Here is a 72,089-nt window from a genome sequence, read left to right on the forward strand (position 1 = left end):
GTATGGTTAGTTGAGCAAGCCTTTTAAAAGTTCTTGCGTTTTTAACTTTTGGTCTCCCCCAGGGATAGGCACAGACAAAGGCTGTGGCGGACATTTTCCAAAGTACAGACCTTAGTGAAGGACACCAAGGTACATTTCAAATTAAAAACATTATTTTATAATGCTTGGTGTTAATATACTGATGCAGATACCACTAATCCTATAACCAGCCCTCCTCTGGCTATACCCATGTGCCAGTGTCACTACTGTGTCATTATATAGCGATGGGTGTTATTATACTGATGCAGATACTACTGATTATATAACCAGCCCTCCTCTGGCTATACCCATGTGCCAGTGTCACTACTGTGTCATTATATAGCGATGGGTGTTATTATACTGATGCAGATACTACTGATTATATAACCAGCCCTCCTCTGGCTATACCCATGTGCCAGTGTCACTACTGTGTCATTATATAGTGCTTGGTGTTATTATACTGATTCAGATACCACTGATCCTATAACCAACCCTTGTCTGGCTATACCCATGAGCCAGGGTCACTACTGTGTCATATAGCACTGGGTGTTATTATACTGATGCAGATACCACTGACCCTATAACCAACCCTTGTCTGGCTATACCCATGAGCCAGGGTCACTACTGTGTCATATAGCACTGGGTGTTATTATACTGATGCAGATACCACTGACCCTATAACCAACCCTTGTCTGGCTATACGCATGTGCCAGTGTCACTACTGTGTCTTTGTATAGAGATGGGTGTTATTATACAGATGCAGATACACATCCAGTATTTCACTCAGGCTTTATTTATTCCATAAGTTATCACCCAATATCGCTAGCAGTCTCTTGACAAACCATTAACTTTATTCACACTACATATTTTTTTTTAATTCCTATTATTCAATCAAAATATATACTAAGGTTGTGGCGGACACTGCAAGGGCTAGTCACGGACACCAGAGTCCGTGTACGGACACCTTGCCTATCCCTGGTCTCCCCTCGTTGCTGGCTCGTTTTTGCGGCCAGCAGTTTTGAGGGCCCTTAATAGTTGAGGTACCTTTGAACCCTCTAGCGGTAGAAGGTCTCAGCCTTGCTCATTTAACAATCTTGAGCGAAGTGATGGTCAAGCTGAAGGGTGCAGGCCTAGGGTGTTCCTCCCTATGCAGGGGAAGACCCAAAGAGGTCCTTAATTGCCTTTATCACTGTGGATGGTGGAGTGCCCGTCACAGTGCTTGATACTTTGGGCCATGACCTCTGATGCTTGAGATAAATTTAGGAACTCAAATGCCAGTAGGTTATAAAGTATATGTTTAGTTGGTTATTTATTTAATTGATTATGAGTTTTAATAAATGTGACCAATAATGGTCTTCCTTTCACATCTGTGTCTGCATGTTTTGTTTTGATTAAAAAGGGGGTAATAAAGTTTTCTGGGCGTGTCCCCCCCCCCCCCCATGTAATGTGAATCCCAGATTTAGCTTTTAATCCCTTATGTATGAAATAAAACCCAGAGTTCAAACCTGTACATGCAATATCACAATGGGGAATTTTAGCCCACAATTGTTTTGATGTACCCCTGTCCTCACATATTGTAATAAATTGTGTTTAATATAATCTGTCTATTAAATTAAATTTTAATAAATGTATTTGTAATAGTATTTCTAATGCTCTTTTTCAATGTAATCTTCGAATTATGCAATATTTGAAATATAAACATTCAAAATGTTATAATTGTATCTATTATGTATCAGTTTACTACATGAACTACTGAACTTTTGAAAAGTATTTGAATATCCACATTCAAATTAAATTTAACAATCAAATTATGTACATTTGAAAACTAAAGTAACATTTGAAAAACCATAAATAACATTTGATTACCGGGTTTTAATTGATTTTTCATTCTTATCAACATTCGGCCACAGGACTATGCACTCTAACAATCAAATTACACTTTCAACACATTCGCCCATCCCTACTGTCAACCAATGGACAGTTATTTAAATGCTTCTTTTTCATATGGATATTAAAAATATTAGTAAAAAGTCCCTTTAAAGATAAGTTGTTAATTTCACAAGAAATTACTTCAATGTATGCTAAATTTGTGCCAAACACCTCATTCCTCGTTTCTGGAAGAAGCCACAAACACCAACTCTCAATGGATACAAGAAGCACAACATATACTTGCTCTGGAAAAAATCCACTATAGTTACACTGGTAAGAGATTTTATTATAGATGTAATATTTTTATGGGGACAAAAACATTAGCTATATGTAATCAGAACAGATGCGGACAAATATACAATCCAATGCTCAATAAGAAATGTACTAGGCCTTGAACTCCCTAATTTGAAAGATTTATATTAAGAATTATTGGAATTGTCTAGTTCATGTTTTCTGTTATACCTTTTGGCACTTTTCCTTTTTTCTCTACCTTTCCCTTCTCTTTTAAATACCCTTATATGAAACGATCCTTAGTATATGTAACCTAAACAACTGTATAATATGCGGAAATGTACATTCAACAATCTGAACTTGTACGTTAATCGGTTTATGTATTGTTTTTTTGTTTTCCATAACTGTTTATTTTATTGTTAATTATAAAATACTGGATTAGGGTTTCACAACTCCAGTCTTCAGGATTTACATAGATATTTTAATGATTCTGCAGTGCATCCAATCCCTCTGATGTACGGGTTAGTTCAGCTCCCTCATTTACGCAAGTAACAATAAAATGAGGCAGAGATAACCGGTCCATTCGAGAAAGTGAATGTGCTTCAGGTAAGCTCCATGATTATTAGAGCGTGTAACTTTCAGACTATAGGGCTGATTTACTAACTGTCGGACAGACATGATCAGTTGTAGCGATCATGTCCGCACGACATTGCTGAATGCCGACAGTATACGCTGTCGGCGTTTAACATTTCACAAGCAGTTCTGGTGAACTGCTTGTGCAATGCCACCCCCTGTAGATTCATGGCCAATCGGCCGCTAGCAAGGGGGTGTCAATCAACCCGATATTATGAGATCAGGCGGATTGATGTCCGCAGCCTCAGAGCAGGCGAAGGAGTTAAGGAGTAGCTTTCTTAAGACCGCTGCTTCTGAAGGCTCGAGCAGAAACAGACGCATTGGGGCCGACACTGGGGTTGGTAAATCGGCCCCAGTGTCTAGCAGTCACTTTTAGGCTGTGGGGGGCAGGTGTTTGCCACAATGACAATGTGCAAGTTGTTCAGATAGAGTGGCTGCACTTTATAGCCTTTTAGTATTTTTTTTTTTTTTACTAAAGTAAAAGGGTTTACTCAAACTATTAGGACATGGGTGTATAGGTGAACTAATAAATTAAATGACTAAAAAAAAAACTAATAAGGTGTCTCACTATTTCAGTTAGAAAATCTGGTCACCCTGTGGCTGCATAACCTGCAAGCAAAACTAACTTTTAATATTAAAAAAAAATTAGCTTTGTCACCTGGCAGGCTTTACAAACATGCACAATTTTTTCCCCAAATAGACACTTACCACACACACCATATAATTGCATTATGCTCGCTCCCAGCTCAATGTTTTCCGGATTCTGCTGACAGACTGTTGAGCATGTGCACATGCACCCGTCTACCTGGCACACTGATGTAAATGAGTGGCTTTCGATGTGTATCTCATAGCAACTCACTGTTTACACTGGTGAAGCCAGGTCTTCTTTTCAGAAGTGAACCTTTTTAATCCCTTAGACACTAATGAACATTTGTTAATGTAAAAAGGTAAGTATTAAGGATGTATCCAAGGAAGTGTAATTTAATTATAAAAAAAATAAAGGTGACTTTTTCTTTTTAATCAACAAATGCAATGACTAAGAGGTTAACGGACACCTGACTTCACCAGCATACAACATACACATCACAATCCACTGTGTGATGTGTACATGCCCATCTATTTCTCTTCTGTAGCCAGTTACACGGCACTGGTCCAGGAGTCAGCACAGTCGTAACAGAAAGAAGAATGCTAACTGCTTCAGAGTATAAGAGATACAAAATAATAATACTGTGCACTTATGGGCAGCCAGGTAAGCCTGCCAGGAGTCATATTCAAATGTAAGTTTTTAATATTAATAAGCAGGATACAATTAAATACATACACTGCAGAAATAATGCCCCCCCCCCCCAAAAAAAAATAAATGTATTGTCCCTTTAAACACAAATACATTGAGGGGAAAACAATTTTACAGTACTCTGTCCCTTGAAAGGGACACTGTACTGTACAATTAGTTACACCTTAATGTATTTCCATTGGCTAGTTATACTAGCTGCAGAGTATTAAAGGGACATTTTTTTATTGTTTAAAAAGATTTATATTCCCTGTATTACCCATTCTGCGGTTTTGCATAAGCAACACTGTTATAATATAGTCTCCCAAGGTGCCAACATTAGATGACTAGAAGTCTCAGGTAGAGGCTTATATACAACTGGAAAGATACCATTATATTAAATCAGGTCAAGTGGAAAAAAGCCAGTATCCGGCGAAACATGTTAAGGGGAGAGGGCTAATAGGACCCTGTGTTTTTAATGGCTAGGTTATTGACACATACAGCATTAGACTGGTGACTGAGCTGATAGTTATCGGACTATTAACACACTCATATGAGCAATCTATTAGATATAGACTATGAGGCTGAACTATCTCTCTGAATGGAGCTTGATGCCCCTTTTTCCGCACAAGCCTTCAGGCTCGCTTGAAACAGCAGTTATAAAGCAGCGGTCTAAAGACCGCTGCTCCATAACTTGGCTGCCTGCTCTGAGGCTGCGGACATCAATCCGCCCGATCCTATACGATCGGGCTGATTGACACCCCCTGGCCGCAAATCTGCAAAGGGCAGCATTGCACAAGCAGTTCACAAGAATTGCGTGTGCAATGATAAATGCCGACAGCTTATGCTGTCTGCATTTGTCGATGTGCGGCGGACATGATACGCTACATCGTATCATGTCCGTCCACACTTTAATAAATCGGCCCCCTTAAGTGGAATCATACAACAAATAAGGGTAGCAGCTGGTTATACTGTAATACTTATAGATAGTATCTTTATATTTTTAGACGCTTTATCACAATACTAATAGCAACAGTGTATTTTAGTAGTGCATTTTGGTGGTCCAACACTTCTGTTTGTATTACAAGCGAGTTCTCATCATACATTTATTAACACTAGAAGAGTAATTGAGCAAGCAATACTTGCACTTGATTGGGACTATTGGATCTGTGAACAATGCAGTTTAACTACCCCCAAACATTCTACTAACGGTTCTAAGCACCTCTAGTCTAATTTAAGGATTAGAGAAACACTGTTTTTAAGTTTGCACCCAAGCACAAACATTATCAACACTGACATACTGTTGGCTGCTCTGCATCTCTCCACATTACCAACGTTATATGCACTCTTACTAAAATAATTGGATCTTGATATAGTAATTTACATCAGATTATTGGTGACCCTTTGTTGCATGCAATATTAATACACCATTAGGTGTTTCTCACATTTCAGAGTTATCTAACGTTATACATATCTCTATTGATTGTATTTGACTCAGACCTAACACTGTGATTATTAGTGACCCTTAGTATACATTTAACTAGGGCTCCTTATTACTTATTAGTCTGGTTTTTTTTTTTTAAAGTAACCCATTTTTAATTATTTTCAATAAAGTGTGATTTTATTCTTAGTGTTGACGTAACCACCCATAATATTCTAGAGGGAATAGAGTGCTTATCCTTTTTTTTCCCCCAGCTTCTCTTAGCTGAACAAGTAAATGATGTATTAAATACACAGCACCTACTAGCCATACATACATTACACCTAAGGCCTCAAAGATATTTTCAGTGACAATATCCCTAATTTGTCAAAAACTTCACAAAGTAGTGCCATCAGTTTTCTATCTCCAAAAAAATATTGCTATCAGGTATGTTGGAATACACCAGAAACCAGACATGATATGAATACATAGGGCCAGTTTACGAGTTGAGCGCAAAATATCGCTTATGCGAAAGCAATATTTGCGTTTAAGGGACAGTCTAGTCGACTTTTTTGCTTTATTTGTACCATCATCCTGTGACATATTGAGCATACTGTAACTTGTGTTGTTTATTTGTTTATTTCTGTATCATTCTTCTTAATAAAGAAAAATTTGAAAAAAAAAAAAAGGGACAGTCTAGTCAAAATTAAACTTTCATGATTCAGATAGGGCATACAATTTTAAACAACCTAGTTAGGCTGAAACTGATTTCTAAACCGTTGAAAACTGCCTCTTAGCTCAGAGCATTTTGAAAGTTATTCACAGTTAGACAGTACTAGTTCATGTGTGTCATATAGATAAACATTGTGCTCATTCCCGTGAAGTTATTTAGGAGTCTGCACTGATTGGCTAAACTGCCTATCTGTCAAAAGCACTGAGATAAGGGGGCACTCTCGTTAGAGTTAGATTGTGAGGTATCACTAGAGCAATTTAAGTCCTTGCAAATATGAATCTCGGTGTAGTTTACATATATAGGTTATTTTGTCCATATATTCCATTCACCTCTTAGGTTTTCCTCTAACATATAAATTGTATTTTTAAAGGGATACAGAATCTGCCTCTTGGTCGGGAGGTCCACAAACTCTAAATAGAGCCTCCACTTCCCAATGAAGCGTGATATTCTTGCAGATGCATCAAATAAAGTATCACATTGTTCACATAATAAGTATTTTAACATCATCTGTTACAATACAATAGAGGATGCTTCCCTATGAAGCACACATTTCCTAGCCAACAGTATGCTAATAATAAAAAACTTCTTATCCTGTCCTGTGATTGGTAGTTGAACTAGAAACAAAATCTGTGTAAGCATGAGGGTTAGTGGTGTGTTTATTACTTTTGATAACCAGAAGAAGACACGTCCCAGTAACTACGGATCTTGGGGCAGTACCAAAGGTTAATGGAGAAGATCTGGGTATGAGCATTTGCCACAAACATTAGAAACAGGTTTCCTCCATTTGCTCAATTTATTGGGAGTTAAGTAGATAACTCTTGAGATTCTCTGAGGTCCGCTGCAAGAGTTGCTGACCAGGTTAAATCTAGACTATCGTATATAATTTTAGTTGAGGGTATTCTAGCTATTCTTTTGTTCCCAGTGCTCAATAGGCCCTGTTGTATTGCGGGAATCTTCGTTTGCAGTAATGCCTTGTTATAAAATGAAAATATAGCAAAACTGTGCATACGAAATTGAGTGGCGATTGGATCTAACGGTGTATTATCCCAGAATGTTTTGCAATTCTGCAATATATGGTTAACATAATGCCGGAGTTGGAAGTAAGCAAATCTATTAGTGTGCGGGATTGGGTATGTTCTACATATAGTGTCAAAAGGCAGAACCGATTTGGTGGGGATATCTAATATCTTGCCTATATTGTCTATGCTTAGAGTTTTCCAGGTGTGGAAGACAGGATATAGGGATCCATGTGCGTAGCTAGGGTTTCCAAAAATAGGTAAGTTGCAAGAATTACTGGGGTCTCAGGCCAAGGTCTTAGCCAAAGATCTCCATCTCGGGAGTATGTCTCTAAACGTGGGGTGATACTGTAGGGCGGTTGGTAACTCTGACAGTGTAGCATGTGGCAAAAAAGAGAGAGACACCTGAGGCAGCGAGGATTCCTTTAAATGGGCAGTAGAAAAGTGCTGTGTGCCCAGTCTCCAGTCCAACGCAAATTTTGCTAGGGAGGCCCAGTTATAATAAAGAAGATTTGGTAGGCCTAAGCCCCCTTTCGAGTAAGGTAGGTATAGCTTGTTAATGCCAACAATAGGTTTATACCACCTTTCCAAAGGAAAGTACGAAATATACAATTAAGGGTTGATACATCTTTCCGCCTTAGCAGGAGGGGGAGCATTTGCATTGAATATAAAAGCTTGGGCAGCACAATCATTATGATAATATGTACTCTGCCCATCAGGGAGAGCGGTAAACTATGCCAGGTGGTCATGTCAGTTTTAATTTTGATGAATTATAGGGGTCATTTTATGCTGATACCATTGCTGTGGATTGGCTGATATATGAATGCTCAGATAGGTTAAGTGGGTGCTAACAGTACGGAAAGGTATATTGTCGCTGTGTCTACTGTTTTGTGATTTAGTCATAAGATCTCAGAGGGCACAGAATTTTAAGTAACTTTCTAATTTACTCCTATTATCAATTTTTCTTGATTCTCTTGCTATCTTTATTTGAAAAAGCAGGAATCTAAGATTAGGAGCCGGGCAATTTTGGTTCAGCACCTGGGTAGCACTTGTTGATTGATGGCTAAATGTACCCATCAATCAGCAAGCGTTAAACAGGGTGCTGAACCAAAAATTGTCCGGCTCCTAAGCTTACATTCCTGGGGGGGGTTTCAAATAAAGATAGCAAGAGAATGAAGAACTTTTGATAATAGGAGTATATTAGAAAGTTGCTTAAAATTGCATGCTTTGTCTGAATCATGAAAGAAAAAATTGGGTTTAGCAACCATAATAAACATTTTATATTAAAGTCTCAGTGTTTATTGTCCCTTTAAATATCCAAAAGGGTAAGACATTATTGCACTTTTTCTTGTATATTACACATTAGCACATTTTCTTTTCTATTTTTAATATCTCTTTAAATAATTTCTATCTGCATGCAAATTCTGTTACAATTTAATATATTTAAGAGATAATGGTGTCCATTTGTAACGTTTTTACAAAACAAAAATTGGATTAGCATAAAAAAATATGTAGTAGAAAGTGTGTTACTTGTTACACAACACGCCTTAAAGAAAATCTGATCTCTAAAATACAATGGGATTATTATGTAGACAAAATCTTGTTTTTCTTGCACAGTAAAAACATAGTTTTGGCTGTGGTCATAAGTATTGTAGGCGTCCTTGTTTTTGTGCATTATTCACAGTTGTGGTACATGAGATAAAGGAGTGAATTTAAACATTTGTTTCATTTTATTATTAATAACAAGTAATTTTTGTCACTGGAATTTCTCTCATACTGCATTATACTGAACAGGCTCAATAGCATAAAGGGACATTCAACTCAAATAATATATTAGCATTTTAGCACTGCATTGCAAAATAAATCTTTTAAAATAACACTTGCAAATCAAGTGAAGTTTAAAGGGACATTTAACACTTTGAGATTGTAATATAAAATGATAAATTGTATAGATAAAAAAAACTCTACAATATGCATTAATTATTTATTTTGTCCCCTTTTCCTATAATTCCATTGCAAAATTAGCTTTGTCGTTCCTGTTAGAAATGGAAGTGCAGAACAGTTATATTCCTCACAGCCATTGGCTGTACACTCTAGTGACCTATTTATAACTGTCCCTAATTGGCCACAACAGAGAAGGTAACCTAAGTTACAACATGGCAGCGCCCATTGTTTTACAGACGCTACGGGGCCTACATGCAGATACACACACTTATTCATACAGATACACACATACACTGCATAGCATACACTTATACAGTGAGCGCAGAATTATTAGGCAAATGAGTATTTTGACCACATCATCCTCTTTATGCATGTTGTCTTACTCCAAGCTGTATAGGCTCGAAAGCCTACTACTAATTAAGCATATTAGGTGATGTGCATCTCTGTAATGAGAAGGGGTGTGGTCTAATGACATCAACACCCTATATCAGGTGTGCATAATTATTAGGCAACTTCCTTTCCTTTGGCAAAATGGGTCAAAAGAAGGACTTGACAGGCTCAGAAAAGTCAAAAATAGTGAGATATCTTGCAGAGGGATGCAGCACTCTTAAAATTGCAATGCTTCTGAAACGTGATCATCGAACAATCAAGCGTTTCATTCAAAATAGTCAACAGGGTCGCAAGAAGCGTGTGGAAAAACCAAGGCGCAAAATAACTGCCCCTGAACTGAGAAAAGTCAAGCGTGCAGCTGCCAAGATGCCACTTGCCACCAGTTTGGCCATATTTCAGAGCTGCAACATCACTGGAGTGCCCAAAAGCGCAAGGTGTGCAATACTCAGAGACATGGCCAAGGTAAGAAAGGCTGAAAGACGACCACCACTGAACAAGACACACAAGCTGAAACGTCAAGACTGGGCCAAGAAATATCTCAAGACTGATTTTTCTAAGGTTTTATGGACTGATGAAATGAGAGTGAGTCTTGATGGGCCAGATGGATGGGCCTGTGGCTGGATTGGTAAAGGGCAGAGAGCTCCAGTCTGACTCAGACGCCAGCAAGGTGGAGGTGGAGTACTGGTTTGGGCTGGTATCATCAAAGATGAGCTTGTGGGGCCTTTTCGGGTTGAGGATGGAGTCAAGCTCAACTCCCAGTCCTACTGCCAGTTTCTGGAAGACACCTTCTTCAAGCAGTGGTACAGGAAGAAGTCTGCATCCTTCAAGAAAAACATGATTTTCATGCAGGACAATGCTCCATCACACATGTCCAAGTACTCCACAGCGTGGCTGGCAAGAAAGGGTATAAAAGAAGAAAATCTAATGACATGGCCTCCTTGTTCACCTGATCTGAACCCCATTGAGAACCTGTGGTCCATCATCAAATGTGAGATTTACAAGGAGGGAAAACAGTACACCTCTCTGAACAGTGTCTGGGAGGCTGTGGTTGCTGCTGCACGCAATGTTGATGGTGAACAGATCAAAACACTGACAGAATCCATGGATGGCAGGCTTTTGAGTGTCCTTGCAAAGAAAGGTGGCTATATTGATTTGTTTTTGTTTTGTTTTTGAATGTCAGAAATGTATATTTGTGAATGTTGAGATGTTATATTGGTTTCACTGGTAAAAATAAATAATTGAAATGGGTATATATTTGTTTTTTTGTTAAGTTGCCTAATAATTATGCACAGTAATAGTCACCTGCACACACAGATATCCCCCTAAAATAGCTAAAACTAAAAACAAACTAAAAACTACTTCCAAAAATATTCAGCTTTGATATTAATTAGTTTTTTGGGTTCATTGAGAACATGGTTGTTGTTCAATAATAAAATTAATCCTCAAAAATACAACTTGCCTAATAATTCTGCACTCCCTGTACATGCAGATACACACACACTTATACAGATACAGGGAGTGCAGAATTATTAGGCAAGTTGTATTTTTGAGGATTAATTTTATTATTGAACAACAACCATGTTCTCAATGAACCCAAAAAACTCATTAATATCAAAGCTGAATAGTTTTGGAAGTAGTTTTTAGTTTGTTTTTAGTTATAGCTATTTTAGGGGGATATCTGTGTGTGCAGGTGACTATTACTGTGCATAATTATTAGGCAACTTAACAAAAAACAAATATATACCCATTTCAATTATTTATTTTTACCAGTGAAACCAATATAACATCTCAACATTCACAAATATACATTTCTGACATTCAAAAACAAAACAAAAACAAATCAGTGACCAATATAGCCACCTTTCTTTGCAAGGACACTCAAAAGCCTGCCATCCATGGATTCTGTCAGTGTTTTGATCTGTTCACCATCAACATTGCGTGCAGCAGCAACCACAGCCTCCCAGACACTGTTCAGAGAGGTGTACTGTTTTCCCTCCTTGTAAATCTCACATTTGATGATGGACCACAGGTTCTCAATGGGGTTCAGATCAGGTGAACAAGGAGGCCATGTCATTAGATTTTCTGCTTTTATACCCTTTCTTGCCAGCCACGCTGTGGAGTACTTGGACATGTGTGATAGAGCATTGTCCTGCATGAAAATCATGTTTTTCTTGAAGGATGCAGACTTCTTCCTGTACCACTGCTTGAAGAAGGTGTCTTCCAGAAACTGGCAGTAGGACTGGGAGTTGAGCTTGACTCCATCCTCAACCCGAAAAGGCCCCACAAGCTCATCTTTGATGATACCAGCCCAAACCAGTACTCCACCTCCACCTTGCTGGCGTCTGAGTCAGACTGGAGCTCTCTGCCCTTTACCAATCCAGCCACAGGCCCATCCATCTGGCCCATCAAGACTCACTCTCATTTCATCAGTCCATAAAACCTTAGAAAAATCAGTCTTGAGATATTTCTTCGCCCAGTCTTGACGTTTCAGCTTGTGTGTCTTGTTCAGTGGTGGTCGTCTTTCAGCCTTTCTTACCTTGGCCATGTCTCTGAGTATTGCACACCTTGCGCTTTTGGGCACTCCAGTGATGTTGCAGCTCTGAAATATGGCCAAACTGGTGGCAAGTGGCATCTTGGCAGCTGCACGCTTGACTTTTCTCAGTTCAGGGGCAGTTATTTTGCGCCTTGGTTTTTCCACACGCTTCTTGCGACCCTGTTGACTATTTTGAATGAAACGCTTGATTGTTCGATGATCACGTTTCAGAAGCATTGCAATTTTAAGAGTGCTGCATCCCTCTGCAAGATATCTCACTATTTTTGACTTTTCTGAGCCTGTCAAGTCCTTCTTTTGACCCATTTTGCCAAAGGAAAGGAAGTTGCCTAATAATTATGCACACCTGATATAGGGTGTTGATGTCATTAGACCACACCCCTTCTCATTACAAAGATGCACATCACCTAATATGCTTAATTGGTAGTAGGCTTTCGAGCCTATACAGCTTGGAGTAAGACAACATGCATAAAGAGGATGATGTGGTCAAAATACTCATTTGCCAAATAATTCTGCACTCCCTGTAGACACACACAGTACATCATATATGGGCATCTGTAATTCATTGTATGGTGTCCTGGGGTTGGCAAGCACATTAGCTGGCAGTCTGAGGCTGCCACTGTTCGTTACCCTGGTGTTAGCACTGCTCATCGTATAAAACTGAAGGCATGCTAGTATTATCACCAGGGGTTAAATGTCATCACTACCAGGGGTTAGAGGTCACCATTACCTGAGGTCAGAGGGTATACAGCCTTCTTATTCCTGCTTAACCCACACACCATTCCTTTTCTACAGGGAATCTAAAAGGTATACAACCCTGTGAGAGAATAGCCAGCTGCTTCTGAGTATGGGCCCAATAGAATGTTATTTTTTTTTTTTTAATGCATGTGCAATGCAGGGCAGATGGCTAGCAACCCAGGATAGGGGGACAGACCCCTAAAATCGGGACTGACCCGCAAAAATCGGGATAGTTGGGGTAGGTTTCAACAGACAAAATAAAGGTAAAGGAGCTATTTATAAACAATTTGGTACGCTCCAGCATGTATAATGGATCATTGTAAACACATTAAAGGGACATGAAATCCAGTTTTTTTCTTTCACGATTCCTATAGCGCATGCAATTTAAAATCATTTTACGATTTACTACTATAATCTAATTTGTTTAGGTCTCTTTGTATCCCTTGTTGCATAGTATACCTAGGTAGGCTCAGAAGCTGCTGATTGGTAGCTGCACAAATATGCCTATTGTCATTGGCTTTCAGCTAACTCCCAGCAGTGCATATTACTGCACTTTCAACAAAGGATACCAAGAGAATGAAGCATCTTTTATACTAGAAGTTGTTTAAAATGTTATGATTGAGCTGAATGTTGGGTTTCATTATGTCCCTTTAAAGCAGAGAAAAAATGTCAGTACAATGTCCCTTCACCTATAGAAACATTACACATTGAGGAAGAGAAACAACATCCACACCCTCCTTTTGAATAGATCAAGCAATTATAGATTGGTAAGCTTCAATTGAGTTGTTTTGCTTTGGATAATAACTTCCTGCTACACCACATATTTTTGTCTTAACAACAATAATCAAACTTTACAATCAACTTAAAGGGACAGTCTAATCCAGAACTTGTATTGTTTAAAAAGATCCCTTTATCACCCATTTTGCATAACCAACACAATTCTATTAATATACTATTTACCTCTGTGATTACCTTGTATCTAAGCCTCTGCAAACTGCTTCTTATTTCAGTTCTTTTGACAGACTTGGTTTTTAGCCAATCAGTGCCCACCCACAAGGTTAACCTATGTTCACTTTTCAACAAAGAATACCAAGAGATAAAAGCTAATTTGATTATACAAGTCAATTGAAAAGTTGTTTAAAAACGCTTGCCCTGTCTGAATCATGAAAGTTTAATTTTGACTAGACTGTCCCCTTAATGACTTTATCTGAAGCTTTAACACTAACATAACCCAGCATTGTTCTTGGAGATTCTACACCCCAAGACATTTTTCATTTGAAAACAATAAGTCAGTTATTTCACAAATTGCAGTTTCAGTTGCTAATAGGAGTTTGCAAAGCAGTTAATGCTCAGTACATTGTTCTATTATGTAGATATAAATACCTTTACTAAGCTCCTGAAAGCACATTCTGGTTACAAATTAACTACTAGCATCAAATTGTAAACACCTGCTAAAGCATTTACAGGTACAAAACTCTTTATCCAAACTGCTTGGGAACACAAAAGGTTTGATTTCAGAATAGTTTTACATTTGCATCTGTAAAATGGGAGAACTTGGATAGGGGATGGGACCAAGTGTAAACAAAAATATCTTATGTCATTTAGGCAATATTTACATGTCACAATAGAGCTCATACATGCAAACTAAAGGCAGTTTTATATCATTTTTAATACTTTTGAATCCATAGTACCATCAGAGAGATAGTCCAGTATTTTAGAAGGCTGTTCAGTAAAATCTTCACAAAGTGACTAATACTCAAATATCCCTTTTTAAAAAAAAAAAAAAAAAAAGTCTCTGAATTTTAGCTTAATGTTAAAGGCTTCACAATACAAATATGGGCAGAAATAAGTGTGGAGCAGTGTTTCTCAACCGCGGTGCTCATGTACCCCCAACAGGACAGGTTTTCATTATAGCTGAACCAGTGCACAGGTGAAGTAATCATCTGATCAGTAACACCATGGTTACTAACCTACTCTCACCCATCAGCTGATTATGTTACTTATGCACTGGTTCCACTTTATCGAAAACCCGGCCTGTTGCGAGTACTTGAGGACCACGATCGAGAAGCAATGGTCTAGGGCAGTAATGGCGAACCTTGGCACTCCAGATGTTTCAGAACTACATTTCCCATGATGCTCAACTGGAATTCAGAGTGCCTAAGCATCATGGGAAATGTAGTTCTGAAACATCTGGAGTACCATGGTTCACCATCACTGGTCTAGGGGGATAAAATTACTTCTGCTTATGTGTTTTACTGTCAGCCAACGGTGTATTTTTTATTTTTATTTGTATGTTACTAACAGCCAAAGGGTAAAATGACTGCTCATTGCTGAACAATATGCTTAGAGTGATCAAGAGTAGGTGCTAAGGTAAAGTCTTTGGGGGGCAGTGTGTGACATTACCCACCATTGTGCTCAGTCACCGACAGATTGTACATTATTTCTGTGGAGGACATCTTAAAACCCTAAGTACAATACAGAAAGGTTCATAACTTATTTTAAATAAATATACTAGCAAAACTAGACACAGGCAGAGATTGTGACTCACTGGCTGGGAAAACTGTATTTTTAAATAATTTTATTTAAAAAAAATATTAATGAAAAAGTCTGTATTTGGGAACAAATCTGGATTAGGGGCTTTGTACTTGTACTTTATATTTTAGAGTTCTGTTTTAAGAATAAAACAAAAGGTATTTAGTGATTTGTGTTTGCCAAGAGTTGTCATAAAAGTGATCATACCCTTTACTGACAAGGGTCGTTTAAATAAAGAACTTTTGTTCTGAGCCAAACATTCATGTATAAAAATAATTCCCATATAAAGGGCTGGATTACAAGTGGAGCTCTAATGTATTGCGTGCGCTGGTATTACAAAGTGGAGCGCAAAAATTGCTTTAGCTAAAGTGATATTTTGCTCTCCACTTGTAATCTGACGAGATATATGCAAAAAAGAAAAACGTATTTCATATCCATTTAAAGGGTCATTATGTAATTTGTATACATCAATAATTAAGTACTTAATTCTCTATATTCATTCATATAAAATAAATGGTTTATACACATTTAAAATGGTTATAATGTGTTTATCTTGACATAAAAATACAAAAAGAAAATGTTCTAATATGATGGAGTATTTTATTGTTACACTATTGCTTGTGTTTAACTATTTGTTTATCCCCTACAGAGAGGTTAAAAACATAAATAAAATTTGCTCCAGAGCAGCAATGCATTATTGGGATCCAGTTGAAGACATCTGGTAAGCTAATGACAAGAGGCATATGAATAAAGCCACCAATCACTAGTTAGATTCCAGTGTCAGGGGTGGTGCTTTTATATAAAGGATACCAAACAAAAATAATACATTTCACAAAATAAGTCAATTAAAAACTCTCTTAAAATCACACATACTTTTGGAATCATAAAAGATTAATTTAGATTCTATTGCCCCTTTAACTGTGGCCAATTAGGGCTAGTTATAAATGAGTGTGCAGCATTTTTTAAGAAAATTTAGGTTACAGAATTTACATTCTGCCCCCTCTATGTAATATGGAAGAAGCAAGATTTTTAACATAAAGCAAAGGGCGATTCATCTCCCTAAGCATAGTACATATTAAAGGGACACTGAACCCAATTTTTTTCTTTCATGATTCAGATAGAGTATGCAATTTTAAGCAACTTTTTAATTTACTCCTATTATCATGTGTCTTCATTCTCTTGCTATCTTTATTTGAAAAGCAAGAATGTAAGTTTGGTTCACAACCTGGGTTGTGCTTGCTGATTGGTGGCTAAATGCACCCACCATTAAACAAGTGCTGTCCAGTGTACTGAACCCCGAATTGGCTGGCTCCTTAACTTAAATGTCTTCTTTTTCAAATAAAGATAGCAAGAGAATGAAGCAGAAATGATGATAGGAGTAAATTAGAAAGTTGCATAAAATTGCCTATCTGAATAATGAAAGAAAAAAATTGGGTTTAGTATTCCTTTAAGGTATTGTAAACTATTGCCCAGGGGTTCACCAGTCACAAGACTTGCATATGTTTATGCACATATGCAGTTTACTCACTATTGTATTATCATGTGTACTATAAAACTGACTGATGGGTATAGCAATAAAAATATAGCCACCGTGGGCTCACAGCCTTTAGGGTATATTTTTGTGCAGCAACAACAACACAAATCTTTATTAAAGACAACACAACAAAAAAAACTCTTTGCTACATGTTTTGAACTGAGTATCCAATACATGTGTATGATTCATGTGTTGCTTAATAACTATATATAGTAAGGCATTAATCTGTGCTGCAATGGATATGTGTTTTTACATGTTAATGTATATGCCTATAAGTGCTTGTTTTGGCTTATCTCTATAATCTGTAAATTTTCCACCAGTCTGACAGGCATTACCCTTATTCTTATGTTGAAGGGTATTTGTAGTGATTTCCCTTTTTTATTCCCAAACTTTAGACAAAAGGTGTGGATATTTAGATTATAATCTCCCTAATGGTCCTATTATAACACAAACTGTTTCTTTCCCCGACAATAACATAATTAAACGCCAGAGAACTGGAGAGTTAACTATTAGTTTCCATGCACCTCTCCTTTAAATGGTTTTTATCTTCACTATATAGTGAGATCTGTCTTTTAAGTAGTGTATGCAGACACTCAGAGACTGAGGGGTAGATTTACCAAGCAGCAGATGCTGCTATCTACCCCGTACTTTCCGGCTCGGCGACAATGTAAGTTAAGAGGCAGCGGTCTGAGGCTGCGGATATCAATCAGCCCGATTGGGTTGATTGACACCCCCTGCTTAGCGAATGTGCAGGGATCGGCATTGCACAAGCATTTCACTAGAAATGCTTGTGCAATGATAAATGGCGACAGCGCATGCTGTCAGCATATATCGATGTGTAGCGGACATGATCCGCTACAGCAGATCATGTCCGCCCGCACATTGATAAATCTACCCCTGAGTCCTCTTTCCATATCTCTTTTATCAGCTATTACCATAATTAAAAGAAAGTTTTCTTTTTACATGGAGGCCGGATACTTTACCTAGCACAGGGGGTGCTTTAATTATTATTTATATATCTTCCAATATAAATCTTATCATCTAGCATAAAAACTTGTTATGGTGTAACTGTCTTTCCTTCAGCGGCTGAGACGGCGAGACAGCCTATATTATGACTTATGTTGATGTAAAGCAAATTAGATGATTAGGTCATACGATATCATCCCCTCTTCCTATGGGAACAATGATTTGAAATTACATATATATTGGTAGAGTTACTACTACTGTCTCTTTCTAGCAATGCAGCCCTTATCTTCAACACATTTTTACTGGAAAGTCCCTTCACAGTTACTAATGGATATAAGTGGTTAAGTGTTATCTTATGCTAATTTGTCATTGTGTTTGTTCCTTCTGTTCTCTGTGATAAGGATTTTTATATAGGTCCAAAAGTGGCCTCAAGATGGTTAGACGGTTATATTATGTTAAATAGACTCTTAATCCCATTGAGTGACAAGCCTAGAGTTACAGACCCTATATTGACAGAAACATCAAGATTATGCCGTAGGATCTTCTATTACATACTTAGTTATATTCTTTCTGATTTTTACTCCCCTTTGGTGTAAACATTTAGGGGTCGATTTATGAAGCAGCGGATGCTGCTTCCGACCCACTCAGCTTCAGGTCCACTTGAAGCGGAAGTTAAGAAGCTGCGATCGTAAGACCGCTGCTCCGTAAAGGGACAGTATACACCAATTTTCATATAACTGCATGTAATATATACTACTATAAAGAATAATGTGCACAGATGCTGATATAAAAATCTGATATAAAACTGTTTAAAAACTTACTTAGAAGCTCTCAGTTTAGCTCTGTTGAAAAGGTAGCTGGAAAACCAACTGCAAGTGGGAAATAGCAGACACTCCCCCCTCCCCTTTGCTTTGCATATGAAAAGACCCTGTACACATATAGGAGCAAGCTGGAGTAGGTATACGTCGGTATTCTCCTAAAACTTTGGGGCTTGGTTAGGAGTCTGAAAATCAGAGCAATGTTATTTAAAAACAAGCAAATGTATTCATTTAAAAAAACAAAAAACGGTATAAGCTATATAAATAGATAATCTACAAAACATGTACGCAAAGAAAAAAGTGTATAATGTCCCTTTAACTAATCCGCCACCTCTGAGGCGACGGACAGCAATCCCCCCAAATGGATACGATCGAATTGATTGACACCCCGCAAATGTGCAGGGGGTGGCATTGCACAAGCATTTCACAAAAAATGCTTGTGCTATGATAAATGCAGACAGCATATGCAGTCGGCATTTATCAATGTGCGGCGGACATGATACGCTATAGCTGATCATGTTCACTCACACTTTAATAAATCGGCCCCTTAGAATTAAGGTAATATTATTCCCTTGGGTCTAAAAAGGTCCCATTTTGATTTCTTTCCCCTGGAATTCCCCTTATGTCAAAGCTATAGTTAAGAGATCCAAAAGTGACCTCTATTGATTAGTGGGGATAAACAAACTTCGCTTTGTTTACTTTTATTTTTTTTACCTGAATATCTGATCAATGTTTGTCGCACAACTTTGACTTTGAAACAGTGAGATTTATTGTGTACTTGTGTTGACACATCAACACATCTGTATCTTTGTGTAAAGTCCGACATTTCCTACTGTAATTGTTTTATGTTCTATGCCTCTTAATAAAAATGAAAAAAGGACAAACAAAGAACAAAAATGTTCTCCCCTTTAATGTCTTTCCAATGGTCAGTTTTACTTGCTGGAGTGAATCGAACAACTCCTTTACCTTTATTTTGTTTTTTGTAATAAATCTGTTGTATCCCCACCTATACTGAAAATATGAGTAACAAATGTGTTCTCTTTAGAAAATGTCAATAAACAAGAGACAATAGAACTAATTAATCTCAGTGTGGGGTGTGAGAGAAATCTTGTATCTTAAATAGCTGGTGGAGCTCATTCAACTCTCCAACCATAATTAACATTTCAATACATAACATAGATAACATTAGCAAGTCTGTTTTACCTGTAGGCTCAGCCCATTGTTATAGCAAGTGTCCTAGAGAACAACAGGTGATGATCAAAATCAGCTATTTATAACACAAAAATAAACACAAATAAACACAACCGAACAATCCACACACATTTAATACTCTGCAGTAGGCATAACACGTTTTTTGGAACACACTAAAGCTGAGTCTGAAAGTATTTTTAACAAAAGGAACACCAAAACAAGGGGTCATGATCTCAAGCTGAAGGGTAGTATATTCAGGAGTCATTTGTGGAAGCACTTCTTTACAGAAAGGGTGGTTGGTTCATGCAATAACCTTCCATTAGAGGTGGTAATGACAAACACTGTGGGAGGGGGGGGGGGGGGTGTTTCAAGAATGTTGTTTGACCCTCATTCTATTTACACAGAAATTAAACCTTACTTTCTGCTTATAGCATCTTACAATTGCCTATATTTTTGTATGCATGTGTTTTCTATTAGGGGTATAAGTGTTTTGAGAAATCCTCGCCATCTTTTCATTTGCAAAAAAAACCCTATAAAATCAGTAATGCGAAAATCTTTACAGAATTACGCTGGGACAATTTCATATACGCTTTGTATTTTGCACTTATAAGTACAAATTTTGGTGTGTTTTTTGCTTATCCAGTGCACTTAAATTATGATTTACGCGGTGCATATTTAATACGATTATTCCTGTGTAATTTACGTACAGATTTTACGTTTTTTTATAAACTACGATTTTTAGTGAAGAATTGACATTTAAAATACAAATTTTATTGTGCACTTTTGTAATTACGGCCATTATCCTTTTTGGAATTATGCATCTCCTCCCCATACGAAAATGCAGTATACGCCCATAGAGAGACACCCTGTTTTCAGGGTAAAAAGTGGTTTTAGATCATTTCACCAGGGAAATATAAGTACTGCTGAGCATTCTTTAAAGGGACAGTGTCGTCAAAATAAAACTTTCATGATTCAGATAGGGCATGTGATTTTAAACAACTTTTCAATTTACTTTTATCATCAAATTTGCTTAGTTTTTTTTGTTGAAAGCTAAACCTAGGTAGGCTCATAAACTGATTTCTAAGCAGTTGAACCGCCTCTTATGTCAGTGCATTTGACAGTTTAACACTGATAATTCATGTGTGTTATATAGATTATTGTGCTCACTTTCCTGGAGTTATTTAAAAGTCATCACTGATTGGCTAAAATGCAAGTCTTTAAAAAAAAAGTACTGAGATAAGGGGACAGTCTGCAGAGGCTTAGATACAAGGTAATCACAGAGGTAAAAAGTGTATTAAAGGGATAGGAAAGTCAAAATTAAACTTGAATGATTCAGATAGAGCAAGTAACTGTAAGACACTTCTAAATTTATGCACATATCCTATACTAGTGGGAGCTAGCTGCTGATTTGTTTCTGCACACATTTGTCTTTTGTGATTGGCTAATTAGATGTGTTCAGCTAGCTGCCAGTAGTGCAATGCTGTTCCTTCAGCAAAGGATAACAAGAGAAAGAAGCACATTTGGTAATAGAAGTAAATTGGAAAGTCATTTAAAATTGTATGTTTAGTTCAAATAATGAAAGAAAATCCTGTCCCTTTAATATAATATTGTTGGTTATGCAAAACTGGGAAATGGGTAATAAATGGATTATCTATTTTTTTTAAACAATAAAATTGTTCAAGTAGACTGCCCCTTTAATAATCTTGCCAGCCCTGAGACCTTAAATGGACATTAAACCCATTTTTTTTCTTTCATTAATCAGATAGAGAATACAATTTTAAACAACATTCCAATTTAATTCTATTATCTAATTTGTTTCATTCTTTAGATTCCCTTTGTTTAAGAAATAGCAATGCACATGGGTGTGCCAATCACACAAGGCATCTATGTGCAGCCACCAATCAGGAGCTTCTGATCCTATCTAGATATGCTTTTCAGCAAAGGATATCAAGAGAATGAAACAAATTAGATAATAGAAGTAAATTAGAAAGTTGTTTAAAATTGCATGCTCTTTCTAAATCATGAAAGAAAAAAATTGGGTTTCATGTCCCTTTAAGATAATCGGGTCGCTGGTGTGTATTCAATTGTTTACAAATAGTGAATTTGCCTTTATTTTGTCTTTTAAATAGCTGTTCTTGCTTTTGTATCCCCACCTATAGTATATTCAATGTTTAATGCTAACGTAAAGGTTATAGATAAAATATATAAACATTTTCAGGGGGTGGGGTGGGGGTACAGAGTGATAGAAAAAAAAAATCGAAAAAAAAACATTTTACTAAGTTTTGGTCTCACTGTGTATACCTTGAGATAAGATAATGATTATTTTGTGTAAATATAGAGAGATAAGCCAATAAAATATGCCCATTTTATTGGGCTGTGGTTTCAATTAGAAGCTATTTAATATACATAACATTTCTCACACATTTTATACTCTGCAGCTGGTATAACAGGTCCTTGTAAATAGAAATAGAAATACAATTTTACAATACACAGCCCCCTTAAACACATTGTGGACAGCATCTCTGCACAACCGCAGAAAACATAAGTCTCTGTATTTAGACCCTGGTGGATTATTCAAAGTTACTGAATGAACTATACCCCCTGTGCCCGAAAAGAAATAGTTTTCTGTGTTCTGGTCTCTGATTAAAATTGGAAAGCTCGTGTTTCTATGAGAGACTTATAATAAAAGAATAAAAGCCTTGTTTCAATAAGGATCTAGAAGTCTCTCCAGTTTCCTGTGTTACTCTAAAGAATTTATATACTAATCATTCAGATGTGATCTATGTTTTAAAGAATGAGCACAATAGAATGGGATAGGCATTAGACAGGAATTTAAAATGACAGTGATTATCCCAAAATAAGTGTTGTTTTCTTCCATGAATTTACACATATACACACATAAAAGTATATACAGTGCATACAAATGTACACGCATGCACAAAGTAGGATAGTAATTGCAAAAGTTGTATACTATATATATATATAAATATATATATATATATATATATATATATATATATATATATACAGTTTATATATATATATATATATATATATATATTTATCCCTTTTTATGCTTTTAAAATAAAATGAACCTAAACTTCTAAAAAAAAGAAATATTCTTAAAATGTAGCAAATTTTCTTACTTTGTAAAGCCATTTTAAAGGGACAATAAATTCAAAATTAAATATCCATGATTCCGGTAGAGCACGCACATTTTAAACAACTTTCCAATTTACTTTTAAATTTGCTTTTTTCTCTTGGTAACCTTTGTTGAAGAGTAAAGCTAGGTAGGCTAGCTTGCGCATGTCTTTATGTATCTATGGCAGCAGTGTTTGCAACATTGTATAACACTGCAATAAACAAATTTCAAACACTGTTGCCATGGCTATAGATACGTGCACACTCCTGAGCTCACCTATGATTATTATTTAACAAAGGATACCAAGAGAACTAAACAAAATTCATAGTAGAAGTAAATTGGAAAGTTGTTTAGTCTATACACTCAAATTATGTTTCATTTTTTACAGAATAGAGAAGGGAGTTTAAAATAATAATGGTCCCAGTAGGTAGAAGAAGATACGATTGCACACAGAAACCTCCTCCATAATTGATATTTAGCTTTGTGACCTTTTTTTTAAATCCCCAAGTTTCATATTCTAAACTCTCCCATGGTACTCTGTGACATCTACAAGCCTGTACCATGACACATTAGTATGGCAGGTACCCTAATTCATTATTATACTAAATACATTTTTTTTAAAACATCCATGTTTTATTTGTACATTTAACACACTATTCTTTAGAATTTCTGTGTTTGCGTAACTGCCGTAAGCCTTATATTCCCCCAAACTGGACACAGCCCAGTATTGGCACGATGCACAACTGATGCTTTTGATTGTCTGATCAGCTGTGCCCCACTCTGGAGCAAAAATGACAAATTAGGGAATACAATTTTTGCATAAGAATGCTTCTTTAATAATCCAGCATTTTAAAGCATTCTAGATAATTGCAAGATTTAATGATTATATATATATATATATATATATATATATATATATACATACAGTATATATATAAAAGCAAAGAGACGGGTGCACTCTCACAAACAGTTCATCATATGCCAGGGTGCTAGAATGTGGATTGAAATATAGCAAGTAGAAGACAGAACTCTATGCTCTTAATATAAAAGATTTATTTAGTAACGTTTCGGCGAATGCTCCCCTTCATCAGATCTGATCGTCTGATGAAGGGGAGCATTCCCTGAAATGTCACTTAATAAATCTTCTTTTCTATTAAGACAAGAGAGTGCTGTCTTCTACTTGTTATATATATATATATATATAGACAAACATACCGCTGTCAGAGGAATGGAGGAGGCGAAAAAGACAGAATAACATGTCTGTTTATTTAAGCATACAAAGTTGTAAGAAGGATACATCACAAAAGTGTAATGATACAGAAGTGCCTTAAAGGGACATGAAACACAAAAAAAATAATGTCATGATTCAGATAGAGAATACGATTTTAAACAACTTTCTAATTTACTTCTATTATCTAATTTGTTTCATTCTCTTGGTATTATTTGTTGAAGGAGCAGCAATGCACTACTGGTTTCTAACTGAACACATGGGTGAGCCAATAACAATCGTTGTATATCTGCAGCTACCAATCAGCAGCTAGAACCTAGGTTCTTTGCTGCGCCTGAGCTTACCTAAAGCTTTCAGCAAAAGATAACAAGAGAAGGAAGCAAATTAAATAATAGAAGTCAATTGGAAAGTTGTTTAAAATTGTATTCTCTATCTGAATCATGAAAGAACATTTTTTTTGGATTTCATGTCCCTTTAAAGAAACATTTTAGTGGCTTTAAAATCTAACACTTTTATAATACATGACATCAACACATTTTGTAATTTCAAATTATTTATAATAATATTCCCAGTGAAAACAAACACCAATTATTGGCACAGAACTAGCGACAGGTACATGCCACAGACAAACCAAGTGTTAATCTAGAACATAAAGGGTACAGCAATAAACTGGTACCTGCATAACTCAATAAATATTAGATTAGAATCTACTTGAACACAGTACCATGTAGGTGAAGAAGGCAAGAATTTTTACCAAATAGTGTATGCACAAAGCTTTAAAAGCAACTTTTTCCTTTTTTTTTTTTAAACTAGAAAATGTTATTATACTAGTTGTTTACTATATATATATATATATATATATATATATATATATATATATATATATATATATATATATATATACAAAACACGGAAGGGGACTGCACTCCTAGACCGGAACGGGTACACATCCCCTGATCCTGCAACATGCTCAGCCCTGGGTGCTCAGTGGCACTTGCCACTCACAAGAAGCTGTGCTGTCACCAGAATCACAGGCAATTAACCCCAGACAGGTCTAGGTGCAAGAACCTAGTTGTTTACTATATATATATATATATATAGATAGATATAAATTTTCTTTATGAGGCACTTCAAGATCTGCATCTTAAAGGCATAGCTTGGAAGTCTGGATTTAAACTTAAATTCTCCAATCTTTACCTCAGGCCAAGAACTCATTGTGGATTTGTATTATTTAGAAGCCCTTCCACTGTGTAAATTGCTTTGGACATCTGTGGCCTATAAATGCAAATAAGTAAGTAATCTGATTGTGTACAGAATTTAAATCACAAAAATATAATAAAAGACCATATAAAATGTACAGTTAGCAGTTAAAAATATATATATATTTTTAAAAATCACTAATCAAAATAACGCCATTGCACAGTCTATCCAAAAAAATATTTTGTTTAGCAACCTTTATACAGAGCAAAAGATTTATTTTTTTTATATTATGCATGTTCATAGTTCCGTTTATAAAAGTCATGTAATATTCATATAAATTATTCTACAGACTTTTTTTCACCAGTGCAAAAAAGTAGCAAGTTCGTTTTTTAAAAAGTGACGTAGTTATTTCTTCACATTGTTTCACTATGGTAAATACAGACATACAGATGGGCACTCACAGATTCTATTTTTCTCTTTCTATAGCAGGCCTGTCAATTAAAGACTTCAAGCAGTACTTAAAGGCACAGGACAGTATAAAAAAAAGGTCATATTTTATTTGATCATTTTATTTGTAAACAAATTATTTTCTTTTACTATGTGTTTAACCTTTTAACGCCGTTCTGACATTCTATTCCGTCCTAGCCGTTTGGCTGTCCTGAAGTCAATGGCACTTCCAGGATGCAATCACGGTCTGGAGGGCGTGCCTTGCATCATAGGGACGCCCCCCTGACCCGATCCCATCATTGAAATCTCGTGATCGCGTGCATGATCGCGGGATTTCAATTTGTTTACATCGGAATATTGATCTGATGTAGACAAAGTAACCCTATCATAAAAGGGTTAACCCACTGCAAGAATGTACTCATGTGCCACTGCAAATGAGGATACAGCTGATAAGCCAAAGAGGAGCAGGCATACATGAGTATGCTCAAATCACTATCCATATCCTCATGTGGGGCAGAAAGGTGATTTTCCTCTGAAAGTGTTAAACACATAGTAAAATAAAGGAATCTGTTTAAAACCAAAACAGCGTAGCATATTTCTAGTAGCACGTCCTAAATATGTCAGCACTGATCACAATAACACTGGTTAGAGTTTACCTCTTTTGTGCTAAAGATGGCTTCAAAAGATCGCAAAAGATTCACATTTATCTGTCCAATCTACCTATTTATCTAATTTGCTTCATTCTATTGGTATCCTTTGTTGAAGACGCAGCAATCAGGTGAGCCAATGACAAGAGGGATATGGGCACAGCCACCAATCAGTTACTAGCTCTCAATAGTGCATTGCTGCTCCTGCGCCTACCTAGGTATGCTTTTCAACAAAGGATGCCAAGAGAATGCTGCAAATTAGATAACAGAGATTAATTAGAAAGTTTTTTAAAATTGCATGCTTTCTCTGAATTAGGAAAATTTTATTTCGATTTTACTATCCATTTCATTGTAAATCATGGGTTTTTGTGATGCTTTATGCATGGATGAGATTAGGAATGGGTTTTCTTTAGAATAGTGAGATTTAAAGAAAATAAAAATACAATAAGATTGTGGTAGGTACACCCTATCCTCTTGTTAAACTATGTGACCTTTATAGCTATTTGTCATAATACAGTGCAAACTACAATTGTCTTCAGAGGTAAGTACAAACTGCATTTAACAAGAGAAGTTACTAACTGAACCAAACTAAGGTGTGCCTGTTTATTGGCACGCACACAAATATGGACAGAGCTAAAAAGGATTCACATAATTATTACATTTGCCAATGTGTAATGCCCCAAGGCTCACAGTGATCTATTTTTAAATAATATGCAAAACAGCAGGAAAACAAAATTACACGTATAAAACAAGACTTGTGTACTTATTTACTGTATACCTACTTGTGTGCTATAGAAAGCTGCAACCCACTACCAAAGCAATGTTTTGTAACCATCCCTGCCATTTAATTGGTCAAATTGTAGCTACTACCTCCTAAATTCTCCTATCACATGATTATGCAAACATAAAAACATTATCCTTCATTATAAGATCTTTCTATTAAAAGATCTCTCCGGAGTCTCATAAAACAGTCTTTTACAACAATACAATTAGGATTATTCTTCATTGGTTCTTCATATACACTATGCAGTTTACCAAACTTTGATGTTGATAATCCTATTTTTTGAATATCAAATGAAGTCTCATCTTATATATGTGCAACTTAGTTTTGGCAGCAACCCCCAAACAAGAAAATGTAGCACTATAGAAAATTAAAGAAGGTCTGAGTCACAGGGGAGTGAGCTAAGTTGGCTTTCAGGTCTTCCTCTAGATCTCTCTCCCTCAGTCACATCCATTGGGTTTGTGTAGGATCTTGGGCTAGAATGGGCATATCTACTACCATTTCCATGTCTGTAATTGTCATTCCCAATACTGTAACCCATGTTTGTAGATGAATGGTCCAAATGAGAGGCATGATCCCTAATGTTGTAGACAGTGCTAGGATAGGCAGAAGAGGGTTTGTTGGCCATCTGTATGGAAGAAGCCTTCTTGCTGTAATATTTAGCAGAGGATGTTCCTTTATTTTCACTCCATTTTTGGCAGCAGTGGACCAAACTGAGTGCCAGTGAAAATCCTCCAAGGATCTCTAAGCAGCTGCCTAGATAACCTAGCACCAAGGAATACCCCACTTGGATAGTCAAGTCCTTCTCAGAATCAAACAGGCTGTACATCTTGTTATTGTACCAGGATATAGCAATGAGGCTTAACACCCCAGAAATTAAGATGATCAGCCCCCCTAAACCAGACAATAGGTAATGGGGCACATCTTGCCAACAGCGGACACCAAGTGAGGCCACCACAATGCCCAGTGCTGTGACCACTAGAGAGGAGATCATTAGTCCTCTGGCAATCTGCACCACTTGGAGGCTGAAGTAGTTATTAGTATCTTGCTGTCCACAGCTGAGACTGTTACTGACCACATTCTGTTGGCAAATATCCCAGATACCCTGATTGAGGACAGCATCTGAAGGCTTCCCTGTAAGCTGACTAAGCACACGCCAGTTTGGGGCAACAGTAGATGTAAGGTTTAGCACCAGCCCACAGGGGGCAAAAACCATGCCAATAATCATTACTACCGGAGTCCGCATGGCTGAGGGTATCTAGAAAACTTTTTTTGAAGAATCTTTGTCAGTTAATACAATGAATTCAGGGTCCAAAAAAATAAAGACAATAGATATAGAGTGGCAACATATAACACCACCCCAGTTCAAAAATAAAAGTGATATATTAACACCAGAAAATTATTTCTCCAAGCAATACAAATCATAACAGTAAAACATAACAGGAAGCATTTATAGAGACATCAATTAACTCCAGTGCAAAGGTTATCCAGGTCCACCACTGATAGCGCAATACAATGGGAGCGAGACGGTTTAGTGATTTAGTTGAGATGCAAGGTGTCCAGTATCACGTGCTGTGCAATTATATCCCAGATAATAATCAAATAAAGTTACCCAGCGGAATAATTCAAGGGTCAGATATTCATTTTCTAGATTAAGCAATGCTGATACTAGAATAAACAAAAAAGAAAGTTAAACAATGACACAAAATGCCAAGAGCTTCAGCAGCAGGCTGTAGATTGCAGTCTATATAGTTACCTACCAGGCTTATATCATTACATACCTGTAAGAAACTGTGTTCTGTGTCTCCAAGAGACTCATCTCCTTTGGCTACTGTGTCCCCTTTAAACGAAGTGAAACCACTCGAACAGGCTTGACAGAAACTGCACTGTGTATCTATCAAGTAAGAGGAAGGGGGAGGAGAATTGAGAGTCAACAACAATCCCAGAAATGTTTCTAAAAGGAGTGGTTTACACAACTGGTCTATAGTCTGTCAGGTACTAGAATAAAACATGATTAGAAAACAATACACTTTATTTTGACAGATCACGGTATAAAAACAAATGCCCCTGTTTAACTAGAGGAGGTGATTTTGGCCTTTTGACGCTCTCTTTGTATAGATTATGAAGTAACTATGCCAGACAGTGATTATATTAAGATGATTAACAATACACAAGTTCAGTTTAAGAAGCTGTTACTTTGTGCTTTTTATAGTTGGTGTTTTTTTCACTTATTACATTGACAATATTAAAGGATCTTGAAACCCAAATTATTATTATTATTATTATTATTATTTTTATTCCGACAGAGCATACCATGTAAAAACAAATTTCCAATTTACTTCTGGTATCTAATTTGATTAGTTCTCTTGATATTCTTTGATGAAAAAGCATACCCAGGAAGGCTCTGGTCAAATAGCTACCAGTTGTGAATTGCTGCTCCTTCAATAAAGGATACCAAGAGAATAAATCAAAATTGTTAAAAGAATGAAATTGTAAAGTTTAAAAAATATATGCTCTGTATTATAAAAGAAAAAAAAATAGGTTTTATGTCCCTTTAATAAGGAGGTTATTTGCTTTTAATCTAATAATATCATTGAATTTACCTTTTTTTTTTTTTAAACAAATTATAACGCACAATGTTCCCTAATTGGAATATTATTCTCTTTGAAATTGCTGAAGCCTTTTATTGTATAGAGCCTAGGACCCCCACAGTCCAGAAATAGTAATATTTTGAGAATAGAATGCCATATTAACATACGCCTAGATTTAGAGTTTTGTCGGTAACGACCCGCGTAGCTAACACTGGCTTTTTTTCTCCCGCACATTTTAAATACCGCTGGTATTTAGAGTTCACAGAAGGGCTGCGTTAGGCTCCAAAAAGGGAGTGTACAGGCATATTTACCGCCACTGCAACTCTCAATACCAGCGGTGCTTACGGACGCGGCCAGCTTCAAAAACGTGCTCGTGCACGATTCCCCCATAGAAAACAATTGGGCATTTTGAGCTGAAAAAAAACCAAACACCTGCAAAAAAGCAGCGTTCAGCTCCTAACGCAGCCCCATTGTTTCCTATGGGGAAACACTTCCTATGTCTGCACCTAACACCCTAACATGTACCCCGAGTCTAAACACCCCTTAACTTACACTTATTAACCCCTAATCTGCCGCCCCCGCTATCGCTGACACCTGCATATTTTTTTAACCCCTAATCTGCCGCTCCGTACACCGCCGCAACCTACATTATACCTATGTACCCCTAATCTGCTGCCCCTAACACCACCGACCCCTATATTATATTTATTAACCCCTAATCTGCCCCCACAACGTCGCCGCCAGCTACCTACAATTATTAACCCCTAATCTGCCGACCGGACCTCACCGCTACTCTAATAAATGTATTAACCCCTAAAGCTAAGTCTAACCCTAACACTAACACCCCCCTAAGTTAAATATAATTTAAATCTAACAAAATAAATTAACTATTATTAAATAAATTATTCCTATTTAAAGCTAAATACTTACCTGTAAAATAAACCCTAATATAGCTACAATATAAATTATAATTATATTGTAGCTATTTTAGGATTAATATTTATTTTACAGGCAACTTTGTATTTATTTTAACCAGGTACAATAGCTATTAAATAGTTCATAACTAGTTAAAATAATTACAAAATTACCTGTAAAATAAATCCTAACCTAAGTTACAATTAAACCTAACACTACACTATCAATAAATAAATTAAATAAAATACCTACAAGTATCTACAATTAAACCTAACACTACACTATCAATAAATTAATTAAATACAATACCTACAAATAAATACTAAATATTACAACAATTTTAAACTAATTACACCTACTCTAAGCCCCCTAATAAAATAACAAAGACCCCCAAAATAAAAAAATGCCCTACCCTATTTTAAAATTAAAATAGAAAAGCTCTTTTACCTTACCAGCCCTGAAAAGGGCCTTTTGCGGGGCATGCCCCAAAGAATTCAGCTCTTTTGTCTGTAAAAAAAAAACATACAACATTACAACCCACCACCCCCCCAACATTATAACCCACCACCCACATACCCCTAATCTAACCCAAACCCCCCTTAAATAAACCTAACACTAAGCCCCTGAAGATCTCCCTACCTTGTCTTCACCACATCGGGTTCACCGATCGGTCCTGAGGAGCCTCCGAAGTCTTCATCCAAGCCCAAGCGGGGGGCTGAAGATGTCCATGATCCGGCTGAAGTCTTGATCCAAGCGGGAGCTGAAGAGGTCCATGATCCGACTGAAGTCTTCATCCAAGCGGGAGCTGAAGAGGTCCATGATCCGGCTGAAGTCTTCTATCAAGCGGCATCTTCAATTTTCTTTCTTCCGGATCCATGTTCATCCTGCCGACGTGGAACATCCATCTTCACCGACGACTTCCTGACGAATGACGGTTCCTTTAAGGGACATCATCCAAGATGGCGTCCCTCGAATTCCGATTGGCTGATAGGATTCTATCAGCCAATCGGAATTAAGGTAGGAAAATTCTGATTGGCTGAGGGAATCAGCCAATCAGATTCAAGTTCAATCTGATTGGCTGATCCAATCAGCCAATCAGATTGAGCTCGCATTCTATTGGCTGTTCCGAAAAGTTTGCGCCAAAAATGACGTATTAAAGTCTAACATTTGACGCACCCGCGGGCCTAATACCCGCAAATGCAAAAAGTAGTCAAATTGAAAAAGACTAAACCCCAGGTAAGAAATACATTTCTTAAAGTGTTTATATTCCCAAATATGAAACTGACAGTCTGCAGAAGGAAATACATGAACCTGACTCATGGCAAATATAAGTACAATACATATATTTAGAACTTTATATAATTTGCATAAAGTGCCAAACCATAGCTGAGAGTGTCTTAAGTAAATGAAAACATACTTACCAAAAGACATCCATCCACATATAGCAGATAGCCAAACCAGTACTAAAACAGTTCTTAGTAGAGGTAATGGTAAATTTGAGAGTATATCGTCGTTCTGAAAAGGGAGGTAGGAGATGAATCTCTACGACCGATAACAGAGAACCCATGAAAAAGACCCCCGTTAGAGAAATCATCGTATTCAATAGGTGATACTCCCTTCACGTCCCTCTGACATTCGCTGTACTCTGAGTGGAATCAGGCTTCAACAATGCTGAGAAGCGCATATCAACGTAGAAATCTTAGCACAAACTTACTTCACCACCTCCATAGGAGGCAAAGTTTGTAAAAACTGAATTGTGGGTGTGGTGAGGGGTGTATTTATAGGCATTTTGAGGTTTGGGAACCTTTGCCCCTCCTGGTAGGAATGTATATCCCATATGTCACTAGCTCATGGACTCTTGCCAATTACATGAAAGAAATGTATATATTCACATAGAGCAGGATCATCTGATTATCAGAAAAGCTGTATTTGAGCACAGTTTGCTGTACAGGGGGTGTCAGCTGAATAGTGACACATGCATATTTAAAATACTGGTAATAGGACATTAAAGTGTTTTTTTAAGGATGTCCTTCAGTTAGCCATGACACAAGTGCATAGAGTTATGAAAATTTTGGTTTAGAGCTAAGAGTTCTATCGCAAGGACCAATATTTCACAAACATGCATTTCCTGTTAGTTTCAAAATAAACTGATTTTTACAGCTCAATGTCCCTTTAATGGATTTGTACTTTTTTCCCCCCAGAGGGAAAATAGAAAGCAGTTTAAAAACAGTGTACACTGGGTTATCATCTAGTTTTAAAAGTAACCAATAAGAATTGTTCTCTAAAGGCGTCAAAAGTATAGTCACTTCCCTGTACAATAAATGCAGGCAAATTGAAGAAGTGTGTTTTAAATGAGTTATTTGAAACTATTTCTCACCAAGTACAATAGCACAGGTTTGCATTTCCTAGACAAGCTTTAGAAAACCTTTGCAATATACTTTCATTATTTATTTTGCCCTTTTACTTGTAATTCAAGTCTCAAAATTGTTGGTTTCTCAATTCTGAGAATGGGAAGTGCACAATGCAGACTTCACATGGCTAACCTGGTTACATATCTGTCAATAATTGGTCTGAACAGAGGGGATAAGATAACATAGTAAACAGCAATGTAAATTTTACTAACAAAATGACAGTGGCAAGCCTAGTCTACTACATCGACAAGTATAGATTATTTCCTATAAATAAGGTAAGTGGTGAGGAAGAGGGGGGTGACTATTGGAAAACAATCGCAGTAACTATGGTGTTAATGTATTTGAAAAGTTTTCACACTCAAATGACTAATCACTATCACTATTTTTTTTTAAGACTACAGAAAAATCTTTTTAATACAAAGGGCTAGATTTCAAGTGGAGTTAAATCAATAGCACAGGGTGGGTTATTCTTTGCATGACGTCATGGAAAAGATAGCACATAATCTGGTGTTAAAAGTGGGTAGTTAAGTAAAATACCAACTGATATCTTGGTTTAAAGGGACAGTCTACTCCAGAATTTTTATTGTTTAAAAATAAAGATAATCCCTTTATTACGCATTTGCCAGTTTTGCATAACCAACACAGTTATATCAATATACTTGTTACCTCTGTGATTACTTTGTATCTAAGCCTCTGCAGACTGCTTTAGTTCTTTTGACAGACTTGCATTTAAGCCAATTATTGCTGACTCATAAATAACTCCACGGGAGTGAGCACAATCTTATCTATATGACACACATAACTAGCGCTGTCTAGCTGTGAAATATGGTCAAAACACACTGAGATAAGAGGCAGCTTTCAAGGGCTTAGAAATTAGCAAATGAGCCTACCTAGGGCTAGCTTTCAACAAAGAGTACAAAGCACATTTGATGATAAAAGTAAATTGGAAAGTTGTTTAAAATTGCATGCTCTATCTGAATCATGAAAGTTTAATTTTGACTAGTATTATTTAAACTGACTATAAAGAGATACCTAGGATACATTAGTCCTGGTATAAAAAGTAAGGGAAAGCAGCATTCTTTTAAGAATTATAGAAACATTTTATTTTAAACACACATATTCTATACATAGGCATATCCTGTCATCATGACAATGCACGTCCTAAAGTGCAAAGTGCAATAATAAACAATGCTGATACATAAATATAGTGCAATAAACAAACATATCATAAAAACTGGAGGCGCATTTGATGTCCAAAGTGGAGTCACATAGCATGCAACACCCTGCTGCGCCAGACAATGTAGAATACCAGCATCATCTGGGGAGGTTATCTTGGGGATCTATGCATGCATTTTCCTATGGAAGTGCTTTGTAGGCATTCATACATTCACATGCCATTCCAGCTTCATAGTGCACAGAAGCAATTAAAGTAGGCAGTCGACAGGGAGAAAGCAGCATGCAAGGGTGAAACTATAGGGGGTGCAGAGGTCGCAATTGCGACTGGACCCCCAAGGGTGGGGGCCCAGTTTAAAAAAAAAAAAAAAAATGAAAAAAATTTAACAATAAAAAAAGTTGACCTGCCACTGCCTGCACTGATTTCATGTGAGTGTGACATGATGCTTCACTAGTGTCTCTGACTACAGAGGTAAGTGTTTTTGTTTTGCCCATTGGTGTTTATGTGTGTGTGTGTATGTGTGTATGTATGTATGTGACTGTGTGTGTATTTATGCATGTATGTGTATGTTTGTGGAACCAGCAAATTACAGACCTTGTTACTACAGCATGTGGGGGGCGGGGGGTAAACAGTGTCACTATACAGTACCACTATATACAGTATGGGGGGGCTGGACCATGTCACAGACTACTGTGGTCACTCTATAAAGTACTGGGGCGGGTAGGGTCAGGCCAGCCATCTCACCGGCAGATTACAGACTGTGTCACTAACTCACTATATACAGTACTGGTGGGTTAAACAGTGTAACTATATACAGTAATAGGGGGTCAGACCATCTCACAGACTGTGGGCACAGGGTACCTCCTTTTGCAGACATGTAATCTGATTCACATTTTTTTTCTGTGTTAAATATAAAAAAATAAAAGATATGTATCAATTTCACTTTTTTTGGGGGGGGGCCGGGGCGGGGGGGGGGGGCCCGTCTTAGATTCTTGCACCTGGGCCCTGTGGTTTCTAGTTACGCCTCTGGCAGCATGTACTCCACAGCAAGTAGAAGTGATGTGCATATGAGGAGGGAAACAGAAAGCAAGCAATCCGGACACTCTGCAAAGTAAGCAAGCAAGCTCCACAAGTAGAAACAGCAGTTGGATAAATAAACTATCCAACAAAAAGTATACACTAAATAGCACTCCAAAGTCCTAATAATTATAAGGCACAAAAAAGAGACAACACCTCATTATAAGTCAATAAGGGGGTCAGATAGAATACAAATAAAATATAACTTTTATTAATAGTATTAAAAACAACCAATACATACAAGATACATACAATTAAATCTACGAATTGGAGGGTGGTCAGCGTGAGTGTGAGAGTGTAGGCTAGAGTAATAGCACCACTGGGGTCCAAGTATTGTGAGAGTGGGGCCTTTTACTATTGGAACATCAAATAATGAATATATACAAATTGTATACAGAGTAATAGTTAGTAACTCAGCTGATTGAAAGTACTGACTGTGAGTAAATAAGTCTGACACATTATGAGCAGTCCGTTAAGTGCCAAGGTAAAGTAGGCACCAGATAAAGTGTTAAATCCAAAATGAGTTAACTATATTCTTGAAACACAAGGGCATCAATAATTAAATAATTTGTGAATATAAGTATACTTGATTCAAGAGATAGAGCCACATGTGTAGATACTAGCGTGACTGTTAATGGATATTGAGCCTATGACTAAAGGAGATGTGTTAAAATACAAAATGATAACGAGATCAATATAAAAGTAGGGTTATATACTGATATAACTACTGGATTAAGCTGTACAGTTGAATTGCTAAATTAAGCTATTATCAAAGGTTATGAAGATTATATCAAACCTGGGTTGGTAGGATGCTGTCTAATTGTAATAAACCCCTTTGTCAAAGCCGATAAGCGGCGAAACATGTCAGGGAATTGGTGAGGAGTCCAGTGAACTCCTGTGTTTTAGGTAGCGCTTTGGAGGCACGATCAGCGTGACCTTACTTTCCATGGTCCTATTCAATCATTTTTTGGGGGGCAAGAATATGTAGTACTTTACATAGGCTGCTTAACTGTCTCAGCTACTATTTTTTAATAACTCGGTAGCGGTAAAACCCGCCTATAAGCTATACTAAGACTCAATACTTAGAGGATATTTATCCACAAATATGCCGAGTTTCTTTGTGAACTTACTAATGCTTACATTTAGCCTTGTTTAGATGTTATTACATTGCTCTTAAACATATGTTACACTAAGCTGAATTTATGAATAACTGACTATCATTATCTGTTAAGCTATATCTCAGCGGCAGTGATCAGCTGAATCTATTTAGCACAGTTAATCCCCCAGTAGATCTCCGTGGAGCTGTAGCAATATAGATATACCAATCAAACACCAGGAAATCTTACTTCCACTTGGCTACAGCGTTTTGATCATTGCTGCTACTGGGATTGTGTTATTAAAACAAGTTACACTACTGTTTAAGCATACCATTAACCCACAAGACAAATCCATTGTAAATCATTCAGTAAACAAACGTTGAGCGGCAGTATTAAAGATATATTATGAAACCATTTGCAAATTGTACTTTTACTGAATTTTTGGGATAACAACATTACCTTTAACTGGGATTATGCTATTACAAGCAGATATCTAACTAAGATTATCTATAATATATAAACCTAATACTCATGTTGGGAATTTGTGAGATTCATGCTTACTGGAAGTAGCTTTTCCTGTATTTATTAGATTAAGCTACTGATAGGAGGTATTCCACGTATGCTGATAAGCATCTAGCTGTATATCTCCAGCTATACCACTATTTTTGTACCTCTTTGATTCACGTGTTAAACCTATTATAACCAATTTATAAGGATATAGCAATTACTGTATAGCAACTTATCTAATCCCCTCATGAATAGTAGCATATGCTGTCTTTTAAATATTTTGCTTCATTACGTAGGATTTCCTAGACTCACTTCTGTGAGTAACTTATCACATTGGTTTATTACAATTAGACAGCATCCTACCAACCCAGGTTTGATATAATCTTCATAACCTTTGATAATAGCTTAATTTAGCAATTCAACTGTACAGCTTAAAGGGACATTATACACTCATTTTTTCTTTGCATAAATGTTTTGTAGATGATCTATTTATATAGCCCATGAAGTTTTTTAAAAAAAAAAATGTTTAGTTTTGCTTATTTTTAAATAACATTGCTCTGATTTTCAGACTCCTAACCAAGCCCCAAAGTTTTATGTGAGTACTGATGTATACCTTCTCCAGCTTGCTCCTGTTTGTGTAAAGGGTCTTTTCATATGCAAAAGAAGGGGGAGGGGGGAAAAGTGTCTTATTTCCCACTTGCAGTGGGCTTTCCAGCTACCTTTTCAACAAAGCTAAACTGAAAGCTTCTAAGTAAGTTTTTAAACAGTTTTATACTGGATTTTTATATCGGTATCTGTGCATCTTATTCTTTATAGTAGTGTCTATTACATGCAGTTATATGAAAATGAGTGTATACTGTCCCTTTAATCCAGTAGTTATATCAGTATATAACCCTACTTTTAAATTGATCTCGTTATCATTTTGTATTTTTACACATCTCCTTTAGTCATAGGCTCAATATCCATTAACAGTCACGCTAGTATCTACACATGCGGCTCTATCTCTTGAATCAAGTATACTTATATTCACAAATTATTTAATTATTGATGCCCTTGTGTTTCAAGAATATAGTTAACTCATTTTGGATTTAACACTTTATCTGGTGCCTACTTTACCTTGGCACTTAACGGACTGCTCATAATGTGTCAGACTTATTTACTCACAGTCAGTACTTTCAATCAGCTGAGTTACTAACTATTACTCTGTATACAATTTGTATATATTCATTATTTGATGTTCCAATAGTAATAGGCCCCACTCTCTCAATCCTTGGACCCCAGTGGTGCTATTACTCTAGCCTACACTCTCACACTCACGCTGACCACCCTCCAATTCGTAGATTTAATTGTATGTATCTTGTATGTATTGGTTGTTTTTAATACTATTAATAAAAGTTATATTTTATTTATATTCTATCTGACCCCCTTATTGACTTATAATGAGGTGTTGTCTCTTTTTTGTGCCTTATAATTATTAGGACTTTGGAGTGCTATTTAGTGTATACTTTTTGTTAGATAGTTTATTTATCCAACTGCTGTTTCTACTCAGTATTCTTTTTATACACAGCACCACCCCAGGAACTCACCAGCATTATACTGGAGTATCCTTTTAATAGGCAATAGTACGCCCTAATATTTAGTAGTGCCATTGGTCTTCTTCTTTTTGTCTCCAAAGCTCCACAAGTAGCGGTTCCGTTTAAGCCAAAAATACCTCTCCTTTAACACATTCTCCTGTCAGAGAATCTTTGTCACTGCTCAAAGGAAGTGTTTACTGCATGCTCCAACAGTCAAAATTTGGCTCCCAGATAACTCGCTTCACTGTGGCGGAAGAAGTCTAGCAATCATCATTGGACAGCAAAGCGCCTAGCCATCACCTACGCATGTTTCACCCCCATTGGCTGGTCAACAGGGCTTCGTCAGGGCTCTCCATTTACTAAGGGCATTCTTTTGTCTATCCTTAAAGGGACACTGTACCCAAATTTTTGATTTTGTGATTCAGATAGAGCATGAAATTTTAAGCAACTTTCTAATTTACTCCTATTATCAAATTTTCTTCATTCTCTTGGTATCTTTATTTGAAATGCACAGATGTAAGTTTAGATGCCGGCCTATTTTTGGTGAACAACCTGGGTTGTCCTTGCTGATTGGTGGATAAATTAATCCACCAATAAAAAAGTGCTGTCCAGAGTACTGAAACCAAAAAAAGCTTAGATGCCTTCTTTTTTCAAATAAAGATAGCAAGAGAATGAAGAAAAATTGATAATAGGAGCAAGTTAGAAAGTTGCTTAAAATTGCATGCTCTTTCTGAATTACAAAAGAAAAAATTTGGGTTCAGTGTCCCTTTAAGCCAGCATTCTACCTTGTTCAGAATTTTTTAATCTAGACCAAAGAGTTACAGTTTATAAATTAGTTTGCAGTGTGAGACGGTATGAAATGTTTTGCTGAAATCTAGATACGCTACATCAGCTGTTCCACGCTGGTCTAATACTTTAGTTACATAATCAAAGAAGTCAATTAAATTAAACTGACATGATCTTCCGGTCCCGGAAGTAAAGCCATACTGATTTTGTTCCTCTTTATGTAAGTCATCCTACTTTCTTTTAAGAGAGTTTCCATTAAAGAGACATAAAATCCACATTTTTTTTCTTTCATGATTCAGATAGCGCATGCATTTGTAAACAACTTTCCAATGTATTTATTTTATCAATTTTGCTTCATTCTTTTGGTATCCTTTCTTGAAGAAGCAGCAATACACTACTGAGAGTTAGCTGAACATATCTTAACCCAGTCATATATGTGCAGCCACCAATCAGCAGCTAGCTCCCAGTTCTTTAGCCTACCTAGGTATGCTTTTCAACAAAAGATACCAAGAGAGTGAAGCAAATTAGATTAAATAATGAATTGGAAAGTTGTTTAAAATGATATGCTATAGGAGGGACCATGCCCTCATATGATGCTTGGGAGGGGGAAGGGAGGGACCATGCCCTCATATGATGCTTGGGAGGGGGAGGGAGGGACCATGCCCTCATATGATGCTTGGGAGGGGGAGGGAGGGACCATGCCCTCATATGATGCTTGGGAGGGGGAGGGAGGGTCAAAAAATACAAGATGTCAGTTGCTGCAATTAAAAAAAAAGTCTCTTTATTTAGAATTATTTAAAATACAGAGGGAACATACCCTATTTGAAAAGAACAGACTAACATGTTTCGGCTTGCGCCGTACTCATAGTCCTAAAACAACATACAGACACTCCTGCTTAAGAACCCTATACTAGGGTTTGATTGGAAGAAATCTCAATTATCAATTAGGGTTTTTAAAGGTGCAGTACATAGTACTCTTTTTTAGCAATGGGATAGAATGTATACACACATCAATTCATGCAATTTAGAGTATATAATTATACAGTGCCCTAAATTCACACATGTCTAACATTTACTTTATGCCTCAATCTCATATTTCTTTTGTTAAAGATGGATTGAACTAAAAAATGTAAAATTCACATCATAGATTTCAAAATTTAGACTATACATTTTGAAGTTTTAAATGGGAAAAAAAGGAGTTAAGTAACATATATAAGACAGTAAGTGCACTAAGTACACTATTATATGGTGGGCTTTTTGAGAGAGGAAAGACTATTCTCTTTTATATATGGATTTCATATCAAATTTCATACAATTTTTCATATAGATTTTATCTCTGAAGGGGCTACAATGATATACCTAGTTTTTATACTAAGAACCATAGGAGCTTAAAAGTAAATTATGCCTTGTAATGGATTTAAGTAAAAGGAAAAAATAAATAAAAGAAAAAATAAATAAATAGATGTAACTTATATCGTATGACTTATACTTTTTGTATACACTCTGAGTGTGTTATCTCCATAACCTAGGTTATGAAAAGATCTTTCTATATATATACTAGTCATCCACACACATAGGTTTTATTGACCAATATATAATTAGAAACTTACATGAGACGGTTATTTATTTATTGATCTCTGGATATCAAGGGTTTTAGAAAGCTCCACAGCTTCATGACTTTAGAAGAAGCCTTCAAAGGGACCCGATGGAGGGGGGGGGAATGACGTGGTCAATTCCAATGATTGATAAAATCATACTCAGAGTTCAAACCAAAAGGAACCTTGGTCTGGAGTCTGAATATCCAGTACATCTCCTGTCTGGATAGAATTTGGAATTTATCTCCACCCCTCCCTCGGGCCTGTACTTTCTCAATTACCATCCATCTGAGGCTTGTGCAGTCTTTATCGTGTGTGTTAACAAAATGTTTAACTACGGGGGTGGTGCTCTTACCTACTCTAATGGTTGATAAATGTTCACGTATTCGTGAACGTACCTCTCTCGTTGTTAAACCTATGTATTGAAGGTTGCAAACCGTGCACCACAAGAGATAGATGCAGTAGGTGGATCTACAGTTCACGCAGGCCACTACTTCAAAGCTTTCCCCTGTAGTGCAGGATTGAAATGATGAACCTATGTGGACATGTTCACATGCTTTACATTGATTGTTCCCACATCTATATGTGCCCCTATGTCTAAGCCAGGAAGATTGTGTCGCTCGGGCCGGTTTTTTTAGTTGTGAGGGAGATAGGATGCTACCCACAGATTTATTGCGTCGATACGAGAACCTGCAGCCTTTTCTTACTGCATCAGCTAGGCAATCATCAGCTGCCAATAGTTTAAAATGTCCTCGGATTATATTGCAAATGGTATGGTATTGTTCAGAATAATCTGTAACAAATGTCAATTTGCGTTCTTGATGACCACTAGGTTTTGTGCGGTCCACCAAAAGGGAATCTCTTGTTAGTTTGTCTACTTCGTTTCTAGCTTTCTTAAGCACCTTGGTACTATATCCCCTTTCTTTCAATCTATCCTGTAATGCTTCTGCATGGCGTTCATAGTCATTTACTTTTGTACAGTTCCTTTTGAGACGAATAAATTGTCCCTTAGCCACAGAGTATGGAACCTGACGAGGATGGCAACTTTGGGCATGTAGTATACTGTTCCCTGAAATGGGCTTCCTGTATACTTCAGATGTAATGTCGCCTGATTGCCATCCCCTAAGCTCCACATCCAAAAAATGAATATTCTGTTTGTTTGTTTCATGTGTGAAACGCAGATTGAAGTCATTCTGATCCAGATATTTAACAAATTCATTTACTGGGTATCTCTCACTGTCCCAAACAAACAGCAAATCATCAATGAAACGATAGTACATCCTAATGGCAGGACAGAAGGTGTTACTATCCGCATAAATGTGGGACCGCTCCCACCAACCCATATATAGGTTGGCATAAGTAGGGGCGAACTTAGCGCCCATAGCAGTCCCACATTTCTGCAGATAGTAATCACCTTCAAATTGGAAATAATTGTGTGAGAGGAGAAATTCAGTGACCTCCAACACAAAAGCTCTAAAAGGCTCACTGTAGGTTGTCTCATGAATCAAAAAATATTCAATAGCCTTCAATCCTAAATGATGGGGGATTGAAGAATACAATGCTGTGACATCCACTGTGAGCCACATAGAATTCTGTGTCCATCGAATTTGATCAATAAGATTCAGAATGTGTTTTGTGTCCCTAATATAACTAGGGAGAGCTATGACCAAAGGTTGTAGCAAGTCATCCAACCACTCTGAAAGATGCTCTAGCATAGATCCTATTCCACTCACTATCGGTCTTCCCTGCACGTTTTCAATTGTTTTATGCACCTTAGGAAGGTGGTGGAAGATTGGAATTACCGGGTGTTTGACATATAAATATTGACAGGTGTCATTGTCAATAAAACCCTCTTCCACAGCACTATCCAAAAGGTGCATAAGTTGTCTTTGAAACACATTCGTCGGGTCTCCCCTCAGTTTGATGTAACTGCTATCATCCTCTAGTTGCCTCAAGGCCTCACTTATATAGTATGACCTATTCATGACAACTACAGAGCCCCCTTTGTCCGCTTGTTTTATGACAATATTCAAATTGTCACTTAATGATCTCACGGCTTGTTTTTCAAGTACACTTAGATTATTTTTAACTGTTTTTTTCTCATGATTCAGTTTTCTCAAGTCAGCCTCAACTCTTCTATAAAAGGTCTCTATAGTGTTGCCTCTGCTCTGGATGGGGTAGAAAGTAGAGGGATTTTTATATTTCTTATGCGATGTAGTTTGTGTATTAGTGGTATCAGTTATTGTCTCATGTTCCAACCCCCTCAGAGCTATGAGGTCACATGTATCTTGGAATTGAAACCCTTGGTAGATATTAGAATTTACTTGCCCCTGAGATTGTTCTATAGAAATTTCTGATTCATTATTTCTGAAGTGTTTACAGAGTGTTAGGTTGCGCACAAATTTGTTAAGATCCAACATTGTATTGAACAGATTAAAACTTACAGTGGGCACAAAGCCCAGGCCCAAACTCAACACTCTGTACTCTTCTTTTGTCAAGGTGTGATCAGAGAGATTTATGACGGTTTGTATTTTGATGGCATCCTGGTTTGTCTTACTGGGTACCTCCCTTGTTCGGGTAGTGTAATTGCTGTCCCACCTCCCCTGGACCGCTGACCCATGTGAAAAACCTGTTCCATCTGTGAAAACTCTTTATCTCTACTTGTTGATACATTCATAGATTGTTGTTCATAAGATGGAACAGGGTTTACAGATGGTTGATATTTTCTCTGTTGGTATGTATTATGTTGTTGAAAGCTGGGTTTACCAGAGTGTTGGACTGCATATACCCTGTTAGGACCCTGTCTCATATCCATTCTAGTGTGTATGTTCCCCCGTCCAGAAAATCTGTTATAATTAGTGTTCCTTTTTACCGTATCCTGGAGGGTTTCTTCCTCAGCTGAATATGCACCATCATCCCCAGACTCTGCCTCACTATCTGAAAAAGTAACATTTTTGTTACCCCTACCTCTCTGGGGGGGAGGGAGGGACCATGCCCTCATATGATGCTTGGGAGGTGGGAGTGAGGGACCATGCCCTCATATGATGTTTGGGACGGAGGGGGAGGGACTGGCTCCTCACAGTGATTTTTGGGTGGGAGGGTTTGACCCTCACAGTGATGCTTGGGTGGGAGGAAGGATTAGGACCCTCACACTGATGCTTGGATGGGAAGGAGGGACCCTCAATACACTGATGTTTGGGTGAGAGGGATGGAGATGTACCCTACAAATTTTGGGGTGGGGGCCCTACCTACAGTTTTGGGGGTCAATTTTGAGAATATCAGCAGTTATGTCATACCAAATGGGCCCTGCACCCTTTGCTGTAATGTGTCTAAAAAGTAAAAATCCTCTTTCAGAAGTGTGGTGTAAAGCTGCAATTAGCGGCCTTCTGATAACAAAAGCAATGGTTTACCCATAAATGTCTGCTAATTCTCAACACAGTGGATCCTAGAGAAGCTTTTCCAAGCATTTCTCTAATAACTGCACAAATTATGTGTAAATCATTTCTGTGAGAAGCACAAAGTTTGTGAAAAAGTCAAAGGGACAATCTACACCTTAGTCATCTTAAAGTCTTATTTTAGATTAAGCTGCAAATATCCTCCTGTACCCTTTCTATATCATACAACAGTAACAGTAAAACAGTAATTTTAAAATGACTATTGTTTCTGGTCCCTTTGAAATGGCTGCCAAGCCCACTGATGACATCATGATCCGGGCTGCATTAAAGGCTTCACTACTTGGATTGAAGAGACTGTCAATGCTATTCAGCAGAGTGCATAGATACAGCCCAGGGTCGAGATTACATATGTGGCGCAAGCTTCAGCGTAACTGCTTAAACCCATGTCACCCGTAATTTCACTTCACACATCGGGGAATCACATAAACCCCCCGGCAGTTCATAAACTGCCGTAAGTCGGATAAACTTGCGATGTCCAGAAATGTGCGTAAATACAAATGTCTGTAGTCTCCAGTGACTTACAGGCACTTTAGAAACTGCCGGCGCCTTAGAAAAAAAAAAAAGTAAAATCTCCCGTAAAAATGTCTAACCCGCCTCCAAAAAATAAACCTGACACACAAAACCCCTATATCCACAATCACACCCATATTGGAACTAATAATAAATGTATTAACCCCTAATCTGCCAACCCCCCACATCGCAATCTAACTAATTAAACTATTAACCCCTAATCTGCTAACCCCCACATCGCAATCTAATTAAACTAGTAACCCCTAATCCGCCAACCCCCGCATTGCAAAGTATCTTATAAACATATTAACCCCTAATCCGCCAAACCCCCACAACGCAATAAACCTAATAAATCTATTAACCCTAAAACCGCCAACCCCCGCACAATGCAATTAACCTAATAAATCTATTAACTCCTAAACTGCTAACCCCCCACAACGCAAATAACTAATTAAATTACTAAGCCCCCTAACCTAACACCCCCTAAATTAACCCAAATTACCTAAAATTTAAAAAAAAACGAAATTACAATTAAAATAAAAAACCTAACATAACTTTAAAAATAAAAAAAACTAATTTTAAATTAATCTAAAATTACAAAAAATAGAAAGTCTACAATCGCAGAAAAAATAAACACAAGTATCAAAAATAAAAAAATAAACCTAATCCCTATGAAAATAAACCCCCCCAAATAAACACCCCCCCTAATCTAAACTAAACTACCAATAGCCCTTAAAAGTGCCTTTTGTAGGGCATTTCCCTAAGTTAAACAGCTCTTTTACCTCTAAAAAATACTAAGTCCCCCCTAACAGTAAAGCCCCCCACCCACCAAACAACCCAAAATAAAATAAACCTAACACTAAAAAAAACCTAAACTACCCATTGCCCTTAAAGTGGCATTTGTATGGGCATTGCCCTTAAAAGGGCATTCAGATCTTTTACAAGTGCCCATTAAATCCCTAATCTAAAAAATAAATAAAAAAAGCCTAAGTCTTACCCCCAAATAGGTACTAACGGTTCCTGAAGTCCAGCGGTAAAGTCTTGTTCCAGGCGGTGAAGTCTTCTTCCAAGCAATTATCTAACTGCCAACTGGTCACATGAAATATGCCATAATGGGCCTAGTTCAATACCTTGGAATGTCTACTTTATATATAGTTTTGGGGTCAATTTTGAGAATTTTAGTCATTATGTTATTCTAAATGGGCGCTGCACACTTTGCCATAACGTTTCTAAAAATCCTCTTTCAGAAGTGGGGTGCACAGGTGCAGATAGCGGCCTTCTGATCCCCAAAAGCAATGGTTTACCCATAAATGTCTGCTAACTCTTAACACAGGGGATCCTAGAGAAGCTTTTTCAAGCATTTGTCTTAAGTCTGCACAAGTTATGTATACATTATTTCTGTGAGAAACCCAAAGTTTGTGAAAAAGTTAATGATTTTTTTTTTATATGATTGTAATTTGCATACATCTGACTGCCAAATAGTTTCATGAAATATACCAAAATGGGCTTAGATCAATACTTTTGGTTGTCTACTTTAAACATATGTATATAGTTTTGGGTCATTTTTTAGAATTTGGGCAGTTCTGCTATACCATATGAGTTATCCCATTGCATCATTTTAGAACAAATACAGTATACATAGCTGCAGATAAAAACCTTAAAATTATCGAAAATAATGCAAAATATATACATGTGAGGTCTTAGCTGAATCCGAGAATGACAATGAACACATTTTGAGATTTTTTTTCTACAGTTAGAAAGCGGTTTCTGGGGGGGAGGAGCCAACTCTGAAGGTGAACGGTCGCACATCGCAGCAGCTCCAGTTAACTACCACATAAAGATCAAATTTGGCGACCGTTCAGACCTTTCATAATATACCATTTCAGTGCTTTTCAGAGTCCAGAATCCCTAAGGGCTTGACACTTTAAGTTGGGGGCCGTTCTGTGACTGACACTTTGCCGCTCTGATATCTACCCTTCTACCGCTCACTGACTTTGGGAGCAGCCATGTTTTTTTTTCCCCATGTAAGAACCAAAGGAGAGCGAGAACCTAGCTACTTGGTGCCCTTTTGTAATAGTGGGGTCAGGCGTTACCTTAAGCCCTCAGCATGGATATATCAACATTTATTCTTGCGGAGCTTAAAAACCTACTGGATGATTATCAAGCGGACTTTGAGAATCTGTTCAAATCTACATCCCAGACAACTGGCGCAGCTGAAAATATGGACCGAACAGATATGGAAGTAGAGAAGCCTGAGACCCTATGCTCTGATGCTCAGCTTGGTGCGTTAAGTGCATCGTCCCAAACGACTCATCGCAGTGAGACGGAATCCCTATGCACACCTCCTCTGTCAGCCAACCTCCAGCTAGCTGCAACGTCTCCCGCCCAGGGACTTCACCTAACATCACAGAGGCCTCATTACAATAAAGCGCTACTAAGCCACATTACACAGGAGCGGAGCATCTCAGTGTATGGGGAGGCATATGCGGTTCAACCCCCTCTTGTGAGAATATCTCTTTCGGGTTGGGGCTACAGCATGACCATGGCGGACATTCTTAGAAAGGCTCGCTGCCATGGGGCTCTGAGACGGATCATGCGAGCGCAGTCAAATGCCATCATCCCTCGATATGTGGAGCAGTGTCTGCTGCCAGACATGGTGGTAACGATCCTAAGAGGTATTGGCTAACTGGACTGTTATACATCTCACTAAGACCAATATGTTTCCTACGGTCTTGCGAGTGCCATAAGTTTTGAAGAAGCCTTGTTTGATTTCCCCTGGACTTTTCCTAGACTGTTTGACGTGCACTGAGTTGCCGACTCTGTTTACATGCAGTTCCTTTGTTATGTATAATAGTATGTTACAGTTTATGTTCTTGGCTTGTTAATGTGCTCATCCCAATATTGATTGAAATTTACCACATTGCCTGAAGCTCATTTTTACTCAGTTCATTGTAGACTTATATGGCCACTATATCAAGGGATGATAACTGTGTCAGACCTTCCGATCTTGTGCTTTTTTAATCTTAGCAATGTAGCCTAGATATAATGGGTGGCCATATCCTCCACATATCGCCTCTTTAATGCTCACTTATTCTATGTTGGGGGGGGTATATAATGGTAACAACATTAAGGCCTCAGTGTATTACTGTTTGCTCTCTCTGTTAACCTTTAGTATATTTGCACGTGTGCTTGGCTCCTCCGAATTCTTTTTCTTTTCTTTTACATATATATGTAGCCTTTTCCTATGTGGGATCATGTGTGATGGGCATTGGGCCCGTGCCCAATCACCAGGTCTCTACTAAGTACATAGTAAATATGTGTTTTTCAATTAGATTATAACTACCCTTCTGTTCTACTTAACACCAGCGAAGGCCACATGACAATACTATTGCTTGTATAGAAGTAGATTTGCCACTACACTTTATAAATATAGAATCTTTACTAGGAGTCTGTGAGCACTCTGGTTTATCTAGATGAAGCATATGGAACCTACTTAGCAGACTAGTCCTATCTATTAGTATAGAACTACCCTTAGACCCACCTTATATAGTATACAGGGGCTGCATGATAATATCATTAGACTATCAGTAGATTTTATACACATAAGATTGGAATATACATCTCTGTTTTTGTGTATGTTGAAATCTGCGACTTGCTGGTCACTGTTTTATTCTTTATCTATATTTTTTATCTCAACGCTGTATTAGCCTCATTTTTGTTCCATTAGTTACTTAGGTTATATTTTATTACCATTTTGTGTTATCAGAACGTGATATTGTATACCACACGTGCCGATCGTGTTACACATTTAAAGTTGAGTCATAGAGCACATTATATTTGCTAAACTTAACCCAAAATAACATCTCAATTATTTAGAGCTTGGCAGGTTTATAAGAGGTGAGAAGTTACAATCCGTTTGTTATTAAGTTTGACTGTTTAGCCCACAAGTATCTTACCAGGTGCTCCTCCAGTCTAATTTAAACTATAAGGTGCAAATGCATAACTTGTTGGGGCACACATAGACATAATGCAATGCATAGTTTTAACTAGAAGCTCACCACGATAGCCCTGATGTAGGCAGGTCCTACATTACTAATATCACTTATACCTTTATTCTCCTACGTATCCTGAGTAAGCTTCATAAGCTATGTCAGCCCTGTGAATTTAGAACTTGAGGCTCTCTTGAATTAGGTGTAACTTTAGCCCAATTTATAGTTACTTCATAAGTTACTTACCGCACCTCAATAACCACCTCCTCCCCCCCCCCCCCTCATACATAATATACCTCCTTGTTAAGGAGATTTAACTTAGCGGTTTGTCTTGTCTATACCGCACCCTACCCTATCATTATAATTACAGCTATAAAATGCCAGTTGTTCATATTGTGAACCACACCGTAACTCTATTTACCTTTTGTATAGTAATGTTAAAAACTAGGAAAAAATGAGGTTTGATAATGGAGGTCCAAATGTGATCTCTTTAGCTGAGACACCTTCCATACCTTGATTAGTCTTTCTTGAGGTCCAAGAGTGGCCACCTTTATTTATTGGGAGGTATACCGTATATCAGGCAGATTACTTGAACACTAATGTCTTGTATATTGTCACTGCTTAGTACTATACTGTTAGTTTCTCATTGATCTTATTGTGATATTTCGATGTATACTTTTTCTTTTTGTATGCCTGTTCTTTTTCAACCTCAATAAAAAAAAAAAGAAAAAAAAAAGAAAGCGGTTTCTGGGGCATGTGATAATTAATATGGTATATTATAGATTTTGGGGTAAATGTACAATAATTTCTTAGTTATGTGAATAAATAGCTAGTTGAAGCTGTTATCCACTGAAGGTTCTTTTTATGATAATATACATATATATATATATATATATATATATATATACATATATATACATATATATATATATAGGTTTTATAGGTAAATCAAGAAACAAAGGCTTTATGTCTGTACTTTGATCACATTTTTCTCTAAAATTCCCTGTGGTGAAGGGGTTAATAAAGTGTTTAACTATGTATTTACTGTAAATATTCCACATTTCAATGTTCTTAACACAGGGAAATATGTTCTAAGTATATTAAATATATGTTCCTGTATATATCTGTATATATCTTTACCTATATATTATTTTCTATATATAATCTTTGGTGAAGACAGAAGTAATCACTTAGACAATCTGCAATTTGCTTATCTCCTTCTACTGTTCTACCATCAGCTGTTTACAATTTTACTACTCCAAACAGTTTTTCTCCCTTTGCTGTCTTCACTTCCGCATGAGCTTTAAAGGGACAGTATACGCTAATTTTCATATAACTGCATGTAATAGACACTACTATAAAGAAGAATATGCACAGATACTGATATAAAAATCCAGTATAAAACCTTTTATAAAGCATACTTAGAAGCTCCCAGTTTAGCGCTGTTGATGAGGTTAGGCTAGGACACCCACTAAAAGGGGCTGGGAAAACAAGAGGTGCAGACACTCCCTCCTTCCCTACATATGAAAAGACAAATAATATAAACAGGAGCCAGCAGTAATCTGTAAACACGTTAATAAATCTGACACTGTGGGACTTGGTTAGGAGTCTGAAAAATCATCACAATGTTATTAAAAAATAAGCAAAACTGTATCATCTACAAAACATGTATGCAAAGAAAAATCTAGTGAACAATACCCCTTTAACCTTCCTAATTAACTGCTTAGACTTTTTTTGTTGGTGTCTCCATATTTGCATATCATTATCTGTGTTTTTTCTGTAATTTTTTACAGCATGTGCTACTTCTTTGGAAAACAATATTGGTTTCCTTTTTTGTTTACTATTAAATGCATGCCTAATACATGGCTAGATTATGAGTTTTGCGTTATGAGTGAAAAAGCCTCATAACGCTGCTTTTTCATTACCGGTGCTATTACGAGTCTTGTAGGTACAGCTGTACCGCACACTTTTTTGGCCGTCACGCAACGCAACTACCGCACTTTTTAAAAAGTCCTTTTTTCATTGGGACTTCCACAGCGCCGGTATTACGAGTTTGCCTGTCCGGCCAAAAAATGAGCGGTACAGCCCATAACTACAAGATCCGTACCGTCATCTGAAAGTCAGTAATTATGCGTTTTAAGTTACAAAGCTGTACCATAAAACTCATAACTAAAGTGTTACAAAGTAACCGAGGCCTGCCCTCATCGCAAACACTAAAATAAAATTTTTAACCCCTAATCTGCCGTTCCAGACATCGCCGCCACTATAATATATTAATCCCTAAACCGCATTACTCAAGGATCGCAAACACTAGTTAAATATTATTAACCCCTAATCTGCTGCCCCCCAATGTCGCCGCCACTATACTAAAGTTATTAACCCCTAAACCTCTGGCCTCCCACATCACTAACACTAAATAAATATATTAACCCCTAAACCTAACCCTAAGTCTAACCCTAACACCCCTAACATTAATATAATTAAAATAAATCTAAATAAACTAATATTAATAACTAAATAATTCCTATTTAAAGTGATGGTAAATTCACTTCCATAACTTCACATAGTATGAAAACTCTTCTCCTAACTAGCATATTGATATGCTTATTTTGTTCCAATGTCAAATCTACTTTTAACCCTTTAAGGACACAGCTTTCAGTTTGCTCAATTGTTTTATGACGGAAAAATTCCGTCATATGTCCTTAAGAGGTTAATACTGAGCGTTTTTGTCAGGCTCCGTTACCTGATTCATTGCAGCCTCTCTGAATAATTTTCCCTTAGGCTTCTTTGACTGGCAGCTCTTTCAGCCAATCAGAGCCTTACCATGCGCCCCATGTAAGTTAATAACAGCACGCTCCCGTGCTTGGAACTCAGGCTGGAAGTTGAACTGCGCAAATGCAACTACTACGCTATTTGCGCAACATAAACAGTGAGGCTACTTAAAGTATGTTAACAGTAAGCAGCCTCACTAAACTAGCTACAATATAACTAATAGTTACATTGTAGCTATGTTAGGTTTTATTTTTATTTTACATTGTATTTATTTTAACTAGGTAGCATAGTTAGTAAATAGTTATTAACAAAGGCTTTATGTCTGTACTTTGATCACATTTTTAAAATTCCCTGTAGTGAAGGGGTTAATAAAGTGTTTAACTATGTATTTACTGTAAATATTCCACATTTCAATGTTCTTAACACTGGGGAATATGTTCTAAGTATATTAAATAGATGTTACTGTATATATCTGTATATATATTTACCTATATATTATTATCTATATATAATCTTTTGTGAAGACAGAACAGAAGTAATCATTTGCTTATCTCCTTCTACTGTTCTACCATCAGCTGTTTTAAATTTTACTACTCCAACCAGTTTTTCTCCCTTTGCTGTGACTGTTCTGTCTTCTCTTCCGCATGAGCTTTAAAGGGACAGTATACGCTAATTTTCATATAACTGCATGTAATAGACACTACTATAAAGAAGAATATGCACAGATACTGATCTAAAAATCCAGTATAAAACCTTTTAAAAAACATACTTAGAAGCTCCCAGTTTAATGCTGTTGATGAGGTTAGGCTAGGACACCCACTAAAAGGGGCTGGGAAAACAAGAGGTGCAGACACTCCCTCCTTCCCTACATATGAAAAGACAGATAATATAAACAGGAGCCGGCAGTAGTCTGTAAACGCGTTAATAAATCTGACACTGTGGGACTTGGTTTGGAGACAGCTATATAAATGGTTCATCTACAAAACATTTATGCAAAGAAAAATCTAGTCAACAATACCCCTTTAACCTTCCGAATTAAAGGGACATTTTACTCAAATTTTTTCTCCCCTTTAATTTGTTCCCAATGATCCACTTTACCTGCTGGAGTGTATTAAATTCTTTACAAGTATTTCCATTAACCTTATATTGGCATTTTAATTAGTTTATTTAGCCTGTGGTATCCCCACCCATCCTGAAAGTTTTTGTCCACGAGGCCAAGCTGTATTAATACAGTCAGTAGAAGAGATTACACTTCTATAACCAGTGGGTTATAGAAGAAATAAGGTAATAAAATGTTAATTTTCCATTGTCCTCTCTAAGTATTGGTGATTGGTTTATGGACAGATATAAGATAAAGAAGCATGTATATTTACACAATGTGATAAAGTAATGAGATCTGATTATACCTACAAGCTCAACCCATTTTATTAGGTTATGGCTTCAAAATCAGCTAATTCATATACACAAATAAGCCTTAAAAAAAGCAAATCACATACAATTTATATTCTGCAGCTGGTAAAAAAAGTAATTGGAAACACATTAAGGAAAAAACTATTTTATAGTATACTGTCCCTTTAACTGCTTACTCTTTTTTTGTTGGTGTCTCTATATTTGCATATCATTATCTGTGTTTTTTTCTGTAATTTTTATAAGCTATTGTTTTGGTCTTTACAGCATGTGCTACTTCTTTGGAAAACAATATTGGTTTCCTTTTTTGTTTACTATTAAATGCATGCCTAATACAGTGTGCACTTGCATCTAAAATAGCATCCTTAAAAGATTCCCACTGTTCGTGTGTCCTGTAATAAGAGTTTGCTATTTTAAAGAGTTGTTCAGGTACTTTCCTATTTATGAAAAATCAGCCTTCCTAAAGCCAGTCTGGGTGGACAGTGTCTGCACATGAATACTAAACCAAACAGATTGATAATCACTGGGCTCTAAATTCTCACCTACAGACACATATGATACAGTATCACTGTTTGTAAGTATTAAATCTAGATATAGCTTCCTTTCAAGTTGGTTCCTCAACCAATTGCTCAAGTGATTCTTTTTGTAAGAATTCAAGAATATACCTGCTTCTAGCTGAGGGAAAGTTCCAGTTTATATCTGGCAAATTAAGGTCTCCCACTGATATAACCTTATGCTTCATGTTCATTTTAGTTATTTCTTCTATTAATAGATTTCCAGTCTTTCATCCTGCAATGGAGGCCAATATACAACCCCTATTCTAAACAAATTTGTATCCCCATTTTCCACAGTCACCCAAATTCTTTCCACATCATCATTAGTTTCTACAATTTCAATAACCTTTATATTCTCTTTTACATACAGAGTGACTCCTTTACCTTCTCTACTACTCAGTTGTTTTTTTTTTTTAAATACCTGGTATCCAGGTATGACTATGCCCCAGTCATGAGAATCATTGTTCCATGATTCTGTTATAGCTACAAAGTCTATGTTGTCCCTCATCATTATTTCTGTTGTCTTGCAATAGAGTAACATATCAGCCAAATCTAAACATTTTTAAAACAAATTAATGACTGCATTTGTTTTTCAATAGCCAATATATGATCATCACTTGTCTTTTTTGAAAGAGCCAATCCAGGCTTAAATGGGCAGTTTATTTCAAATTGGTTTTGCTTTAATGAGTTTCCAGTGAGTTGTTATACCAGCTATTAAATAAATGGGAAATTGCTCTTTTAGGTTTATTTTTCTATACAAAATAGCTGTGTATGCTATTACTATGGGCTGAGATCTCAGGGAGAGCAGACACCCTTATCTTATCTTTACCTCTGTACACGCTGGTTCCTTATTTTATGGGAGAGTCATTTATTTGGCAGCTTTTTGTTTACATATATTTTCTATAACCAGTCCTTAAAGGGACATGAAACCCAAATTTTCTCTTTCACAATTCAGATAGGCATGTTATTTTAAACAACTTTCCAATTTACTTTTAATATCTAATTGTTTTGTTCTCAATCTCCTCCTCAGCCTGGTGATCCCTTAACCAATCACAGTACTCCTCCTCCCCCTCTTCCCCAAACATATCCTATGAGAACTCATCGGAGGGGGCAGTTGCCCCCCCCAGAGCCTCCGTCTCGTGGGAAGAGGGGAAAGAAGAGGAAGTAATTTTGTATATATTTATTTTAAATGTATTTAATGTGTAAAGGGATAGGTATGCGATGATGTGGTCTTCTTACACTTGTGGAGAACACTCTGTATATAATCTGCTTCTATGGGACCGGGTCCATGGAGGCAGATTGTTTGCAGAGTGTGTTTTACAAGTGTGTGGAGACCACATCATCACATACCTATCCTTGTTGATTACATTGGTTGGTTTTTGCGATGTGATGTTCAAACTGTTCTACCAATCTCAAACAAAATGACCATTACAATTATACATGATGGCATATCACTGTTTTGATGCCAACAACACAGCTTAAAGAGACAATCATAAAATGAATTATTGTTGGTTTCAAAGAAAACACTTTATTACACATTATCAAGTTTGGAATAACAAAACTGTTATAGAAATACACGTTTTACTTCTGTGATTAACCTTGTATCTATGCCTCTGCAAAATGACCCCTTATTTCAGTTCTTTTGACAGTCCTGCATTTCAGCCAATCAGTGATCACTCCAGGGTAACTATACAGCATGAGCTTAATGTTTTCTATATGAAACACATTAACTAATGCCCTCTAGTGGTCAAAATGCATTCAGATTAGATGCATTCTTTAAGGTCTAAGAAATGAGCAGATGAACTGCCTCGGTTTAGCTTTCCACTAAGAAAACCAAGAGAACAAAGATAAATTGGTGATAAAAGTTAAATTGAAAGTTGAAGAAAATTGCATTTCAGATTTAAATCATTAATGTTTTGTTTGACTTGACTGTCCCTTTAAACAAAAACATATACTAACATATACTAATCATTAGGGCTTGTTGGTATATCTACACGTACTTGTTAAAACAAGCAAATATTTGAATTTGATACTAAGCCTGTATGCCATATTTCTCTCTACGTGCAACTCTTGGCAGGGCCTTCTACCCATTTGATCCCTATAATTGTTTTGTTCTACTCCGCCTTTGTTAATAGCGCTGCGGAATCTGTTGGCGCTCTATAAATAACCGATAATAATAATAATAATAATACGTGTTAAAGTCTATTTATTTAAAGCTACATTAGAGTGTTTGAATATTTTAAGAAATACATTTCATTTAGGAGTATGAAAGAAGAACATTTGCTTACATGATTTTGACAGAGACGAACATTTTAAACAACATTCACACTTACTCACATTCTTTAACTCGTTATCTTGTTATCCTTTGCAGAAAGGTTTATCTAGGACTGCTCAGGAGCAATCAAAAACATAGCTTAGGTCTGCTGATTGGTTGCTGCATATATTTAACGATTGTCAGTGCCTCACCCATGTATTCACTTAAAAACTAGTAGTGTATTGATGTTCATTCAACACATTATACCAAGAGACTGAAGCACATTTGAGAATAGAAGATAATTGCAAACCGGGTTAAAAATGTATGTTAAATTTTTTTTTTTAAAAATCGGGTTTTATGTCCTTTTAAGAGTTACATTAGAAATATATGTTCACAATACTATATTTGGAAATCAACAATGTGGAAGCCATACATGACACGATACTGAGCATTTACATTAAGAAAAAATATCAGGACATAACATCTAGAATAAGTAGACATCTCATCTATATTTATTATATGATAAAGGTCAATGCATATTGATTATTTTATTCAAATACAAAAGTGCATCTTTAGGAATTATATATGTAGAAAATTCAATACAACACATTAATTATTTTGTAAATTTTAAATATTGTTGACAAATATATTAATCAAGATGGAGTATATTCATGTATTTGCACTTGCCTCAAAATTTATTCTGGATGAAAAACATATTGCCTTCATTTGTTTCTTCAACAAGACAGCCATCAAAAGATATTTTTGTGTTCTTTATCAGCTATGGTTCAACAATGTACATGATTGACACAATCCATAATCCAAGAAAGTCATGGTTTTAAACTTGTATTCTCATTCGCAAACGTCGGTTACGTTGCAAATCAAATATTGTGGGACAACGTAATCCAATCAGACGGATTTGACACCTTTGTATGTGACGTCTTAAGCAACATAACGTATCCAAGATTGCGTAAAAATGTAATCCAATCCAAGGACGGATTTGACACCTTTGCATGTGACGTCTTAAGCAACATGGCGCATCCGAGATCGCGTAAAAACGTAATCCAATCCAAGGACAAATTTTACACCTTTGCATGTGACGTCTTAAGCAACATGACACATCAGAGATTGCGTAAAAACGAAATCCAATCGAAGGACGGATTTTACACACTAAACACTAGTATGTGCTATATTGTTATCTATGAAGGGTGTTTGTTTTATGTAATGCACAGCTTCACATAATGTAACGCTAGATAACAGAGTACTGTGATATATGAAATATAATCCATTGTTGGTAATAAGTATGTATTTCATTAGAATAGGAAGATTCAGAACTATTTAGGAAGCAGCAGGGTTTAAAGGGACATGAAACTCACATTTTTTATTTCACGATTATGTAAGAGATTGCAATTTTAACTACCTTTCAAATTTACTGATATTATTTAAATGTGCTTTTTTCTCTTGTTATCTTTTGCTGAAATGTGTTTCTAGGTAATATCAAGAGCAGCAAATAACCTATGTTCTATCTGCTGATTGGTGGCTGCATATATATATACCGATTGTCATTGGTTCACCTATGTGTTCAGTTAGAAACCAGTAGTGCACTGCTGCTCCTTTAACAAATGATACAAAGAGACTGAAGTAAATTTGAGAATTGAAATAAATTGGAAAGTTTTTTAAAAAAGTATGTTCTACCTAAATGAAAATAAAAATTCTTTGGGTTTTGTCATGAGATGCAGGATACAGCATAGAAGGTACAACGCTATTTTATTGCAGAGCATAGAAGTATACAGCTTGCTCAACACATCTAACTTGGTAACTGCGACATACACAATCAACGCCCTAAACCACGCCCCCATTTGGTGACGTCACTTCCCATTCTCATCACATCTTCCCCCTTTTCAAAGGACAAAGCATACATTTTTTTTTCTTTTCGAATACATCAAATAACAAGGTATACAAGAAGCATACAGAAATAGTTTAGTTTAGTATACAACAAATAACAAGTTAAAGAGAATATATATATATATATATATACAACATGAAATACAATCCTGACTTGAACATCGGGGTAGATTACCCTAGTCCACAGTGACCATGGGATTATTCTGCCCATACTTCCGGTCACTGCTCTAACTAGTGCTAATCCCGATATCGGGCTGGAAGTTTCACCACCCTTCCACTTGATGTCATTTTACATGAACTGTCCTCTGATACAGAAAAAGGTGATTGAGAGTCTGCTGGAAGCAAATAAGTATCCCCGCTGTGATCTTGCTGAGGGGAAGGCACCCCTCTTAAAACAGGGGATCCCACTGGCAGTGGTACTGAGGCATCCAGTCCCAAACTCTCTGGTACTGGCTGAAGATATTTTTGATTTCAACGTGTGACTGTCCCTTCATCAGTAAGGACTACATAAGACCTTGGTTCTGGAGAGCATCCAATTACCATAGCATGCGTCTTCTCATCATCCAGTTTAACTCTGACACTTTGCCCCACATTCAGCTACTGCAAGGGCCTCACCAAGTGTTTCCTGTCGTAGAAGAATCAATAGCCCCTTTTAGCCTTGTCATCCCTCCCAAGGACCTCGTCCCAAGGAACAGAGCTAGTTGGCTGGAAGACACTCACAGAGGGCAAAGCGGTGCGAATCTGACGTCCTAACATCAGCTGTGTCGGGCTAAAACCTGTGGCTTGAATGGGAGTCGCCCTATAGGCCAAGAGGGCTAGGTACAGCTCAGATAGCCTCAAAATTAACTTTGTTGTTTGAACTGCCCTTTCAGCCATTCCATTGGCCTGCGGGTAATGTGGACTCAACGTAGAATGGACAAAATCATATTTACTGCTGAAAGAACTGAACTCCGTGGAAGCAAACTACATTCTGTTACCACTCACTAACTCCATTGGTATGCCCCACCGGGCAAACAAGCTCTTGAGACGAATGATAATGGCTTGACTTGTGATCTCATTCAAGGGTGCAATCTCCAAATACCTGGAATAGTAGTCAATCATGACTAGGTACATTTTCCCGTGCAGTTCGCACAAATCAGCAGCTGTTTTCTGCCACGGGCCTGCAGGAAATCAAGGGCTCCCTTCTCTGAGTAGGCCGGCATTCCCGGCAAAAGGCACATTTTGACACATGGCTTGCGATGTCAGGACTGATCCCAGGCCACCATACTGCCGTAGCTGCCCTTTCTCTGCACTTTGTAATGTCCAAGTGGCCATCATGAATCCTGCTTAACATCTGCTAGCATAAATAACAATGTGATCCTCGGACAGCACCAACCCATCCAGCTCCGTGAGCTGCAACCTTTCTGACTGGTAAGAACTTAAAGACATCCAGGCTGCCCGACTCTTGGGCCAACCTTCTTTTATGTACTTAATAACTTCCTGAAGGTCAGTATCTAAATATGTCTCCTTTCTTATTTGCTCTAGCTTCCCTGACTAAATGGATTTGGATGCCAGAACTGAATCTACATACACTTTTACATCTGATTCCATTGAAGATTCTTCAGCAGCAGCCAGCGGGAGCCTGGAAAGTGTATCTGCCACTACCAGTTGTTTCCCCGGTACATGCACTGCCTGAACGTTGAACCTGAGCAGCCTCATCAGAAGTCTCTGGCATCTTAATGGTGTTTTGTCAATATCATAGGAGTTGATTAGAGGGACTAGCGGTTTATGGTCAGTCTCCAGACTAAATTTCTCTAAACCCACTAGGTAATGCAGGAAGCGCTCACATGCCCAAACTGCAGCCAGGCACTCTTTCTCAAAATGGGCGTATTTGGACTCAGCAGCCGTCAGTGTATGGGAACAGTAGGCGATGGGCTGTAGTTTGTTCTCATTCAACTGCAGGAGGGCGGCCCCTAATCCATAACTGCTCGCATCAGCACTAACCACAGTCTTTTTAGAAGGGTCGTAGAACCCCAATAATGGGGCAGACCCCAGCAGGGACTTGACCTGCACAAAAGATTCTTCCTGTGAAGGTCCCTAGACCCAGGCAACATCTTTCTTTAACAACTCTGTGATAGGGTGTAGTATTGTGGATAAATCTGGAAGGAACCTGCCAACATAATTCACAAGGCCCAATATTTGTCTCAGCTCATGTACATCAGAAGGACTTTTCATCTGTTCAATAGCAAGGATTTTATCAGGGTCCCGCTTGATGCCATCCCCATTAATATGCCCAAAGTAACATAACTCAGCCTTCCTAAAATGGCATTTCTCCTTATTTAATTTCAGCCCGGACTCTCTAATGGTCTGCAGCACACAGCTCAATCGCTGATCATGTTCTTCCAATGTAGACCCATACACCAAAATGTCGTCCATGGTGACTGCCATGCCCTCGTGGTCCCTTAGGAGAGAACTCATCTCTCTTTAAAAGATTTCAGGAGCAGAGGATATCCCGAAGGGGAGTTTGCAGAAGCAAAACTGACCTACAGATGTAATGAAGGTAGTCAGTTTGCGGCACTTTGGATCTAGAGGTATCTGCCAGAAGCCGCTGGAAGCATCCAGTGTAGAGAAGAACTTCGCCCCAGCCAATTTCGGAGCTATGTCTTCAAGTGTCGGCAGCACATATCTCTCTCTCTTTACCGCCTCATTCAGCCTTTTCAAGTCTACGCAGATGCGTACCTTCCAGTTTTTCTTCGCAACAGGCACAATGGGGGCACACCAGTCAGTTACTTCAACAACCTCTTCAATAACTCCCATATTCTTCATACACAGAAGTTCCTTCTCCACTTGAGGCATGAGCGGGAATGAAATTATACGAGGAGTGGTAATGCTGTATGGGACTGCGTCACCTTTAAGTGATATCGGACTGGGTTACAATTCAGTAGGCCCAATTCACCAAACATGTCTTCTGAAATCTCATTCACTCTAGTGACCAGGGCCAAACCACAGGCTGCTTTTCTGCTCAATAGGTTGTTAACACACTGACCTCTAATCACATGTACCCACATGGTAAATTTCCTCTGCTTGTACTCTCAGCTGGCAAGAAATTTCCCCACACAAGCGATGCAGCCACCAGCACTATGAACTTTTGCTGTAACTTTCACCAGCTGAGGCTGTTGAGGCAGTTTTGTGAATGCTGCAAGGGATATAACAGTGATGTCTGCTCCTGTGTCAATCTTACAGGCAACTTTGGCTCCCATTACAGTAAGAGTAACCTGCCAATCTTCATCTGAACCAGACCGTTCAACAACAGACCCTGCAAAGGACACTTCTTGACCCTCCTGGTCACTATCCACCTACATCTCCTTAATGTATTCAGTTTTACACACCACTTCAAAATGGCCCATTCGGTTATATTTTCTACATCTTTTGTCTTTAGCAGAGCATACGATACTCTGATCATGGGTACGGTTACACCGCGTGGAGCAAGCATGCTGCGCCCATCCACTTCTGGGCCTATCTGTTGCCCTTCGTCTACCGCTCACACTGTGCCTTTCACTAGCAGCTCTCCTGAACTGCTGCACTTCCTCCACAATACTCTCTCGGACCTCAGATCAGCACTTTGCTTTTTCACCAGTTCATTCTGGCGGGTCATCCTAATAGCCCCATCCAATGTTAAATCAGCCTTCAGTGAGACTTCAGCATCTGCAATTCCTATGACAATTCTGTCTTTGATTTGCTCCTCTTTAGCAACACCAAACTCACAGAATTCAGCTAGTTCATACAGGCTGCGCACAAATAACTCCACAGATACTCCCACACGCTGAGCACGTTTGTGAAAACAGGCCCTCTCATGAATCACATTTCTTTTGGGCACAAAGTGAGCACTGAGTTTGTTCATAACTATTTCAAAGTCAAATTCTTCCCCTTCTTGGAAAGTAAAGCAATGAACACTGGCTCCACATCTTTCCCCATAGAGTATAGAATAGAATTAACTTGTACTTCACCACTCTCCTTGTCCAGCTTGGAAGCAATCCTGAAGCGTTGAAACCGCTGACACCATGTGGGCCAAGCTGCAGGCTGAGAGAAATCAAAAGACTCAGGTGGGGTAAACTTCGACATAGTTTTTTTTTTAATAATTTGTTTATTGAAAAAAGATAAATTAAACCAACAATGTTAGGAGACACAGCTCCAGTACAGTACAGTACAGTACAATCAAATACATCTCCATATCCTTTGTTACATGACAAAAATTAACTTAACAATATACAATTGGCAATTGAATTTAAATTCCATTTCATCCAATTTAAACAGAAAAACAAAAAGAGCATAAAATTAAAAAAAAATACAAAGAGAAGGAAAGCATCCTTCCTTGGTTACATACTACTTGAAGATAGATCCTCTTCTCCTCGATCCAATTAAGACTCAACTCAATGCATAAATAATTCTGCACGGACTTACCGAAATAGTCCCTAAACCATTACATACTGCTATATCCTAAATGTTTATCGTTAATTTTGCTAATGAAGATTCTACTAGGAACATTCCGGAAGCCAACTACAAGCTCCTAGTACCTATAACCGGAAATTAAATCTACTAGTAACTTCTCGTCTACAACTTCCTCCTAGATTTAAGCCATTACGGAGTTCCTATAGTTCCTTCTTTGCTAAATCAAACAACCCTACTAGGGATCAGGCGCACAGCAGGACCAGACAGAGGGGGGAGGGCCGAGCGAGAAAGGGAGAAAAAAAAAAAAAAAAAAAAGATTTAATTATCCAACACACACCTCCCCAACATCCCCGTCTTTCCTCTAGTGTTTACCCAACCATAATCTAGGGAGCAAGCCACGTTCTATTTGGCTTTGTAGCCAGGGTGAGGATTTATACTGTAACACCGCCTGTTCCTGCAACTCCTCAGGGAGTGAAATAATGTATAATTTCCATTTACTGAAAAATCTAGAAACTTGTTTGGGATTAATAGATCTTGTTATATTGCTCCAGTACCATTTGGTACTGGACTTCTTTAAAAAAAATCAGTAAATTTAAGTGATTTATGATTCCTCCAGTTCCTTAAGATTAAGTTTCGTGCTGTCAAGATACATAAATTGATAAATCTGTTATTTGGGAAAGCTGTCGTATATTTACATAAGAACACTATCTGTTGTAGCGTAACTTTAACACTTGTCGCCATAATCTTAGAGACCCAGAAATTAATCTTGTGCCAAAATTGGGATATTTTGGGACAGGTCCAAAAACAGTGAACATAATCTGTGTGTTCCTTACTACACTTAGGGCAGTTCCCTTTTTCCGAACTCCATTTAGCAAGTCTAGCTGGAGTGAGATATGCCCTATTAACTAATTTCATATGAGATTCTTTCCAAGCATGCATATAGGTTGCCCTAGCTACCAGTGACATACTCTGTGTTATAGTCTTGCTCTCAAATCTCAGATTTTCTTTTGCCCATTTTGTGGATATATCCACCAGATTATTTTGGCCCCATGCTCCCATAATAGCAGAATATGGCTGGGAGATAGTGCTCACCCCCTCACGATATTGAGTAATTATATGTTTCAAATCTTTACTATCTATCCCCACCCCTGTATCTAATCTCAATTTCTCCACCCAGTGCCTAATTTGCAGATAGGCAAAAAAGATGGACCTCGGAAGATGGAACTGATTAACAATATTCTCAAACGAGCGGAGTCTCAAATGGTTGCCATCACATAACTGAATTACATAATTCACCCCACATTCGGCCCATAACTCAAATACCGAGGGCTTACAGGCTATTGGAAAATTCGGATTACCAATTAAAGGAAGAAATTCTGATTTCCTAAAATCCACTCCAAGTTCCTTACATATTTTCTGCCAGGCTTGTACAACACACTTAAAAGTGACCATCTGGCATACTTGGTCTGGTAATTTACTTGCCGTGTGGTGGAGGATTGCTTTCAAACTAAACGGTTTTATCAGAATAGAGTCGATCTCATAAAACGAAATTTGATTCTTCTCGGTGATCCAATCCAGAGCAAATTTTGCTACTGCAACATAATTATAAAATTTCAAGTTGGGGCAGGCCATGCCTCCAAAAGCTTTAGGAAGAGTTAGCTTGAATAATGAAATCCGTGGTTTCTTACCTTGCCAAATAAACTGGTTGAACGCCCTATTAAGGGTATCTAGGTCTTTTTTATACAACAGAAGCGGGAGGTTCTGCAGAAAATATAACAGTTTGGGGAAGAGCACTACCTTGATTAGCATAATACGAGCAGTGAGAGAGAGAGGAAGATTACCCCAATTCTGCAATTTCAGAGTCAGGCCCTTGATACAGGGTTTAAAATTGAGTTCATACCATCTATTGGGGTCCCTACTTAACGTAATTCCTAGATAGGTAATCTGGGTGGATTCTATAAATGGGTGGATACAGGGGCCTATAGGTTTACGTATCCACATAATCTCTGATTTTCCGTAGTTAATTTTATAACCTGAGAACGAGCTGAACAGATTGCATAATTCCAATAACCGAGGGATAGATGTCCTTAAATTACTTAGAAAAAGCAAGAGATCGTCTGCAAACAGAGAAAGAACCAGCTTATGACCTCCCAGCTGGATACCTTGCATTTCTTTCCTCAAAAGAATTGCGAGTGGTTCAAGGGATAAGTTGAAAAAGAATGGGGATAGTGGGCACCCCTGACGGGTACCCCGCCCCAAGATGATATTCTCAGTTAATTCTCCATTCACAATAATTGAAGAAATCAGCTTCTTATATAATTGTGAGATAAAGCATTGAAAGGAGCCAGTTATACCAAATTTCCCTAGCGCTGTTAACAGGTGGTCCCAGACGATAGAATTGAACGCCTTTTCGGTGTCGATTGTAAGTATCGCGAGGTCCGGTTTAGGGCCAACCCTTTGTCTTTCTACCTTGTTCCAAAAAAAATCAAGAACCAATTGTATTTTCCTAAGATTTTTAACGGGGTTCCTGCCCATCATAAAACCTGTCTGGTCTGGGTGTATGAGCTCTCCTAAGGGAGTTTTCAATCTACTCGCCAAGATATATGTAAGGATCTTATAGTCCTGATTCAAAAGTGATATAGGCCTATATGACGAAGTTAGCTCTAGGTCTTTGCCTTTTTTGGGGATCAAGACTATGTTAGAAGCCGCAAATAAAGAAGATTGGGGTTTATTCCTAATAAAATAGTTGTTGAATAAATTAACTAACACCGGCGGAATCTGATCAGAGAGGAGTTTATAGAACTCTGCTGGGAGAGCATCTGGCCCAGGAGCTTTCCCTAGCTTCAACTTCTGAATGGCTTTCACGATTTCTTCAACAGAAAAAGGCTTATTCAACTCTTGAAGTTCCTCTTTATTAATTTGCGGCAGGGTTAAACCTTGCCAGAACTGTTGTTTCAAAAGGGAATTAATCTGCTTCTCTGCATATAAATCTTGATATGACTGGAAAAAAACTGCTCTAATTGCTGAGGGATCAGTTACTCTGGTATTTCTAGATTTAATTGCTGAGATATAATTTTTTTGCTGCCTTATTTTAACAATCCTAGCTAGATATTTGGCTGAGACACCATGCACCCCAGCATACAGGGCCTTAAGCTTTAAATCCTCTGAAACAGAATACTGTTTCAGGAAAAGATCATACACAGCTTTACTATCTTTATATTTAAGCCATTGCTCAGGTGAAGGTGCAGTAAAATATCTCCTGTAGTTATTACTTAAAGTGTTAGCTAATTGCAACTCTCTTTTCCTCCATATCGCCCTTATTCTTACTGCATACGCCTTAATCTCCCCTCTAAAAACGGCTTTCGCAGTTTCCCAGAGAATCTCTGGCCTATCTAAATAGTCTTGATTCTCAACCATATATTGGTGCCATCTCTTCTGAATCCATTTTTTAAAATGTGGATTATTGTAGAGATATTGGGGAAAAAAGAACTTATTTATTGAGATTGGTTTCTCACTTAATCCTAGCTCTAATGAAATGATAGCATGGTCAGAGATCAAGATATCCTGGATATCAGCCCGCATTTTTATTTTAACCATATGTTTAGTAGTTAAAAAGAAATCAATCCTTGAGAAAGAAGCATGTGCCCTAGAGGCGCATGTATACTCCCGCCGATCCGGGTTCTGTAGCCGCCAGATATCTTGTAATACCAGACTCTTAGTAAACCTTTGAAGGACATCTACTCCCCTCGTTTTCCTTGATAGATTGGTTGTCTTTGATCTATCTAGAACCTGAGAGAAAACCAGATTGAAATCACAGACAACTATCAAATTTTTCCCTGTGTGTAGGAACAATTTCAACCTTAAATCTTCCCAGAAACTTTTATCCATCCTATTAGGACCATACACATTGCAAAAAACAAAAGTGGAACCATTAACTTCCATCTCCATAATTTGGTACCTCCCATTTGAGTCATTTTCTACAGTTATAATTTTATAATCCAGTTGCTTACGTATTAGAATCGCCAATCCTCTCTTAGATTTATCATATGGGGTGAACACTACCTCCCCCACCCACTTGCATTTCAGTTTGATAGCCTCCTTAGGTCTAAGATGGGTCTCCTGGATAAAAACTATATCAGGCTTTTGATAGCCAAGGTGTCTAATAGCTAACTTCCTTTTACGTGGAGATGAAATCCCTCCTATATTCTAGGATAATAATTTCAACTTAACCATTTAGACTACTGGGGGTGGGAGAAAACAAGAGAAAAATAAAAAAAAATAAAAAATATATATATAAAGATAATAAAAAGGGGGGATCTCTCCTCCCCCATCGCACCCGGCCCCCACTCCCCGCCTCCCTGAATTCTCCATAGACAAATTCCTGCTCAGGTAATCAACTAACTTAAGCATGTTTACCTCTATCACATGGAGAACCGCCATTTAATTCCCTTTTGAGATTCATTCTCTAGTCAAAAATAACTGAGTTACAAGCCTATACTCTTACAGTATGTCTTAATCTCTTCCAGCTTTGTAAAACTGCGAGATTCTCCATCTTTCTCTAAAATCACTTTAGCAGGGTAGACTAATCTTGCCTTTAAATTGGCCTTAATCAATTGGGAACAGAATGGAGCCATTTCCCTACGCTTATTCTGAGTCTCCAACGAAAAATCCTGAAATAATAAAATTTTGTTAGGTCCTATCATAATATTATTAGGTGGCCAGCAACAAAGTTGCAGGACAACCTATTGTTATTGTTCGGATTATTATTATTATTATTATTATTATTATTATTATTATTATTATTATTATTCTTTTTATTCCGCCAAGCTTTGTATTCAATTGCCCATAACTGCTTAACTGTTTTTGCAAAGCTCTTAAAATCAGGTATGCTGGTACAGCCTATTGCTGTGCTACATCTCATGCAAAATTGAACTCATAGGTCACATGCTCTGGCAGCCATATTGCTTTTTGCGCCAAATTTCGACAAACGCTAAAAAATCTTTAGCTCTGGAACTGCTTATGTTACAACTTTGAAACTCGCTGTGCTTAGTGCTACTATGACCTGAAATTGCTATTGCTCAAGAGAAGTGCCTAGGTCACATGATGTGGCAGCCATCTTGCATTTTGCGAAAATATTCAAACATCTTCTTCTCCTAAACCGCTTAGTGCAATGACGCGCAATTTTGCACATATGCTCCTTGTAAGGTCCTCTACCAAGTTTGTTCAAACTGCGATTTTTCCATAATCAACATGGCTGCTGTGAGACATTAACCTTTTTATCGTCATTTAATTGCGTAAATTTGCACTTTATACATTAGTTTTACAATATTTAACAATATTACAGTGTAATAGACACATGATTACACATAGTCATAACCCTTAAAGACAATATTGCAGTTCAAATTCGCATTGCGCAGTCGTCTTCGTGATATAAAACATTTGCAAATTTTCATGAAACTTCTGCAAATTGTAGAGGTCTATAGTGAGCATTAGTAAGTGCAATTTGAAAGCCATACATTGCATAGCTTGGCAGCCATTTTGATTTGTATGCGCCATTTTTAAAAACTATAAAAATCTTCTTCTCCGAAACCGCTTATGGGACAGACTTGAAATTTTGCTTATAGAGTTATCTTATGACTAACATTCAGATTTGTTCAAGAGAAGTTGATATGTCATGTGGTTTGGCAGCCATTTTGAATTGTTCAAAATTGCTTAACGATATATTTAAATTCATAATAAAACAAAAACCGTTTTACAAAAATGCTTTATTTTTGCCATGTTTATTGACATCTATAGTGAGCACTATTGTGCTTAATATGGAGGCTGTATATCTTACGATCGGGCAGCCATCTTGGTTTACGCGAAAATTTCGAAAGTCTATTTTCTCTGCAACCGCTTATGTAAGAACTGTGAAATTTGCTGTACGGTCTTATATTGTTACCTAGTTTCATAATTGCTCATTAGGAGAGAATCAGTCACATGATGCGGCAGCAATATCGGTTTTATGTTTATCGTAATTATTTGCAATTCAATACTTCCTCTTTTGAGTCAATTGCTCACAAAACACAAATTACTTATGCTAAACTCTTGAAATCAGGTATGCTGGTACAGCCTATTTTAATGCTACATCTCATGCAATATTGAACTGATAGGTCATAAGGTTACGCAGCCATATTGTTTTTTGCGACAAATTTCGAGAACTGCTTAATAATCTTTAGCTCTGGAACTGCTTATGTTGCAACTTTGAAACTTGCTGTGCATAATGATGCTATCACCTAGATTTTCCATTGCTCAACAGAAGTGACTTGGTCACATGATGTAGCAACCATCTTGCATTTTGCGAAAATCTTTAAACCTCTTCTTCTCTTAAACCGCTTAGTGCAATAAAGCAAAATTTTGCACGTATGTTCCTTGCAAGGTCCTCTACCAAGATTGTTAAAATTGCGATTTTTCCATAATCAACATGGCTGCTGTGAGACATTAACCTTTTTATCGCCATTTAATTGCGTAATTTTGCACTTTATACATTAGTTTTACAATATTTAACAATATAACAGTGTAATAGACACATGATTACACATAGTCATAACCCTTAAAGACAATATTGCAGTTAAAATTCGCATTGTGCAGTCGTCTTTGTGATATAAAACATTTGCAAATTTTCATGAAACTTCTGCAAATTGTAGAGGTCTATAGTGAGCATTAGTATGTGCAATTTGAAAGCCATACATTGCATAGCTTGGCAGCCATTTTGTTTTGTATGCGCCATTTTTAAAAACTATAAAAATCTTCTTCTCCGAAACCGCTTATGGGACAGACTTGAAATTTTGTTTATAGCGTTATCTTATGACTAACATTCAGATTTGTTCAAGAGAAGTTCATGTGGTTTGGCAGCCATTTTGAATTGTTCAAAATTGCTAAACGATCTATTTAAATTCATAATAGAACAAAAACCATTTTACAAAAATGCTTTATTTTTGCCATGTTTATTGATATCTATAGTGAGCATTATTGTGCATGATATAGAGGCTGTATATCTTACGATCGGGCAGCTATCTTGGTTTGCACGAAAATTTCGAAAGTCTATTTTCTCTGCAACCGCTTATGTAAGAACTGTGAAATTTGCTGTACATCCTTATATTGTGACCTAGAGTCACAGTTGTTCATGTTGAAGGAATTAGTCACAAGCTGTGGCAGCCATATTGGTTTACGCAAACATTTTGAAACTGTGTTTTCTTTCCAACCACATATGTTAAAACTGTGAAATTTGCTGTATAACCATATATTGTTGAAAGTATAGGTCATATGGTGTGGCAGCCATTTTAAAAAACGCAAACATTTCGAAAATGTTTTTTCCCCAAATGCTTATGTTAGAACTGTAAACCGTTGTTATATAGCTTTATTTTGTGACATAACTACTTATATGGCATTGCAAAAATAATGCGCTGGCCACCTCTATTGCTGCTTGCAGCTATATTTATTCTTGCGATACAATCTGAGGATATGGAATTTGTCTTGATAATTTAAGAATTTAATAATAACAACTCTGGGTCTTGTCTGTCCCTCTAAGTTCCTTCTGGGTTGTCCTAGTCTATGGGCTCTCTCAATTGGTAACCTTACATTGTCTACGTTACTGCCTACCAGTTTTGGGAGCTGTGTGGCTGCAAAATTTATCAAATCATGATACTCCGCAGTTTCCGGGAGCCCCACAACCCTCAGATTATTGCGCCTTGCTCTGTCCTCTAATTCCTCGATTTTAGCTTGTAATACAGAGAGTTTAATGTCATGTGTATTAACCAACTGATCTTGTGTTGCTAATCTATCTTCTGCGTCTGATACTCTGGATTCTATTTCATTAATACGAATTGAAAACTGTTTAATTTCATTCGTAGCCATAACCATTTCTGACTTTAAGGCTTCAAACTGTGGCATAACTAGTTCTGAGATCTGTTGGATTAGTAGAGAGTTATCGGGACCACTCGCCCCTGCATCATTCTGATTGGATATCTCAGAGCTACTCTCATTTGGTTTAGATTTTTTGTCTTTTGATTTGGGTGGCATGCTAGGTGAGGTAGTTTTAGTATGTGAGATGAATCTTTCCATGAATTAAGTGAGTAAGTGAACAAAATTATACCGGGCCCAATTCTATGATTAAGATACTTCAGGGAAATTTCAATCTTTAGGTCCCTTTAAGTGAGATATAGGTCTAAATCCAATAGGATAGACAATAAAACAAGTGGATGTGTGTTACACAACCTGACACCAAATTATCAGGCTAATCTTATTAAGGTCAGTCTTTAAACTATATGTTAAATCAAGGGGTCCTATTCCTTCCCTTGTTCTATCTCCCCTCTCTCCTTTCCTATTTTAAGTGAAAATAAACGAAATTGTGAGTACCAAACAAACAAAACAAATACAGTGATATAGACACTAGTCTATAGTTACAACTAGTGTAATAAAAAAAACAGTGACTTAAGTTTCAACAACTTCTGGGAGCGCAATAATAAGGCCCCTTAGAGAGTGTAAAAAACAAAAAAAACAAGTGAAAATAAGCATACCACCCCACAAGATAATATTGATCTCAGTTTCCTAATTCCCCACAAAAGTAGCTAACTTGGTTATTCTGCCTAGAAATTCTTAGTCTCTGTACGATAGAAAAACAATATACATTGCAATACAGTAAAAATTTAACTCAAAGCAGATTATATCAGCCTTTTAACCAGACCCTTTTTTTTTCTTTTTCTCTTTCTTTTCTTCCCTTTTTTTTTAGCACATTTTATAATTGAGTTTTGTTTTATTACCCAGGTCTAATTCTTCCAGATTATACAGACCCTAAGACCAACTTCTAGGGCCCTTATCTCTCAGATATATAATACCTTACAAAGACATTAGACCCACAAGCTCAGTTATAAAATCAGGCCAACCCAAATGAGGGTAGGAGATAGTCTCTTGTTATGTTAAACAGTCCCTTTGTTTGAAAGGGGGCCTCTTTATTCTGACCAGGTTTTTAAGTCAGGGAAACTTTTCTCCAATATGTCCAGGTGATGTGTAATTCCCAAGGACCAATTATAGGGAAGTCCCAGTTGTTCGAGTATATAGAGGAATGTTATTTCCACTCACACCTAAACCTTTATTTTAAGGAAGAAAAGAGTTTATTATTAAGGTGTGAGAAGTTTTTTGTCCTTAGCTTTTTTGCCTGCGATAGAGCCCCTTTCACCTCACTATATCCAGCTTAAACACAGTTTTTGAGGGAGGTATTTTAGAAGGTCTGATGTATGGTGCACAATAATACACAACGTATCCAAGCTCACATAGATGTAAATGTAGTAGAGGATCTTACCAGACCTTAGCGGCGGCTATCTTGCCCATAATACCGGCTCTGCTGAGGCATTTACCTCTCTTCCACTACTGCCGGTGAACCCCAGCCTTCCAGGTTCAAGCGGTGGTTACAGCGCTACACGGTTCCTTAATGCAGGGCTTCCTACAGCAGAGTGCCGTCTTACCGACTCAGCTCCAGCGTCCTCTCTCTGCCAAGCCCGCACGTGATCCTCAGCTGCTTCCGACTCACGCTCTAGCAGAAACATGCCTCCAAGAGACGTCACCGTCTGGGGTAGCCTGCCGTCCTACCGGACCAAGACCTTTCTGGAGAGGGAGATATACAGCTGAAGTAAGTAGGGAGGCCGCCGATCTCAAACACCTCCAAGATCTCCGCCTCAGATACAGCAACACTGT

General features: G+C 37.4%; 1 protein-coding gene across 1 annotated transcript; it reads right to left on the bottom strand.

Moving 5' to 3' along the window:
• Positions 1 to 24,301: 24,301 nt before the first annotated feature.
• CLDN23 (claudin 23) lies at positions 24,302 to 29,264 on the bottom strand. The gene is made up of 2 exons (XM_053703231.1): positions 29,141 to 29,264; positions 24,302 to 29,027 (listed from the first exon to the last, which is right to left on the bottom strand). The coding sequence occupies exon 2, from the start codon at positions 28,603 to 28,605 to the stop codon at positions 27,730 to 27,732; it is 876 nt and encodes a 291-aa protein (XP_053559206.1). The 5' UTR covers positions 28,606 to 29,027; positions 29,141 to 29,264; the 3' UTR covers positions 24,302 to 27,729.
• Between the last annotated feature and the right edge of the window lie 42,825 nt (positions 29,265 to 72,089).

The sequence above is a fragment of the Bombina bombina genome, chromosome 2 (assembly GCF_027579735.1).
Source record: "Bombina bombina isolate aBomBom1 chromosome 2, aBomBom1.pri, whole genome shotgun sequence".
Classification (NCBI taxonomy): domain Eukaryota; kingdom Metazoa; phylum Chordata; class Amphibia; order Anura; family Bombinatoridae; genus Bombina; species Bombina bombina.

Bases quoted from the DNA above. Each gene is read 5' to 3' on its own strand.
- CLDN23 (XM_053703231.1), bottom strand. From the start codon at position 28,605: ATGCGGACTCCGGTAGTAATGATTATTGGCATGGTTTTTGCCCCCTGT.